The sequence below is a fragment of the Octopus sinensis genome, unplaced genomic scaffold (assembly GCF_006345805.1).
Source record: "Octopus sinensis unplaced genomic scaffold, ASM634580v1 Contig08756, whole genome shotgun sequence".
Taxonomy (NCBI): Eukaryota; Metazoa; Mollusca; class Cephalopoda; order Octopoda; family Octopodidae; genus Octopus; species Octopus sinensis.
This window is the reverse complement of record NW_021831286.1, coordinates 387,756-459,844: the sequence shown is the minus strand read 5'-3', so window position 1 is coordinate 459,844 and position 72,089 is coordinate 387,756. Positions and strand designations below refer to the sequence as shown.

The following is a 72,089-nucleotide window of genomic DNA, read 5'->3' as shown; positions in this document are numbered from 1 at the left end:
AATAATGAGGCCTTGTTTGTCGAAGATGAACTTGATGGTAAAATTACGATGTATTTTTTTTTAATGAATGATACAATTTTTAAATCTCTCGGAACGCTATCTGTTTATCCCGATCGCCGTGGAGACCTCTGGCGTAATCGGCGACAGGTCACTCATTTTCCTCAAAAAGCTGGGTCGTCTGATTTCTCGCAAGAGAAACGACACGCGTGAGTGTGGATGGCTCCTTCAGAGGATTTCCCTTGCCATTATACGTGGAAACTGTTTCTCCATCTACGAGGCGGGGAAGTCCTCTTGTTAACTCTCTTTTCTCTCTGTTTTCTTTTAAGAAATAAAAACATTTCATATTCAAAATTAATGGTTGTTTGTCTTTCCTAACATTTAGATCAAACTACGAAATGATATCAAAATAGATAATATGAATAGAGTCAAAAAATGTTAAGTTTTTAAAATTTTTAGCAATTATTTTTAGTCAGTAGTGTGAAGATGTAGGTCATCGGCAACAAAAAAGGTCGCTCTCGTCGCCACTCAGGGCGCGCAAAATATAATTGAAACTGCGCTTTAAATTTTATCTCGAAAAAAAGTGATGGGACTATCAATGAAATATGGATTTTTACTGCAATGATATCTTTTGGTAGTTTCTTTTTTTCTAGAAATGATTGATTAGCCGTAAGTTCATAAAATTGGTTAATAGATTCGGTTTTATTTAAATTCACTTATATTTTTGCTCATTATTAAAATTATAATGTCTACAAAGAAAAAGCATTCTTTGGATCTAAAACAAGTAGTTGTAAGGAGTTAAAATTCATGGAGAGAATTCTAGATTGCTGACATTACCAAAAGCACGGAATATTATTAACCGATGGAGAGAACACGAAACTGTTATTAATATGCGTAGATTGGTCGTCAGAAAGGTTTCTGTTCACATCGTTAAAATATAACAACAAAATAAATAGACTACTCAGTAAAAGAACAAGCAAAAAACCAGAAAAACACATAACATTGTTAAGATGACTTGTCCTTATGATTTATCGGTCAAATCCTTAGGATTAATGATAGTGACACTGTCGGGCAACAGTTTTTTGGGTCCCTTAACTCCAGTGGGGTCATGTGGCTTCATGATGGTGACTTGTATGCCGATGACACCTACAAATATGAATAGTCACTACCTGATTTCATCTGAATCCCTGTCACAGCCCTGTCCAAATAGTAGTTGGGAGCATCCCCGGAGTGAATCAAATAACCGTCCACAAATTTAGAACACCTGGCCCTCTGACCGCGAAGTTTTCCGGACACTTTGACCTCAACTCCCTTTGCACCCGCCCCCATGCACAACTTGATAGTCGAATGGGCTGCTCTCCTCACCGCCAACCCACTTATCAGCTTGTAACGGATGGACTCCACCTGTGCCACAGCACTAAGCCCTTTATCTTGAAGACGTTCGACAGATATCTTGACTAACCAACAAACAAAATACTTCGATTTGATCGGTGGGGAATCCAAAGCGAGAAGATATCAGTCCTTTCAGTTCTCTAATCTTCAATCCCCGATCAGCAGCGATTTGCTGAGGGCGAGTGGCCATCAGGATTATTTCAATCTTCTTTGGGTGATGCCGAATGGAAACATCCGATAATCCCTCTTCACGGAATATTCTCATCATTGTTGACTTTAGTTCAGTTCTTAGTAAACCTTCGGCCACAAACTAGTAATATTAACAATATTTGATACTCGTTTCTTAATCGAGAGATTGTCTTGTCCGTACATGCCACTAAGACTACACGTGAAAAATTATTTAAATGTTGAAAATATAATTAATTTAAACTTTAATTAATTATAATGACAATAAAAGAGTTATGAACAGACTGAAAAGTGAATGTGCTAGCAAGATTGTGACTGGCCACGTAGCGTCGAGTGTATGTGCCGTTGAGAACAGCATTGATGCAAAGTCTGGTTAAAATCATTCAATTAGCAGACATTTTCTTGTCCAATGGTGAAAGTATGGAATGATGGAGAAGACATTGGAGAACACTCGTTTGTTGGATAAATTTAATTGCACCAATTTGAGTCGAAAAAGACGACGAGATGGCAATGAAAAGAACGACAAAACTGTATTGTCCGCCTGGTTTGTTCAGATCAAAAATATGCCAATGAATGGTCACAATAACTCAAAGCAAATAGCTTTGCTAAAACTCTAAAAATGGATGACTATTTCTACCTCAGGTTTGCTTTGTCGCTGGAAAGAAGGGACATATAATTTATGAGGAGAAAAAAGATTGCGATATAAATGGTGCTGAATACTGGTACCAACGCACATTTAAAGATCTAATAAAAATTATAAACCGGAAAACATTTGAAAAATTATTAATTTTTCTTATCGGATAATTTCATATGATTTTCCGTGGACAAATATTATGCAATTAACCGATGTTTACTGTATTTTGTTGCATCAACCTCACCCTCTTGGGGCCCATTTTCAGTCCACGGATGGGCAGATCCAAAACCATTTAATGATATTTATTAATGAGAAAAATTTATTTAATAATTAAATATTTATTATTTACTATATTAATTTTTAGGTAAAATAATTTAAATTACAATAAAATATTTATTTATAATGTTTCAGCGCCATCTTTTGGAATCGGATATATTATTTCTCTGTCAAATTGCTAATTATATTTTGACATGCCTATCTCTCCGCTCTCTAATAATTTCTCAAAGTACTAATTAGATAATATTCAACATACACAGGCGGAACTTTATTCATAACAAGAAATCTGGTTTCCACTCTTTTCTGCGCAATAATTTTGTGCAGTCGTACGGAACTTGTCGTCAATTTTCTGATGGGAAAACCCCTGCTCTATGCATTTTCGAATACTCAAAACATTTTGATTATTCTCTTCATCTGGTCAGAATTCTTTCTTTTGGTATTTTGAAGGATTGTTGTGTTCTGCGTCACATTCGAGCGTCTCGTTTCTTTCATGGCCCACAAGACTTTGTACACAATTTTGGCCTGTATGAGCACCGTATCTCGTCTATTCGTAATCAGACAAGCAATGCTTAGTTATGGCAATTCTCATAGTCCCTTGATGCCTATTCTTTTGGGATTTCTAGCAGGTGAATTCCCAACACAATGCTTCAGGAATTTCTGATCGAATTGTTGAGCCTGTCATTGCAATCATACGCGGAGTCTCTGTCGTCCAGTCTTCAAAGACGTCATTGTATATAAATTTGATTCAAATTAGTGATGTCCAATTCTCTTTTATTGCTGCTCTTCTCTATGGAATCAACGACCAATACTTTTATAGTGTTTTTAGATCTTCAAATTACTACACTGAGGGGTTTCAATCTGCAATTTATGTGATCGGAATTGGGGCACAACTCTACCAGATATATCGAGACTAATTATTACTAACGTTAACTAACTCACTAATCTGGTTTCTTTGTTTAGGAATAATCATATTTTAACTTTCTGATCTAGCATTAAGTCAGGGTAATTTGACTTTTGAAAATGTTTGTATTGAAGGTCGTCGTCTAGAACGGCAAAACAAAAGTATTAAACAAATTGAATGAATGAAAATCAAATTATACAACCAAACGACGGTCACATCTATACATTAGAGCATTCAGATAAATCAATTAAGCTCAGATAACATAATATTGATGCTAACTATTTCTCTAATAGTTTAATAAGGTTAAACAGTGCAATTTTGACAATTCATGAAGAGTGTTTGTCCCTTGCGACTAAGAATGGAAAAATACATACACATTCTACGCTGAATCTGCTTTCGGTGATCGGCTCACTTATGGAGATGGTTACTGGCGACCCGTCTAAGCACTGGTATTTAACTTCACGATTCTCGCTGGCCCTGGCTATCCGTGAGAAAATAACATGGATGACATTATGTGGATTACGCTGACTCTAAATCGGCAAAAAGATGACTGATTGTATTTAAAAATACTTATATTTCAAGCGGTGTATTTCTGAACAGCTAAATAGCCCTAAATACTAATCCACTAATTCTCATACAATAAATCCTCTGCTGCTTGCTACCATAAGAAAGTTTGTTAAAAGAATTAATACTTTCTAGTTCATTTATTTTATTTTGTGGGGAGTTAAGTTCAGTAGGAACTCATATTTTAATAAGTGGATTCCGACTAATGTGTACGAGATCTTGAGAAAGTAGTTAAAATTTTTTGAATAAGCAATTAGTTGGAATTTTCATGAAATCTCTCGTATCATATCATTTTATCGTCGGTTTCATTGAAAATTTCAGAAACATTCTTGAAAGGTGCTGTTAGTCTAATGCAGTTGTTCTCAAACTGGGGTACGATAATTATCTCAACTATAAATTTTATTTCGTGATTAAAAAAGGTGTGAAATATCACCAGTGATTTATTTGCCACAAGATTCTTTCTTCTGGAGCCGAACGAAAGTCAATTGTGGTCTGTCGACTCACAGAGTCAACTGAGGATGTTACCCAGTCGCCAAACAATTACGGGAAAAAAACCTGGATAATACGACAATCAAAGACTATTTTGGGAATTCTGTGACACCATCTTATGACTGGATCAAAATTTTAACCTGAAAACTCTTTGGGATATTCCAAGGACATCTCTAATAATGAATATCCAGAAGAAATGCACCCAACAAAAATGTTTTGAATGAGATACTTGCGGAGGGAAAAATCCGGAGGAAATAGTTAAGAAACGGATTGGGAAATCCAATAGAGTATTTTTGAGATGGGATTAAAGTCTTTAATTGTCAATACCCAGGATACATTAAAGCTTTAGTATAGATGTTATTAAAGTTATTGATTTTTATCAACTTTTTTGTGTTGCTGTTGTTCCATCACAGGTTGAACGTAGAATTGGCTTTGCATACAGCAGAGTCAATACCGAGGGGATCGCTCTTTTCAACTCTTGTTAATATCGGGGCCCTTTCTAAGCAGGCTGTTGAATGCATTCTTAATATCCAGTTTTATTGCTAAAACATTTGAGTTTCTTTTTTGCGCAATGAATTCTCTGATTGCATGCACTGCAGCTTCACATCCATTTGGAATTCCCACACAAAGCTGAAGTGGCGAGAGTTTGCAGCTGAGTCTCTATGATGCCCTCCGTGGTCTGACTTTAGCAGCCAGTCTTTCGAGAACGTTTCCAATAGTAATCGGACGTATCCAGCCGTATTTTTGGCGAAATCATTCTCTGCCAACTAGACAGCCTCGCAGTACCATTCATCTCATTTTTGTTAGAGCCTCAATGATTGCTTATTGCACAAAAAGCTCTATTCCGTTGAGCAAATGATAAACTGGTAAGAGTTCGGTCCTCTTCGACGAAAAAAAGATTTAGAAATTGCTCTCATAAATCCAAAGCTCAATTGGGCAAATGAGCATGACGAACTTTTTGATTGCACAAGATATTCGATAGACCAATTCTTATTTATCGGGGAGCTATTTTAAATTACTTTTTCTCAGCAAACCAAGCGCTTGAAGACTGGACAAATCAAGTTCAGTCAAAAGCTGGCATAAGCACTAAGGTTTCGCTCATGTACTCTCAACTATCCTCCGAGTCAGTCTTTTCCATCCAGCCTTGTTCTTCGCGCAATTGCGATTGTCCTCAAGATCGTCACCATTTTTAAGTCGGTCGCCAATTCTTGCGTAATCATCCCCCAGGCAGAAACGTGCGTCTTGGCCGACCACGAAATCCAATTCCTTGATTAGAAAAGTATTCTTGTATGATTCGATTCCACTTCTTTAGTGCACACGACGCCAACATTTTCTGCGGGCAATGTCCTCAGCATCGTCCAAAAGCGACCCGAGCCCTTACACCTCCACTTCTCTTTCAAAAAGCATTTGACACAGTAAGCCATGAATTCCTATTTAAAGTTCTGCTGTGGATTATTAATTTTATCCGTACTTTGGCTATAAAATTGCGAGTTAAACTTAATTTCCACAAATATGAAATCAAAACACCAAAAATATCAAGAGGAATCTTGCAAAAAGATTTCTTGTCTCCACAGCTATTTGTTTTGGTGATGGGTCCTTTGAGTAGAATATTAACTGGAAATGCACTGCAGTGCATATTAGTCAATCTATAGTTCATCGAAGAAGAGCTATGCCATTAAACATTTGCTTTTATGGATGATCTAAATATATTTGTGAAAAAAAATTATTTAAAATATTTCTTTAGTATCAATATTTATATTTAAAATAATTATTAATAATTTAGAAAAATAATTATCAATTATTAACCCTGCTAAATAATTTATATATTTTAACTAAAAGAGGTGAATAACTTAAAATTTCCAAAATTGGCAATTGTAAGGCTATACTTCTAGGGATCATTTCTAAAGTTTGCCTTGAAAGAACGTTCATCAGATTGTTCTTACACAAAGCTGTGATGATGTTCTATACTCTGCATTGCTTGAGCGTGACTTGACGTTCTTTTTGAATGTTTGGACGATCGTTCCTGTTGGTTGGAGGGCATGTAGAGTTTCTGAGTTTTGCTTTTTTAAATTATTTCACTTGTTTCCTCTATTTATTAATAAAATTTAAGCATCTTTTTTTTTTTTTTTTTCGGCTTTAATTTTTTTTTTTTATATGTATTGACGGGATAACTGTGTTTCCTTTCAACAGTGGGAAGCCTCTCACCTGGGATGCCACGTGTGTGGACTCTTCTCGCCTCAGACCTGCTGATATCGGCCTCCGCTCTGGATCTATTGTCACAACCGCGGAATGCAAAAGATTCGGAAGTACTCCTCACTTACGGAGAAGTTCCATTCCTTCCTTTCGCGGTTGAGACTCCGGTCCTTGGTAGTAAGGCAATCAGCTTCGTTCAGGAGATCGATCTCGCATTCTGCCATCACAGGCGACGCCCGCGAATCGAGATGGTTTTTCACGGATATCCCTTGCGATAGTACTAATTCTTTCTCTATCGCGTCGGCTTCCGCACTTGAAGCTTTTAATTAATAACTTGTAGCTATTGTTGGTTTTCCTTTATAAATTAACATTAAAAAAAAAAAAAATAAAAAAAAAAAAAAAAAATTAACAAATAGTTATTAACTAACTAAATTCCCGGCATCGTAAATGGAAACACAGTTTCCACGTCTATGCCAAGGAAATCCTTTCGAAAAGCCACTTGGACTCGCGTGGGTCTCCCCGTTATGGAGATCATGCGGCCAAGCTTTTTTAAAGGAAAGAGACTTTTCGCCGATGACGGAGTCTCGACGGGATGGGAGTGAACAGATACCGTCAGAGAGCCCTTGTACTTTCCATCTTCATCTTCTCGTTTTTGCGAAGACTGAGCCAGGCTCGACAGCTGAGAAGGAAGGTTGAGCTCCGAGAAAGTGTCTGAACACGGACAATCTTAGTCTAAGTGTCTGAATGTGTCTGAACACGGACATCTAGTCTAATTTAAGCATCTATATTCTTTTTGGGACAATCTTAGTCTCTCTGCTTTATCCGCAACTGAGCCGGCATTGCAGGCACTTTCCAACATGTTTGTCTTGGACAAGGAGTCGGAACATGTTGAATCCCATACGAGAGGTTTTCCTTCCAAAAACGGAAGGATAGTAATCCCGTCTGGGCGTTTTCCATCTCCTCGGTCCAATCCAGGTGGTTCCAGCACTGATGGGAATCCGATTGAATCGAGAGCTTATCTTATAACGTCGTTGAGAGCTCAATGACTCCTTGTCCAAGATCATCTTCACTTATTTCGTTTTTATATTTATGGTTATCCTTTTGGTTTTTTTTAGTTAAACACGATAAAAGTTCAAGAGAAGAGCCTCTGCTGTCGTATCCGATTATAATATTAGATTTCATTGCTTTAAATGTGAATTTTAGAAATAATAGATTAATTATCAAGGGGTTATAGCCCAGCCGAACGGATATTAGTTTTTGTTTTATTTTTAGTTTTAAGTATACACAGCAGTGGTGATAATAATTGTGCATCATTCGAATTAACAAATTCATTACAAAATTCTTCATCTTCTTGAGCCATCATTCCTCCATCTACTATTTTTATTCCATTATCTTTTGGAGAGTTGTGTGATCTTGTAGTAATCCAATATCATTAACGGCCAAAGAATTATAATGTCCTTTTAAGTTAAAACCATGATTATTAAATACAAAATCATACGTCAGCCGCAGAGCCGGGTTTCGCAGCTAACCTGGCCGAAACGCTAAAAATCAAGAAATTCAGTGCATTATCTCACCGCCATATCTTTGCCCCGATCGCAGTGGAGACATCGGGGATCCTCGATCCCAGAACTAAAAAATTAAATACGTTATTAAGTTAAAAAAAGATATAATAACCATCTGTTAACAATATGATTAATACAGTAATTCTGATTATACTGGTTCCATTTATACTATAAAATGACACTTACCCATAATCTTCGTTGCTACTTAACTGTTTTTTTGAGCACTCTAAAAATTTCCGCAGCGAAGTCTTGCGAGAGTCACACGTTCCTTTTTTGTCAGTATCAATTTCGAGGGAGGTTCTTGGAGTATATAGTTTAGTAATAGTCCCTCGTAGAGATAAAATTGTGTATTCAAGCCGATGTTTTTATTCCGTTTCACAAAGTGATTTTCATTAGCTGAAGTAGTCGTTGATATTTCTTTTATAAGGATAGTCTGTAGATTAAAATTTTTCAAAAAATTTTTCAAAGTATGTGTTAAAAAACTGTTTTATGTCCCAATAATGTAAATAATTTTTGAAATTCAGCTTTTTTTATATTTGTCCAAACATGCTTAAAGATCCACTGCCATTTGAACATTGATTTGTCAGATGCAATAAAATATTCTTGCTGCTAGAACTGTTGAAAATCATTGAACTAATGCAAGATATTTCCACCAAGTTGCTAGAACTGTTGAGTATTACAAATGACATAGAAGAAATAATTATTCTTTTCTTTCTTCGTGTACCTTGAAGAAGAATTTTCCAAAATTTTGTATTTTTGTAATAAACACAATTGGATAAAACAACTTCAAGATCTGTTAGTAGATTTCCGAGATTTTTATCTAATTTTGTCTAAATTTCATTAAGTATGAAACAATTCTAATTGTATTAAAATCTTTATTCGTGATTTGAATTCTCACAAATCAATGGGTGTAAATATACAAGACTGAAATTAAAGAAAATAAAAATCTAGATGCTCCAAATTTATTGAAAATTGAAGATTTGAAAAATGAATCAAAGTTTTGTCCTCTGTCCCATTCCATTATAAAATTCGCGACTTTTCACTATATCTTCGTTTTCTTCAGATATTGCTTCAGTTATTATTTCTTCCAGGACTTCTTCCCCGCAATTTTTATCTTCAACTAATTCTTCTCTATTTTCCTTAATTTTCTTCAACAATGCTTTAATAAGTATGGCATTCCTGTAAAAATGTAATTTAAACGACAATCATGCAAACAATTTAGTGTTCATATCCCTCATGAATAAACTAGTCGGTAATCCAGTTACAGAAGAAGAATTTGTCAACTTGGCCAATACCAAACAGTCTCAGCTTCTGAAGATAATGACGATGACTCAGATAAGCAAACAGAGCCAGAAAATATAGAGAAATTACAAATGTTCAAAAAATGCTAAATCTGTCACTTTGTTTGCATCAAGACCCTGCATTACTCGATCCCGTCAACAGACTGATCTATCCAAACAATAAAACAATTGCTAAATCGAGGCTAAAAACGAGGCAATTCTTATTGACAAATTTTTATTAATTTTACTGGAAACTGGTTGTCAATAGTTCTCGACGACTACTTGGTTGCCTCCCTAATGTCATTGCAGGTGCGAAGGGGGACTCCATTCCGTGGCTGTTTGTCCAAGACGAGAGTCTAAGTGAGTGAGTGCTTAAGGCAACATGCTTAATCGATCGAGACTGATTTGTTTATAATTATTCGCAGAATCAAACGAGAACTGATGGAGTTTTACGATAACCTTCAGGAAGAATGAAGTCACTCATAACACGACAACTGGATATGTCCAAATCACCTCCACCAACACACAGTACGCCTCCAAGTCATACATCTGGACAAAGTGAGGGTCCTCCTTATTCCAGTCCACAATCTCCCGCAGTCTTGTCTATTTTCTAGAGGCCCGAAAGGATGTTCCGAGAGAGATTGGTCGTGGAGGTGAGACTGGATGCACTCCCTGCCCCAATCGACCTCACGTGTGCTATAGACAGAGGGCATTTGGCCATTACTCCACTGGAAGGACACAGTGCCCCGCCCTTGGAGGACTGCGATGACTATCAAGTGAGGGGGGACTTGTTTGTATTTGTGGACCATCGAAACGGGTTTACTCAGTGCAGGAAACTTAATACTCCTAATCAGCAAGGACGGCAATAAGGTCATATTTTATAAGGTCAAAAAAGTCATATTTTTAAGGTCATATTTGTGATTGCCTCTAAATTCCTAATTAAGCACACGTGAATAAAATCTAACAAAAAATGAGAAAAGGAAACAGAATTAGTTGGAGGTGAGGACTTTGATCATTTCTTCCCTCTTTTTGGCAGAAAAAACATACCCCTCGAAACTCTGCCTGTCCAACTCGTCAAAGTAATCATGTTTGAGTGCCGAACGACAGGAAATCCTAATAGAAGGATCATAAACAAGCATTTTCTGAGACTGAGTGAACAATCTACCTCAATGACGTTAATGGCCGACTCGGAGGAGATACTCTTCCTCAAAACCGAATCCAACTGATTGGTAGACCAGGAAGGAAATTTTTGACAATAATCAGGGAGCTTGCATAGGCCTGTCCAACTGTCCTCCGACGGGGTGCCCATAATTCTAAATGCCCAAATACGTCCAAACTCGAAGATTCTAAAAAGTTGATGAATATCTGAATCTCCTCTGAAGAGGGCAACGAGAGTGAACATTTCAGCCATAATGCACCCCACGGCCCAGACATCACAGGAAATGGAATAGTGTGGTTCCCCCAGGAGGATCTCGGGCGGGCGATACCAGAGAGTGACGACTTCGTGAGTGTATATCCCCACAGGCACATCCACTGCCCTCCCCAGACCGAAATCGGCCAATTTGAGTCCCCCTCGCCCGTCTAACAGCAAATTCTGAGGTTTGAGGTCTCGGTGGACTATTCTCCTCGAATGGCAGTATTCCAGTCCCAACAGCATCTGGAAGGAGAAGGACTGGGATGAGGATGTGGCCTACCCTGATCTGGGCGGGGGACAGTTCCATCTCCCGATGTCTGCACTTCTTGATAAGGTGAGACAGGTCCCCACCATCGAGGAACTCCATTATCAGATATATCCCCCGAGGACACGTCAGAATCTCAGTGAAACTGGATTGGAGTGGATGGGGCACCTGGTTATGTTGGGGTGGGTTATTTCACGCAGAATTGATATTTCACGGATTGTGGTGGAGTGGACTCCCGGTTCGTGGAAGTTGAGGATTCTGTACTCCTTTATGGCCACCACCGCATTCTCGATCAGGTCGTAGGCCTTGTAGACCACTCCGTATGTCCCTACTCCCTATATCCCTCCCTCTACCTTCTCCCAGTTTATTTTGCACGTAAAAACGGTTTTTGATCTATTTTTACTTTAACTCTCCTTCTTACTACTAAAAGTCGTTCTGACTGTCGGGGTTCACGGTTTTTATCAACAAAGAGATTCATCACAAGATTAAAACCGCCAATTACTCAATCAATTATGCTATTTGTTTTAAATATAATTATTAAAACAAACTAATTTTTAATAAAAAAGATTATAATCACAGCAAAACAAATGAGGAGAATCCCCCTGCCCAAACAGACTTGGCCGGACCATCCAAATGGACCAAACCAAACCCAGACTGGCCACTCTGAGACACTCCCAACTGGCCAAACTGATTGTCCCCACAGGAATACACTCGCCCATTCTCTTTGCATATATATAGAGGCAAACCAGCGAGGAGGAGTGTGTGTTGAGACCCACAGGACACCCCAACCACATCCAAGTCAGTCTCCACGTCGACCAGGAGAGGAATGGCCACCCCCCAGTTCCACCCCCAGCAGTACAAATCCCCGATATCTGCACAATGAGGAGAGGGCACCTGAAATGACCGCATTGTGCCACTTTCCGCAGGATATTGTCCTCACGGGCACTCCCCGGAAGAAACTGAGTTTGCGTGGTCCCTCCCCGGGGAGGACATCAAAGCAGTCACCGTGCCCCAACTGCCCTTTACTTGCACTCATATTTCCCGCCTACCTCCCACTTCCGTAGCTATAAACATCCCCGTTTCCCGCCCTCAACAACACGTGCTGAGCTCCCCCACACATTTGGTCATACTCCACGTGGGGATGCCACCGTGCTGTCAACGTGGTGGGGTCCAACGTCCCAAAAAGCCCGCCAACTTTAAATATTCGAGGTGGGGACACTTGTCAGCACGTGGATGTCCGTTTCCGTGGATGTGACGTCACGGACATGAGGGAGACAGTGGTTGGGAGTGGGTGGGGTGTCGTCCGTGGTTATTCTGTAGAGATCACAGTTCATGTCGATGTAGAATATGTAGTTGTTCAGAATTGTGAACTTGTTGATGTGGAGGTTGGATAAATAATCCTTGATAAACCCCTCATATTCCGTGGTCTTCTCTTTATTTAAGACAAGGGAATATACCCGTGATGATTGCTGTGGATGACCACGTTGAAACCACTCTTTCTAAATCAGAATAATGCCCCCATTCTGTGAATGAGGCTCTCGAATCACTCGTATCAGAATTTGAACAAATAGCCCCACATGAGTACAGTGTCCCTTCCATTATTTATTTATTTTATTTTAATTACTAATATTTTAAAATAGATTTACAAACTTTAATTAATAATATTATATCTATCCCACAGCATATAATTTTCAATCATCTTACTTTAGACTTTTGAATAAAATTAAATTAACCAAGAATTAAATTGTATAATTATAAATTACTTTTAAAATTTAGATTTATAAAAATAATAATAATAGATTGTGCGAGGAAATAATTCGTCGTGGCATTGTCCAATAAATGCTAAATTAATAAACTGTCAGACTTCCTCGTTAGTGTTTGGATCATTTATTATCGGAGTTATATCAACATTAATCATGAAACGTTACAAACTATCCTACCGTGAATATACCTCGGTTAATTCCCTTAGCTCATTTTAGGACTCGAATAAACAGTACAAAATGATCATTGTAGTTCGCACTGATCTTAAAATGGAAAAGGGCAAAATAGCGGCCCAGGCTGGACATGCTGCTGTGGACTGTGCGTTGAAGGCAGTTCGACATCACCCCCACCTCCTCGACATGTGGAAAAGGGATGGACAACCCAAAATCGTCCTCAAAGTGAATAGTGAAGAAGAACTGTAATTGTCTTATATGTGAGGAATAGACTGAATCTCAGCAGAACTGTCACTTCCGGTGGTCTCATTCGTTCTCTGATTTGTGACGCTGGAAGGACGCAGGTGAAGAGTGGCACGTTCACTGCCCTTGGGATTGGCCCTGGTTATTCTACGTTCTTATTGATAGGTCCATCAGAACTTATTGACCAGTTCACCGGACATTTGAAACTTTTTTAATTTTTGACAAATCATTTATTTCCTTTTTTATAGTTTTGGGGAAATAGCTCGACTGAATTTATCAATATGGGAATTTGTTGAAATTTATTACAAAAATAAGGATCCAACAATACACGTTGTGGAATCAAATGGTGAGTACCTGTGAATTGAAAATATGTCTGGTTAAATATTGAATGACAATTAAATTATTTAATCATCCAGATAATTCTTCATTTAAATAAATGGTAAATGTATAACAACGTGCAAAAATTGTAAAAAAAAGTTTTCCTAAATAACTCAGTTCAGACAGCCCGACTACTAAATGCAAGAAGATATTTCAAATTCTGTAATAAATTTGATCTTTTTTGACTTAATTGATTTTTTATAAATATAAAGGACATAATCGAAAATGCCAAGGAAACAGCGACTTTAATAGTCTGAGATTTAATTTGAAAACCTAAAAAACATTCCCTTGATCTGTTTTCAATAAAACCATCTCTTCATAATATTATTAAGTTTAAAAACATCAACCCAATTATATGCAGAACTTATTAAATTAACAAATAAGTTAAACATCGACATAGTTATGAATATGCAGATTTTTATGTTTTTCATCAACGGAGGAGGAAATGAGAGGCTTCATCTGCCTCCCTGGACCCATTTCATACACAGCCTGTTTGGCCGATTCATTGGAATCAAAAAGGAACTGCATTGTCTGCTTCCACTTGACAGGAGCCACCACCTGCTCGACCAACAACTTTTTTATTGCCTCAGCATTCGCGTATGGCCTGGCCGTGACATTCGAGATTACAGAAATAGACGGGTCTCTCAATACCACTTTCCTGCCACTCACAACCAACCACATACTTTAAGGCATTCGCAAGAGGCTCGCAGGCAGTCTTCATCATATCCGTGTGGAAGGCCCCACTCACCGACAATTTCTTTACTTTTCTTATCCCAAACTTACTGGCATTAGCCTCGATATAATCAATGGCCTATATTTACTATTCAAGGGCGGATATCACCTCAATTGAGCCTCCAATGACACGAAATGAAGAGGACAAGTAATTCGAACACTGACAGACTGGACTGCTAATTCCAAGACTCTGACAGTGCTCCAAAGCCGCCTTTATACAGTCCTCTATTTTGCTCTTGTCGGAAATCATGGCAGATACCATGCCACCACGGAACTGGACAGAAGCCTCGTGCATGGCCATCCCCCTCACTTTGACAACCGACACAGCTAAAATATAAAAAAGAGAACAACCATCCTCAAAGGAGAGACAGCCAGAGAAGACGAGGGAGGAATACTCCCCCAAACTGAGACCAGCAGTTGCCCGACATATTTTGTGTGCTCGGTCATTCTCGAGCTGTAGTTTGACCACGGCTGCCAGGGAAGTGACGAGGATTGCTGGTTGGGAGACATCCGTTCGAGTCAGGTAATCGAAAGGACCGTCAATGCACGTTTTAAGCAAGTCATATCCCAGGATTTCGCTTGCTGTGGAGAATAGATTGACAGCTTGTGGATATTCTCGCAGTTTTGAGGCCATTCCAATGAACTGAGAGCCTTGTCCGGGAAATAGGAAGACTGCGGACTCCCTCTCACTCGTCTGTTGGGGGGCAATTGCGATTCCTCCAGAGCAGAGTCTCTTTAATTGACTGTGAGGACGCAAGTACGATTGGATAAACATTTCAAAAGCTGACAAAGCGCAATCTATATATAATCAAAGTGGCGTGATGTGGGGTGTTGTAATCCCACTACGTGCTTATTAATTTACAATTTTAATCATTATTTATGTTGATTATCTTCCTTGATATTTACTATTTTTAGGTTGTGGAAATTTTAATTTTATCTTTTTGGGAAAAAGAAATAGTCTTATTAAAAATCACCTCGTGATAATCTAATTTACAACAGTTTTAAAAATTGTTTAATATCTAAAAAAATTATTTTAATTATTTAAAAATATTCAAATTTTAGCAGGTAATGACGTCATTTAATTCCCACGAGACTTAACTTTAGTTGACTGTGGATTTGGCCATAGTTGACTGATTATCCAGCTTATTAAACGAATCGTGTAATTTAATCTGGTAAAAAATATTTATTGTTTTTTTATTTCAAATTTTCCACATATTACACAATACCACGCACATAACACGTGCAAAATTAATTAATAATTATTATCACCGGTTCTGTGTGATACCTGGCTGATAACGATGCTTGAAATTGATTTAAGCCGCTTGCAGTAACACCAAAATTTCCTGTGCTTTGGATTGAAAAACAAACGTGACATTTTTCTAGGTAAATGGGCTTATTTTCACTAAAAATAGCCGACATAAAATTAAGGGCCAGGCAATGTAAGTCGCCCATAATTATTTACTTCTATTGTCTAGAAACCTCTGAAACTGGTTTTTTATTATTATTAATGATAACTAGGGCAACCAAAAAATAGCAATCACAAAGAAAAAAATAGCAAATAATAGCATTTTTCGAAATTTTAATTTGAGGGATAACTGAAACATTCTAAATTTTTAAGAATTTGTCAGTCATTCCAGTGATGAGTACTTAAATAATTTAAAGTACAAAATGTATATATCTGGTAAGCCTGCTTAAAGAATGACAAATATTGAATTAATTGTACTATTGATGGGAAACAATGTACTCCATCACGTCATTTTTTATCCAAGTTAAATAAATCCAAATCCGATGTTTGCCAACTGATTGGAAATTTCGCAATACATAATGTCAACTGTTTATTCAGTCTATTATCCAAAGTTCTCGGACAAACAGGTGGAGGACAACATATATTTCAAGGATTGGAATATAGTAAAATTCCGGATGTTTTAAATAAAAATGTCATTCTTTGAGTCGGGCAATCCTCATTCCTAAAATTCCACTCATTCTGATTCACGCAATTTGGCAATACATCATCCTTAAGGAATGCTATAATTTCCTTCTTTTTATATAACATCAGTTAAACAAACTTTATGTTAACATAATCGTAAAATTTTAAATAAAACAAAATTAAATGATTAGTTAGTTATCAAAATTTTACTTAATGATTTTTTTAAATTAATAGTTGATGTGTGGCCACAAAAAGGATCGATGGAGTCCAATTGTAAGGAAGTATTGTCCAGTAAAGTGTGCCAGTATTGACGGGACATGTCCCATTCCTCACGACAAAGCAGTCCTACGTGCACTGAAAGCCCGTCATGTGCCCAACAAAAGATCCCTCGGAGACCCCTCTCACACAGTATTTGTTGGAAGACTGGATCCTAAGACCAATGAGGACTCAATAAGGGAAACAATGAAGCAATTTGGCCGAATTATCAACCTTAGACTGGTAAGGGACTTGGTTACTGGTTTCTCCAAATGTTATGCCTTTGTGGAATATTCTCGAAGGCACTATGCCCAAAGAGCCATTTCTAAATCCGTTCTGCTTGATGGCAAAAATGTTTTTGTTGATGTGGAACATGGTCGGTCACTCCCCAACTGGGTTCCCAGGAGGCTGGGCGGGGGGTTTGGGGGACGAAAGGAGTCGGGTCAGCTACGTTTTGGTTGCCTCACGAGGCCTTTTCGAAGGCCTACAAAACATATTATTCATAAATTTTAATTGATTAAATTTTAATGTTTTAATTTTACTATTTTTTTTAATTAATGGAAAATAACAAGGTCAGGAAGAGAGCGGCCAAGCTCGGTCTGAGAGCACGACGGGGAGGAGTTAGAGCCCGCCGAACGGATTGCTTGCGCGTTGCCGCGCACGATTGGGAGATCCTCTGCCAAGAGGACTCGCGAGCATCCATATTCTTTCGAGCAATAAGGATACCGAGGTCTTTAATGAAGCATGAGGTGAGCACACTGGAAGTGCCTAATGTCTCAAAAACCAGAGGCACGAAGGAATGCCGAGTAGCATGATTCTTGTACTTTTCAACTTTGCAGGCTTCCGCCAAAACTCTTAAGAGTATGATTGTCGCTTATAAAACAGGACTAAACCTTGGGAAAGAACGTTTGAATTGGACAGGAGAATAAACGAGATTTATCACCAAATAAGTGTCCTCAACATTGACAGTGCCTGTCAGCACCTCGAAAGAAAAGAGGTTCCCTATCTGAATCATTGTGCGAATAGAGGATGTATCGACCAGAAGAGATTGTTTAATCAATGCTCTACTGTAAATTCTTGATAATAAAATTAATTATTTTAAAAAAATGATGAATTTTGTTTCCAAGGTTGCATAAATGGACTGTGGGGATACACATACACTTCTTAACCTGAATGTCCAAGAAAAAGAAAAAATCCTAAATCTGATAAAGGAAATGGCCGAGTAGTAAAAAGTGTGTATTTTTAGATTGGAAATGAAAAATGTCCAACTCCAGTCCTTAGTTGATCAAAATACCACCAAAAAATACAAGTTTGGGGAGTTCCATCCAGAAAAAGAGTTTTTGGAAAAGGAAAATGTAAAGTTATCTTCAAAAATTAAAAAATATGAGTCCCTTTTAGCCGATTACTCCAGGACACTAAAAAGTCTAAATCAAAGAATACACAAATCCGAAAAAATTGTTAAAAAATTGCTAAACAAACAAAGTGATTTCCAATCCCAGCCTAAAAAAATTCAAAATTATAATCAACACGAATCAAGGGTCTCCATCGATAGAATTTCACACAATTTTTGTACAAAAAACGAAATTTCAAGAATAAAACAAACAGAAAACTACAAAGAAGATTTTGCCAACATTCTCGGGGAACCTCTGGCTACTAGTTCTGTCAAATCGTATTGTTTATTCATTCAGAGAAAGGTTATCCTCCGGTTGCAGTGTCAAACAGGAGGATGAATGTCAGAAATTGTTTTTTGCCAGGGGAAATGTCGATGATTTTATTTCGAGACTTCGGAACAATGATCAACTGAACGATTTGAACGAAAGGCGTTTTAGTCTGTTTGTTCAGTGCTCATATCTTGAACATGTTTTCGTCAATGCCACAATTTCTTAGGAAATTAGCAGAAGAAATGCTATTTTAAATCAAAATCAAAATCAGAAAGTTTTGATGAAGCCGGAAATGAATAAAACAAAAATAAAAGAAATTGAGATTCAGGCAGAAAATACGATTTGCAGTATTAGAGAAGACAATCACAGCACTACATCAGAGTAAGCTAGACAATTATGTTTAAGTTCATGTTGCTATTCCAATGATTTGTACTCGACGATTCAAGATACCACGTTTGACCAGAATCGCCAATCGGATGCTGAAATGGAAATATTTGAATTATTATTTTTTATTAAATAATCTATTTTTGATTAGTAAAATATACATGCCAGGAGTAATTTATTAATAAAAATTTGTGGATAATTATTTTTAAAATTTTATATGAATCTTTGAGATCAAAGATGTTTTTTGTAATCTTAATAAACTGTCTATTTCGGCTAATTCAAATACAATGAATACTATCAAATTCGTCATATTTTATTCCGCCATTTTTGCGGCGATTTGAAAAATGTCAATTTCAAATTAATCAATAATTTTTAGATGTTAGCAAAACTTTTTTTTTTTTTTTTTTTTTTCAGTAAAAAAACATAATTAGAAAGAAAAAAGTAAGCAATTGGGTGCTAAGGGAATTGTCGAGGCCCTGAGGGTCAGCTCAACGATGCCGCGCTGCGTATTGAGTGGCAGTTTCCGCGGAGCACAGCAACCGAGATTCGCTGGAAAGCCAGCTCGTTCCCTCCGGTCGTTTGTTTTTGTGTGAATTTTTTCTACCATGGCGGTGAGGATTGAGATCGCAGCCTTTCCGACGATTCCAGAGGTTTCGAAGCGAGGGGGGCAACTCAAAGCGTCCGAATACACCGGTATTTCGTCATCTTTCGTCGTCATCTTGTTAGCAAACTAAAAATAGACAAAATATATCGAAAATAGACAAAATTAACGTGAGTGATAAATTAATTTATTTTAACACATAATTATGATTTTTTATTAAAATAATTCTCTATATTTTGAATTTTAATCAAACCTTCTAATTAAGGTAATTAGACATTACATCTTTGTTTTCGACAATTTCAAGAAGTGACTTTTCAATTTCTCTTAATTTTACATCAATTTCATTTCTATTGAGACGAACTATTGTTTGTTCATTTGGAGGTAATTCAGGATTTTCATTATTTAAATTACATTCTTGGCTAATTGTATTTTCTTCTAAATAATTTATAGAAATGATTAGAATTGTTAATTACATATTTTTCGGGTAATATGAAATTTACAAACAACACAAGTAATTATTAATTTCTAATTCAGTACCAATAGCAATATAGTTACTTTTGCTCTGCGGATTACTCCCAATTCACTGACAAGCAAATCTTAATTATGAAGCTTTTCTACTTCAACTTGGTTTAGGTTTTTTGGGGATGATTTCAATAAGCGTGATTGTGTTCCTCATTATGTCATGTACGATAATGTCTGGCTTATTATTCTCGACTTTCGTATCCGTATTTATTGACATGTCAATACGAATCTGCACAAAGTTATCCGTAGCTATTGATGCAATAGAATGAGTTTGTAAGTTTTTCGGATTTTTAATTCCATACTTCCTGGATAAATGCAGATGTACACAATTCACTACTTTGTTGTGTTTTCTTTAGTAGTCACTATTTAGAATTCGACCATATTTTGTCGCTAAGTGATAAACTTTCTTCGCGGCCAAATTAGAGTAATTCCACAATGTTCCAGCATTGTTGAGTAAAATCATTAAATACAAGTATTCGGATAGGCCTACATCTATAGTCATTAACTTTTCTACACTTTTAAAAGTATAGTTATATCGCGATGTTGAATTGAAGAGAGGATCTAAGATATCCAAATAAGCGTAAATTGCATAATTCAAAAAGTTGGGCACATTAACTAAGTGTGAACAACAACAACTCCAAGTCTAGAAGCCCGTGGATGACTAGGTGTAGCCTGTGCCAGTCACACAATTTTTCAAAATTGGGAAAAAGCATAAGAAAGTTAATTATTCCAATTTATTTCAAATTGGGACGGCAATAGTCCGGCAAAAAACGGGTAACTAATTGTAAAAAATTACAAAATTTAGTTCTTTATTGTTTATAAAAATACATTAAAAATAATAAATAATTATTTGAAAACTAAAAATAATTATTTGAAAACTAAAAAACGACACTGGCAGGATTCGAACCTGCGCGGGCATAGCCCAATGGATTTCAAGTCCATCACCTTAACCACTCGGTCACAGTGCCTTTTTTTCCTAATTTTATGATTACTTCCCTAACATAAAGAAAAAGAATTTTTTTCCATTTCTTAAAAAATATGGAAACGATTATATTGCTGAATGCATGCTGTGCAATTCGCGTTTCTCAATTTCTTATGGAGGTCGCTCTGATATGAAGGATCACGTATCATCAATAAGCATAAAATATGCATTTCAGCACCAGCTCAAAATACTTGTATTGAACCATTTCTTATGAGTAAAAATTATTTATTTCCTGCAAAACAATTTCTGAAAAGTGTTTGGATATCACACTGCGCTCCATAACACGAGTTATAATGTTTCTGACTGTTCTTCGAAATTAATATATATTTTATTCGAACCAATGTTCACTTAGAACGAAAACTGAAGCTTTAATATGTAATGCAATTTAATCAATTGAAAAAAATCAAGAATAATCAAAAATTTATAGATAAAGTTCATTCAGTTCAAAAATATAATCGAATTTCATAGTTAATTTCAGCTAAAGATATTTTCTTGTTTTTCTGTGACAATTTTGTTTGTCCCAGAAAGTCCCGGATTTTGATTATTGAAATCATTAAATGTCCATGATTTCTAGAATAATATAGTGGTAAGCCTAATTATGTAGTAAAATGTTAAATTTCTATTATGAAATGCAGACACCCTAAAAATTATTATTCCCATCTGACCAAAGAAGATTATTTCGGCTTTTTCTATAAAAAACCAATGCAATCTATTGCGAGCTACTTTTATATTTTGACACAAAATGGTTAAGAAAAGGGAATATGTCACAGGCGCTGGGCACTACCGAGCGCTACGGGTTACCCAAGTGGACTTAGAAAAAAATCAAGAAAAAATACTTGAAATTTTATGTTTCAAATTAATATACTTAATTTGATCAAACACGTAAAAAAAGTTATAATTTTTTATGATATTTTTTAATTTGTTAAAATTATAATGCACAAAAACTTGCTTTAAAAATTACTATATTAAAATAAAATATATTTATTAAGATTTAATAATTGTTATCTTACATAAAAACAATTCTAAATGTATCTACTATAGATTTAATTCAAGAATAAGGCGTAAGACGTTTAAGCACTAAGGCTCCAAAATTTTCATAACGTTACACAGAAATTGAAAAAAACTTTTTTATGGATTATAACTAAAATTTTAATTATTTTTGATCTTTATTATTTTTGATTCGTTTCTTGTGGGTTTTTTTCATTGTTCCGTCGGACATTCGTAATTCGACAATATTGTTTGACAATATACTAGAAATTTGTACAATCTCTCCGTATGGAGACTCGAATTTTTGAAGAGCTAAGGATGGATTTGTCCCAAAATCTTTCTGAACCCTGACCTATGTTTTAGAAATAGTGATAAATTGAAATTACCAGATCACCAATTTTAAATGAGTATTTCGATTGATGTACGCCCATTCTTTTATTCATTTTCTTAAAATATGCTGAATCCAATTTTAAAGGCTTAAATGTAAATTTAAATGACGTGTCTTCAAAATCAAATGTTAATGAAAACCTGTTTGCTCATTTTGCCCAGAAGCAATGTCGGCACAGTTTTCATCATTTAGTGTTTCTTCACAATCTAAAAATGTTTTATTTATCTCATTTAAACTACCAATATCTGTATTAATCTCAATGCTGTTGAATCCATTGATCCCACGATATTTGTAAAATGGAGTATTGCCTCAAAATATTTTTCAAATGTTACCTGTCGAGGAATGGGTAGAGAGATTATAAAAATACACTGCTTCCTTTATGTTCTTTGTCCAACACTTATCTTCGGACATCATCTTAGATAATGATCTTGTGATTGTCTGATTGAAGCGTTCAATAATTCCCTGGCTCCTTGGATTGTTAGGTCTACTATGAATTTGCTGGACATTGAAGCGATCACATAATGCTCTAACATAGGAATTTTTAAATTCCGTTCCATTGTCAGATTGCAAGAATCGGCATGGTCCAAAATCAAAAAAAATTTCTTTAAGATTTTCTGCAACTTCACTTCCACTCTTAGTTTTCAAATTTTTTGTGAACGCATATTTCGAATATACATCAATGACAGTGAGAAGCCATTTGATAGATTGGTTTTTTTCATTAAACCTTGAATTTATTTAATACCAAAGTCTCACCTTTTGAGATCAATCAGATCTATCTGAAATCTCTCATTTGGTTGTGAGGCTATAATGTGGTTTTCAGGATCAACTATTTTTAGTGGTGTCGCAAATCGACATATATCACATTCCGATACTACTTTCCTGATGATTTCGCGTTTAACAAAAAATATCTCTGATTACGTGTTATGTCCGCAATGAGTCATTTGATGAATTTGCGTAGCCACTAATTGCATCTCCTCATGATTGTCTGCAGAAATGACTATTTTATGGTTTCCACGTGAGTCTTTAAGATATAGCCGCCCGGTAATGAAAGTAAAATTCTTGGACTTTTAAGTTAATTTGTATTTTTTTGTTTAGATATTCCAATGATCCCCTGCTCTTCCAATATTTTAACTATATGATCATATTCATGTACAGTTTTGACAAAACAGCGAGGCATCAAGAAAACTTTATAGAATACGCATGGTAAATTATCTATTTAAAAATTATCAAATGCTGCGCCTTTAAAAATATTGAAATTATATATTTATTAATTTTAAATATAATAACTAAAAAATTTAGGTTTAATTTTTATAAAAAATTCTTTAAATGTTAAATTTGAGCATTCAGTAACCCGTAGCGCTCGGTAACCGGTAGCGCCTGTGACAGAATAATTCTCACTCGTTTCAGATAATTATCATATGTTAAAAATTTTCTAAAAAATAAAAAATGCATGAAAATATCAATAAACTCATACGAGCCAGAATTTGAAATAATCGCAGGAGAATTAAAATCACAATAATCCCATTAACTTTTTAATTATAAAATAAGAATTTTGATCTCCAAAAAAACGCATTATGAAAAGTAGCTCGCCGGTGAAAAAAGTTCGCCACCTTTGACGTAAACCCTAATTGTTATGGTGGAGAACTTGTTTTTATCAATATTTATTAATGATTATTATATAATAATTCATTAAATCGACTTAAAATTTATTATTATTTGGTTGACCTATTTGCAAAATTAAAATACATTTTATTATTTGGCCAATGAATTTAATTAGAAAACTATCATTATTGTCTATTGCTCTAAGTATTGTCTGCAATATAATCGGTGCTTTCACTCCTTTCTGGATTGAGAACAAATATGGCCAAAAAACAGGGTTTCTTCGCCTCGGACTGTGGCAGATGTGTTTCCACCAATACTTCCCGACCAACAGTCCCGAAATGTTGGACGGGTGTCACTCCACAACTGTAGGAACTAATAATTTGTCATCACTTTTGCCAAGTAATTTTAATCAATGCATTTCTGTCGTTCCATATGTCAATAATAACAATAGCCTGGCTCTATGTCGTGCAATGGATGGAAATTCTGTCCCTCCTTCTCCAGTTGCTCTCCCTCGTTGTGGCCCTTCCCTCAAAAAACAAGTCCTCGAGTCGTCTCATTGCCAGTGGGGCTGTCTTGACTTTGACCTGTGAGTGGTCTGTCTTATTTTGCAGTGCTCGCCCTTTTGAGTGTCATCATTATTTTTAGTCATTATAACTCAGTCACTGCACTCCCTGGCTCACAGTGGAATTACATTTCCTGGTCATTCATTCTTGTCGTTGTTGGGGAATTCCTCGTTCTTCTTAGTACTATTTTACTTATATATGCATACCGAGTTGATAAACATAAACTTTGTAACCCTGTTGGACGTTCTCGGCCTAATTCACTTGATAATGCCGAGTCTGTTCATTGGCAGAGACGGAGTGCGGTTGTACATGTCCCTCCGAGATCTGATTCAAAAAAATACATGGGGAGTTTCCGCTATTATAATTTTGTTTGATTTTTTAATCTTTCTCTTTTTGAAGACATGTTTTTAGTATTTTTAATTAAATATAAGTTTGAAAAAATCAAAATATTTAAGCTGGTTAATCAAAAAAGTTAATAAATAATATGCATGTCAAGTGTTGATTTTTGAGGTGACTCGACTAAAAATGAGACGTTTTCGAGAGACCATTCAAGATGATCCTAGAATACTTGTGTACTCTGTTAAATTTATTCCAGACTTGGAAATCCCGTATCCCATCAAGGTCATAAAAAGTATATAAAAAGAGTCTGTTCCTCAAGAATTTACGATAAATGGATTACAAATGTAAAAAAAGGCGGCAATGATAAAGAAATAAACAATCTTATTTTTAATTATTTTACCTCCAGTACATGATATGCCACATGTAATTTAGTTGGCTTATATGACACAAATAAACTATTCATACAGGAAGCTGGCATTCCCAAAAAAGTACCTCAACAGTCCCACTTGGCGAGAAACGTCGAGTTGATCGCAAAGAAAATTCTCAGTGCAGACTTTTCGGGGGCTCGTTTAGATATGGTAAAATATTTTCCGAGCGTGGTGCATGCAAAAAGGGAATTATTATATTCTCTAATGGTAATTTGGTGTTAAGTTTGGTTAGATACGTGAATTGGTCGATATTGTCAGCGGCGATCGAGTTGAGGAAGCAATAGACTTTGTACATTCATATTTATCAGAAATGTGTGAGAAGAATCCGAAATTGATGGAACTAATTCAGAAGATCATGGTCTACTTGATCGTGAAAGATGATGAAAGATTTAATTCTTTTCTCATTCCTTTCACAACATCATTGCCTAAGGTCTAATGCGTGTGGGTATCATTAGTTGGCGTTCTTATTGGTTAAGGAGATTGATGATTATTTTAAAATTTATCATGAAAGTGATTTAATGTCACTTTATGATACTTTGAATATTGTGCAGGAAAAATTCAAGTCTGATGATATCCCCTATCCTGAACTAATTGATATTTATAAACCTACATTCAAGAGATTCTAATAGTTTATTTTTTTGAAATTTTTGATTATATTTTTTGTTTTAATTGTTGTGCAATGATTGTTATTTAATATGTTGTAATAATAATTTCAATTTCGTCAAAAAGTAGTTAAGTCGACAGTTACATTTATAAATGTAATAATATTGAATGTTTACTCAATCTTTCACTCCAACATTTTCAAGTAAACTCTTATAGATATAATATATTAAAAAACTATAATTTCCCAATTGATGGTTACAGTTCCGAAACTTTTCACGATTTATGGAACTTTGCTTTATGTTGTATAAGATGCGAACTTGTAATATTTCTCTTTCCCCGCCACTCTTTGCCACACATTCTCCTCTCTCTGCAGCTTCATCGATGAGTTTAGGCTTAAACTTACGAGCAATCAAGTTATCTTGGGCACTCTAATTTCCTTCGATGGCATAGTGAAAGCCATATTGTTTAAATGGGACGAAATTAAACTGCTTACTAAACGGATTCGTGGGCTTGGCTCACATCTAGCGTTTTTCCTATTGAAATACTTGCTTTTCGTTCTCAGACTGATTTACATTCTCCGGTCTTCCCCGTGTTTCGTTGCCACTGATTCATTATCCAATATCGACAATCTCGTCCACAAATCTTTCTTCATTTTATTTCGAAGCTCATTGGAGACGGTTTTATCCTTGCCAGCCTACCCACACGTTTCGAAAGGGATCGAGATACGCTCTTGTGTGGACCTGGCCCTACCCTGCTACCTTCCAGGAATTTTGTTTGCTTAGTTCTACTTCCCTCTCTTGAATTTATCAAGCGCTCAAAATACTCCTCTGCCTGCCGTGCTTGGTGCTCATTTGGCCTTAGTTTTCCCACGATTCCTTAAGTCCAAAGGGGTTGGGACGAAATATTTTGCTTAAATGACGCAAACTTTGTTCAAAATGGGATCAACTCCAGCTGGTCTCACTAAGCTGCGCTTGTCATCCGCATAATGGAGACTAGCTCAAACCACTCTCTATCATCAGCATGGGATTACTACTAGAAGATGAATCCTTACGGATCGGTATCTGTTTACGCTTGGGCATGGACATTTACCAGTCTCAACTTTGCCAGTGCGGGTCTACAATTTCGTCGAACAGTTTGCACGACTTTTCGTGTAAGAAGAGTGCCGGTAGAATTCTCCAACTCAATGACGTTGTCAGGAGGCCTCTAGAGTCGGCTGGTTTTCCTTCCACAAGGATTTAGTCGGCTTTTTTGAAGCGACGGCAAGCACCCCGACGGAATGACGGCCTTTCCTTTCATGGAGGGCAAGTCCCTAGTTTGGGAAGCCACCTGCGTCGACTCTTTTGTCAAGTCTATCCAAGACTTGCAGCAACACGTGTTCCCCAAATTCTAAGGCCGAAGAGTTAAAAAGAATATTCCGGACTCTTTTGAGTTTCCTCCTTGCCTTCAAAACCGTTAGAAATTTTTAACAATTCGTTTAATTTCCCATGAACATTTAAATAAATATATGATGCAACTATTCAAAAACCAAAATTTTAAGTAAAGTTATCATTTAAAGTTTTTTGCAGATCGTTTCTCCATATTATCAGCATTTTTATTAAACTATCAAGCATAACATATTCACATCAAAATTGTCGTTATTTGAAAAATATTTTTGAGGTCCAAAACACTTTCTATCGCATCTCGATGTATAATAAATTTGTTTCTCTCACAATCTTCAGTAAATGTGCTTTGTAAATAGTCATTTTTATCCTTACTGTTTTAAAGAAAGTCATGAAGTCATTTTCGGAGTACGTACAGTCTATAAACTCTTCTTTTATGGGATTTGATAGCATTAATCTATCTATAATTTCTTCGAAATTCTTTTATGGTCTCCCTTAGTAGGTTACTAAATGCTTTTTTCCCATACGGCGTGCTGAAAACATTAATATTGTATCTACTGACACTTTTCCCCAGGCAGGATAAAAAATAAGACTCCATCTTTCAGCGTTAATTTGTATAGCATTCAATATTTCCTTCACCGTAAAATGCGCTTTTTCGTAAACATTTCAGGATCATATTCATTTTTGAAGAGATAATTTGTTTAAAGTCTTCGATTTTTTAAACCCACCAGCAGTATATTTTTTAATAATAAATTTTAATTTTTTATTATTGAAACGTGAAAAGTAAACGAATTTGGGGAGCGATGGAATTTTCTCAGTAAAAATGTCATTTTTTTCAACAAAAATGTGAGTTATAAAGATGGCGAATAAAAGGAATTGGCGACGAATCGAGATTAATTTATACTTAAAATTTCCGTTTCAAAAAACATTTGTAAACAATGATTATAGTTAATCCCAGATAATAGAGGAATTAATTAATTTGAGTATTGCCGATTCCCGACAAGGGTGTGGCCTCTGCTTTCAAGGCTAAATCGGCAGACCTTCAAATCCTCACTACGCGCCTGTGTGGAAAGTGGCATGTATAAATCACAACCTTCTCAGACACCTACACGCCCCACTCGGCGGCGACATTTGAGTTCCGCCTCTTTTAGGGTCAAGAATTCAAAGATCAAAAAATATGCTCTCCTCCGAAATATTTTTCTTTTAACCCCTTACCATTGAAACCACTGCTGTCATTGATGAGTGTGCATGTGCTTCATTTTCGGAGATTTGCGCACGAATCCCCTCCAAAACCTTTGACAGCGGCGAAAGGAGCAGGCTATTCCATAGAATGGCCATCCTTTGAGGCAAAACAATCTATCACTGGTGAAGATTGACATTTGGTTTTTTTGAATTTCTAGTATAAAAAAATTGGTTGAAGATGGTGTCAATTATTGTTTATGAAAAAAAGTAGACTAACTTCGATAAAAATCATTTCACTGGCGATATTATCTTTAAGTTAGATTGCTCTAAAATATTAATACAACATTAAGCGTTCTGAGTTTGTATTATTTTTTAAGAACATATAAAAAATATCGAACTTGTGAAGAGCTTTCATAATGATTTTTCAATAGGGTATTAAAAAACTAAAAATCATTGTTCGACAATTCGGTTGAAAAACCTCCTCAGATCTCTGATGCAGATTTTATATATACCATAACTAGTATGCAAGATAAATCTGCAGGATATGTGTCGACTTTGATTATAATTTCCCGGAATGTCTACAGAGGTATACAAAACTGGAGAAAAGTAAGATAGGATTGGCATGTAGAGCGTCTGTAACGTGAACTACATAAATGCTGTAGAGCCTAGATTTGTTCAAATACCTCGAGGTGGATGGTCACAGTATGATAAGAAAAGTCGATTCTTTCTTTGAATGGCTGGGCTTGATAGCATTGTAAGAAAGTCTGCCGTGTCCGACTTTGGCACACAACTCAAAGACGGGTAAAAATATCTGGAAGTTTTTGGAAACAAAAATAATTGTATTCTGGAGGATGAAGTTCTGAAATTAATAACTTGTAGATGAAAACTTGGAAAAGGACTTGTATCCATTTCATATAAACAAATCACCTCACATGCTTATATCTTTTGGATCTTTCCATTCTTTAAATTGCTAAAAAGTTTTTTTGCCAAAAACTATGTAATATTCTATTTAACATTTGAACACAATATTAAGATTCATTTTTTTGTTATGCTTTTTATTGACTGGTAGATAATCTTGTCTATAGTCATATATATGTGGAAAACAACTTTGGGTCATTCTTCTTGCAAAAGTGAATAAGTGACATTTCCATTATTGGTTTAATTAAAATATTATTAAAAGAACGTTCACAAAACCAAAGAATGTAAATTAACAAAGGTCCCGTTTGTGCGACACGTTTTGAAATTCTTTCTATATTTGTTGTAGTAAAAACCAGACAAACTTATTATTTTTAAGTGGTGAGATAAATTATAATTTTGTTTAATAATTGATTAATAAACAGTAATTACGTGGTCTATTTTTGTTATATTAATGACAAATATTTTTGCCAAAGAATTTGAGCACTGGTACACCAACTACGAACTTTCCAATAAAATGTACCAAAATTATATTTTTTACTTCTCTAGAAAAGAGAATGTTCCACGACATGATATGTGTTGGCCAAATTAGCTATTTACACTTAGACATAATTAAAATTCCTACACTATGGAAAAGATTATGTGCTGAAGTGATCGACTCGTTGTTTTCTTATATGGCTTTATATTTTTCGATTTATATCTCATTTGATTTCCCCGAGTTGTTTTCCTTATATAAATATAGTTTTATAATTCAGGATTATCTGTTAATATGGATGTTTTCTTCTTTTTCCCGTTGTCTAGTTGAGGTGCTAATCTTGTTGTCTCCGTGTTTCAAACATGGCCCCTTTGATTGCGGGGCACTTGGTAAGAAGATATTCAATCTCTCTGTGGTCCCATGCGATTCCCTATTTATGTTCAAAATAAATGAAATGGACGTTTATGTTCTCGATGATTTTGAGAAGGCTAAGCTCAGAATTGGAGTTCTTTTGCTAAGAGGTTTTTTTAAGCATTTGATGTCTGTTTTTACGTTCGTGAGTGTGGTTTTTAATTCTTCATTCAGAGGCTTGCATGACTCGATTGCTAACACTGTTGTCGTCGAGATTATTTAGTTTTTACTTGGATTAATTTTTTTAATGTTTTTTGGATTTGATTTCTGTCAAGACTTTTGTGGAATTGACTATTTTTTATACTCACTGGCTTTATACTAGAAAGACTATTATTTTTGAAATTTTTGATAGATTTGTGGGTTTATCAAATATAGTTTTGACAATCGAAGTAGTGAATCTAAGTAGTATTAAAAGTAAGAAAAACCGAACTCTTTAAATAGAATCTGAATAATCAGACTACAATTATTATTATTATTAGAACCAAGATCACCGTCCAAAACATAAAACTAATTAATCAGGTGATCCCGGCTTCTCTGAGGAGGGTCCTCAACTTTGCCCGGTGCTCCTCCCTTGTCCCGGCACAATTTCTGTGAGGGCGCGGTGGTGGCGTTTTTGGCCCTGTAACCCCGAGGTTTCTTCTCAAGATTTCATTAAATGGGGCGATGAGTAGATATTCGTTCGGTCCCTGCAGTGCTTTTCGGAAGCGATCTTGAGTTTTCTCGATTTTAGCGCGGTTCGTTCCACTGATAAACCCTCCCCACGCCTCACAAGCATAGCTAAGGGAGGGTTCGATGAATTGCCGGTATAAGGCTTGTCGTGCGGGGAAGCTGATACACTGTCTGCATTTACGAAGAAACACTTTCAAGATGTTCAGTTTCTTCATGCACCTCGTAGTAATATTATCGACTTGTTGAGAGAAACACATATGACTGTCGTAAGTCACCCCGAGGATTTTCTGAGATTTTTGAAACGGGATTTCCATGTTATTTAGGTACAGGTCCACCACCGTTTTCCCAAGCTTCCTTGCTGAGGTCATAAGCGTGGTAACCGATTTTTCCGAACTCGTTGATAGTCGGTTTAGCGAGAGCCAACTTTCGAGATTGTTAAGGTGGTTCTGCAGTTTTGTACTCGCCGTGTTCACCTCACGGCTCCAGGTAGCAATTACGATATCGTCAGCGTATGATAAAATGATCAGAATACAATATTTCCTGGATTTAAATTTTATAAACAAATTAAAAAAAAAACAAAAAAAAAATTATAAATTAATGATAAATGAAAAAATGTTTCGAAATAATATTTTTGTTCCTGATGGTTATTTGCCCCAATCAATAAACTTTTTAAAGTAGTTTATTTGTCTGTAAATAAAACTTAGAAGAGACAGCCCGTAGAAGAGACAGCCCAACATCCCCGGACCTGTTTCTCTGCACTCCATCCTTGGCTGGATATATCTCGTGGAATGTTCGTTATGGCTTCTCGAGCGACCATAACCCCATTGTACTGACACTTAGAAGGCCTTTCTGTCCAACGCGCCGCCCCACGAAGTTCAAAAATTACTCGAAGGCTAACTGGCATGGTTTCGGGCTGTATGTGGACGACTGCCTGCTCGATCTCTCTATGGAAAATTGCACGGTGGAAAGGACGGCCAAGATCCTGTCTACTATCATTTTGCAAGCTGATAAATTATTTATACCCGTCGCTTCATACAAGAAGTTCAATCCAAGATTATCATCACAAATCCTATCACTTATCAAAGAACGGGATGCCCTGAAGAAAAACAAGTCCAATGACTCATATCATACTATACGTTCGTTGAATATCAAAATTTCTGAACTGATCCGGACTAATAACGGACTCAAGTGGAGTCGTCTCGTTGGACGATTATGTCACAGAAATTCCTGCGCCACCTTCTGGAAAACGCTAAGAAGGATCAATTGCCTTATCGGCGAGGAGGACGGAGGAACTGAGGCCGTTGCCCACAATTCCTCGGAACCCGCTCGCAAACTTGCAAACAAGATTATGAAGTACTATGTATCGATCAGCCATAAAAACTTCTCTCGCACTCCACATACTGAACGGCTCGGACCACGACCAGAACCGTATTCCACCTTCTTCACACCGGATGATGTTGACAAGGCTATTAAATCCCTACGTCCCACCCGTGCTTGTGGCCCCGACGGGATCTGTGCTGTTCACCTCAAACACCTGGGACCCCGGGCACAGACCGTACTATCAAGACTATATAACGACTCCATCAACTTACGTACGATTCCTAATATATGGAAAAACTCCCTAATTACGCCTATTCTAAAGCCTGGGAAACCAAAGGATGCCCCCTCTTCATACCGCCCAATCTCAATAACTTGTATCTTATCGAAAGTACTGGAAAAGCTCGTATTAACGCGAATCTCTCCTGTTCTACAACTGCCAGAATTCCAGCACGGTTTTAGACCAGACCGTTCCACAACGACCCACTTGTGTTCTGTCTCCCAGTTTATTACTGACGGTTTCAACATGGGAACACACCTACGGACGGCCATTGATATACAAAAGGCTTTTGATTCTGTCCCGAGGAAACTTCTAACGCGGAAGATATTTGATTCGAACTTACATCCGAACATAAAACTGTGGTTGGAAAATTTCTTAACTGGCCGACGCGGAAGGGTCCGTATTGACAATACTACTTCAAGATCAAGACTACTGCCTAATGGTGTCCCACAAGGCTCCCCTTTATCTCCCCTCCTTTTTAACCTATTTCTACATGACCTACCCACTACTAATGACCCGGACATTATGTTCTTATCTCATGCGGACGACCTGATTATCGCTGCAAGAGATAAATCTCCTTCTGTGGCTGTCGCAATGGTCCAGTCACACCTCAACCGTGTATGTGATTGGCTATCTGCTAACATGTTGTGTGTGTCTGCATCTAAATCCCAATTCACCCTTTTTACTACTGATAGAAGATTCAAGAATGAACTGGAACTATTCATTGGAGACAAACCTATTCCCTCTTCGCGTACTCAGAAGATCCTTGGCGTAGTTTTCGACTCCTAAATGACGTTCTCAAGTCACGTGGAGGAGGCCCTAGCAAAAGGTCTTCGGAAGTGGAACTCTGTTAAAGAAGAGTCCCTTCCCCCTGGAAGATTGTGTCAGCAAGGTATACCAACAAGTGATTGCCCCGACGGTTGAGTATGCCTGCACAGCCTGGAGGTTTGCAATTGCTTGTTCGAAAGCGGAACGTTTGAACTCACTCAGAAGGAAGATTATGCTCCACACTGACACCTCAGTTGGCAGCCTTGCTTCCGAGGAGGCGACGCAGAAGAATGGACAGGGTTTCCTACGTTTCTGCAAGGAACTGGGTAACCCACTCAAGGAAAAGGTGGCCCATGCAGAGGAATTTCGGTCGGTTATAAAGAAATGCACTCCAATTGAGTTCCTCTGCAGAAGGAAGAGAAGGCGTTTCCGGATTACGGTCGGGTCATCAGAAGATCATGCAAGGAGAGTACGGCTGTTGTTGGAGGCAGGGATCACCTAATTAGTTAGTTCTGACCTATCTTTCTCGGTGATCTTGGAGTTAATAAATAAATAAAACTTAAATGGTGCCAAAACACCAATTTCATGGGATTGCACAAATTACATAATAAACAAAGCAGCAAGCCAGTACCTAGTACATACGATACATACAGAATTAGCATCGGATTAAAAAAATCATACAAAAAACTAAACTAAAAAGACTATAACAGGAAAAAAGCCCTTCAGGTACAGAGGAACCAAATTTGTTGAAAAATCAGGAGACTGAAGACACTCCACCAAGAACTGCTTCGCAAAATCAATGAAGTATTCAAACTAAAATATAATTCACAAATGTATATGGCCGTTTGTTTACTACGACACGCAAACCGAAAGGAACGAATAATCATTAGGAGGTACTTGCAACATATTTTTAAAATTTTTTAATGTGACTACAGCAATCCCCCATTCAATGGAAAGCCTAGACCCCTGAAAGAACCAATTACAATTTTGGAAGTCAAAACAGCATGTAAAAACTACAAAATAACAAAAGCAATAGACAAAATACGATAAACCCAGAATTATTAAAATATGGCCGACTCTTTTTCGAAAAAATCGCTACACTGCTAAATGAAATGTTTTTAACTAACTCAACTTTACCCCTGAAAACGGGATTACTAATACCTATACCAAAACCCAATAAACCCGAAGGACCGATTAAAAACTTACGACAAATTATATTATCAAATTCTCCACGGAAAGTCTTAGCTAACATTGTATATTGAAACTAATAAAAGGACCAGCCTATGAATACCTAAGCGGGTTAAGAGAAGAAATATTAACAGTTGATAGAGTATGGAGTCACAGATGGAGATGTGCAACACATCAAAGATATTGTAATGTGAGCCACATTCTGGAAATGGATATATCAAAAGCCCGTGACTTGGTTAACATGAACAAATGGATGAAGTGCTAGAATAATTTATTACGAATCGAGTCTAACAGTGGGCGAAATCTTTCTATCTCCTTTTGAGAGTTGGAAAAACCTACTCAGGAAAATGTAAAACAGACAGAGGCATCACGCGGAGCGAACTGTACAATAAGTGTGACTCTACGCCAATAAGTCGCGAGATCATTAGCTATTGTTGGAGACTTTTTGGATACCTCGTGAGGTTAGACCCGATATCCCCCCAAAACATCCCAATGGAATATTACTACCCCTCCTCTAATGTAAGACGCTTTCGTGGAAGATTGAGAACTACCTTGCCGATCGTTTTACAAAATAATCTGAAAACCGTGAAGAAAACATTGGCATTTGGTGACTCTCTGAGGAACCTACCTAGGAACAGGAGAACTTGGAGCAATTTAATTAGTTCTCTGATATATTTTGCTGCACATATAAACATTATGGCTCTCGTGAAAGTGCTAATAATAATAAAAACAAATTAATTAACAAACTTTGAACCAAAAGGCATAAAAACTTTAAATTTCAACAACAACAAACCAGCAAAACAAAACTCAACAGCGTTCAAATTGCTTGTACAGATCAGAGAGCTGAGTCAACATGGTAAAGGCAGCCCTTATCTCCGATCCGCCAGGCACGAATTTCCTTCTCAAATAAGGAAGTAGACAGAACTCAACGCAATGTGCAATATCAAAATTCTCAGACGTGTAATCTTGAGCATTAGACAGTGCATAAAAATCAGCAAAAACAGAAGCAATCGAGGAAAAGCACTGCTTCTCATTCTGCCAATCAACCTACTAATATTCCACATCCAAGACCTCTCTCGCCATGTTCCTCACAAACACGGGCAGCAGTTTCATTGGAGGAGTGTACGAGGGGATGAGAACAGGCAAAGTTAGCAGTTTCCCTTCGTCAATTTGCACAGAAAAATAATCAAGCAACATTGCGGACTTTTCACTCAGCAATTGACTGACGTCCTCTGCGTCGTCGATGGTCAAATGGGAAATGAGGGGAGGATTCTAAAGAGTGTACAATCCACAATAAACTGGAATATTAAAGGACTCAAAATCCCCAAAATTATCCAAAATAAGTTGATAGAACAGATTTCTACTGAGAACCCTCATTTCCAGCATAACCAACGACTCTTTATGCTGAATAAGAGAATATTTCTCATTAACAGTGCCCACAAACGTGCATGAACTAATCACCTCAGTTAGATCTACAGTGTTACAGTACACCCCACCCTTCTCTCTTTGATTTTTGAATTCATTCTGCAGTTCAATAACACTCGACAATTCAGTAGGACAGTCTTCTTCATCAACTTGAATCTTGTTTGTTTCCAATCGTGGTTTCGGGGGTTCCTGGGGACTGGGTTGATTCATTTTTCGTTTTACGGACGGAAATTGCGTTTTTATGACAGGAAACGTCGGCAAACTCGAAGTTGACTTGTTTAAGGACACGAAACCATCCAGTTTGGTAGACCGACAGTCAGAACGGTCAAATATTTGGGAATTGGACGAACGGTTGATGAGAGCTACATTCATCAATAAACACAAAATACGAGAGCTGAATACTTTGGATGGTTTTTGAGTGAAGAAGAGCCTTGAAGCCGCTTGTTCGCCGTGAATGAGTTCTGTTTCCATGGCTTGTTTGATTTCGTTCAGAATTTCGTCTTCAAACAGGAACTGAACGTTTTCTTTGCATGGATGTACATTCACGTCCACACAGTGTCTGGACACGTGAATTCTGAAAAGTCAGAATTAAACGTCAAACGAGCAGTAGACAAAGGGAAATGACTTTTTTGTTAGTAAGGGGGCGTAAAAGTCGTCAATCAGTCTCCTCAATTTGGGGATCTCCACCAAACGAGAATTGACAAAAAATATTTTTATATTTTTACGCCCAGAATAACTTGTGTTGGCAAAATAGCCAGAAAATGTAAATTTGGTCTCCGAAATGGATGACTCCTCAGACGGTCCTCCACTCACGGGAGTCAAATCTTTCAACGTGGAGGTTCCAAATACAAGTCCCAGGTTGTCGAGGACGGTACTTTCACCGGGAGTTTGCAGGACTGTCTCATCGTTCTAGGATTAATGCACAACACACCTTTTTCAGACAAATAGCCAGTTCGGAGTGCAGAATGGCATATCTGTGTGAGTTAACAGTCCTTACTTTGACACAAATGAGTAAATCTTGTTGAACTCTTCCGCGGAATTCCGTAAAATCTTCAGTCTCATGGGGACATTAAAAAACAGGTCCTCAACCTATTCTATTTAGCCTATTTTCAACAATAATCGATGTCCCGAGATTTCCCGCGCAAATGTTGACTTTTCCACATAATTTTCCCTCCAAATACTCCCCTCTGCCAAAACTAATTTCCTCCCCTACCGATAAGCACTTTCCGCGGTTGCTGTGCGGGAAATGACAGTCACGTGGGCCACCTGACTAACACTAGAAAGGGCTTCTCCGCGGAATCCCAACGTTCCCAGATTCAGGAGGTCTTCGAGTTGGCTTATTTTGCTGGTGGTGAATCTTTCACATACAATTGGCATGTCATTGAATTGTATGCCACTTCCGTTGTCGGTTATTTTTATTAGCTTAAGACCGCCCTCTTTGATGACTATGGTTATAGATGTGGCTCCAGAGTCGACACTTTGATCTGCTTAATGAGCAGTAAACCTGTTTTCTAGCAGTTCTTTAACTGCATTACAAGGACGTTGTATAACCTCTCCTGCGGCTATTTTATCAATTATTGAATTTGATAATCTTTTGATATTATTTGGTCTTCGTGGTGCTATAATCGGATCACTCGAAAGTGCACACACATCACTAGTTTCCATTTAAATTAAAATTAATTAAATAATTAATGTAATGTAAGTAAACAAACTAATTAACCTGATGATTTGTTTTCTAAACAATATCACGATAATTCAAAGAGTAGGTTAGGTCACATTTCTGTTTTTTAATGGGCATAAATCTTGCCCAATTCAGTTAAAAATTGCTTTGAAAAATTGCTTTGATAAATTGCCTGTAAAGAGAACAAGGCTGACTGTCGGACTATCCTGACGGAGTTCAAATGTTTAGTTCCCGTTCATAAATTTGTTTGAATTTTACAGAAAGGACTTTATTGATCATAAAATGATTTTTTATCATGTGAATTACCTTAAATGGACAGAACTGTACTTTTAAATAAGTGAGAGGTTATGCTAATTTATTACATGCCACGCCTTAGTTTGGAATCCAAACATTAATGCTCGTTGACTCGCCCAGTGGTTTTAATTGTCCTTTCAATCATTAACAATATAAATTACATTGACGAGAATTCTCAAAAGCATTACGGAAAAATGAGCAATGACAGAAAACGAGTATTTTGGTCTAAACAAATTGAATTTTTCATGGCACTACTTTCATTTGCAGTTGGACTTGGAAACGTGTGGAGATTTCCTTATTTGTGCTACTCAAACGGAGGCGGTTAGTTGGACACATTACTGCTAATAGGAGCATTCCTGATTCCTTATTTTATAAGCATGATAATACTCGGAATTCCTATTTTTTATCTAGAAATGTTGTTGGGACAATTTTCAGGTCTTGATTTCGTCAAAGTTTGGAATGTGGCACCATTATTTAGAGGTTTATTGACTCATACATATTCCTTAGGTGTTGGAATGAGTTATATATTCATTTCTACAGTAATCGGGACTTACTACAATGTGATTGTGTCGATCTGCATTCAGTACATTTATTTTTCGTGCTACAGAGTTCTTCCGTGGACAGTAACTAACAGCACCTTAAACAGTAATGTCCTCTAGCCACTGACTTTGTAGTCACCACTCCGGCAGAAGCAGCGGAACAGTTTTTAAAGTAATTATTTTAAACGAATTAAAGCAACAAAGTTTTGAACAAAACTGGACAGTTAGGAGATTTTGGGAATATTCAACCTAATATGCTTTGGACCAATTTTGTGGCCTGGCTTTGTGTTTTTTTGAGTCTCTCGTTATCAATAAAATCCATGGGAAAGGTAGTGACACAGTTTGAGGGTAGGTGTCGTACATCACTGCCATTTTCCCATATTTAATGATCACTATTCTGGTTATTCGAGGATCCACTCTACCAGGGTCACTACAGGGGGTCACTTTTTATTTGAAACCTGAAATAAGCAAACTAAAGGATCCATCTGTTGACATTTATTCGTAATTAATAGGTCTGGAAAGCAGCCTCGTCTCAGATTTTCTTTTCGATAGCCGTTTGTTATGGAGGAATCATCACTCTGGCCAGTCACAACAAATTCACTAATTCAGCACTTCGCGATTCAATTTTAGTTCCTGTTTTAAACTGCCTCTCCTCGTTTTATGTTGGATTTGCAGTCTTTTCAGTCATGGGATATTTAGCCCACACTTCCGGCAAATCTGTAGACCAAGTCGTCAAAAGCGGTTTCCTTGTCGAATTTACGTTAGGCTTTGGTCTTGCATTCATTGCTTATCCTGTTGGGTTGTCTACGCTTTCCACGCCACAATTTTGGTCAGTTCTGTTCTTCCTGATGATGACGCTCTTGGGATTTGGATCTATGGTTAAACTCATTTTCTAACAAATAGTTGACTATATGCGAAGGAGTTCTCGACGGTCTTGAAAAAATGCTTCCCGAATTAGAGAGAAAATGGAGTGTCGCATTCAGAGGGGGAATTTGCTTTTTATTCTTCATATTGGGAATTCCGCTAACTTATCAGGTTAAGATTTGATTTTAGGTCAATGCGGCAGGGTGGACAGTTTTTGAGTGATACAGTCGACTTTGCGGTTGCTAGTACATTTTTGTGGATTGGATTTTTGGAAATTTTTGGCGTCATGTACATTTATGGTAGTGGATTATGCTTTTATTTTTTAGGTGTTTCCAATTTTTTGAAAGACTTGAAATTTATGATGGGCAAACAAACGAATTATTTTTGGATTATATGCTGGGTATTTGTTAGTCCAGTCTGTCTTTTGGTATTAAAATTACAAATTTAAATTCAGATAATTCTCATTTCGGATTTTCCAAACCACAAATACAGTGCAAGCTCGACTACAAACGCAGGAAAAGTTTTAGAAGTGCTCATTGGCGCATTTCCAATAATTGTAACTGCTGCATATGCAGTTGGATATATGTTCTGTAAAGGCTATGTATGAAGATATAAAAATTATATTTTATAGAAAAATGCTTTCAAAAGTCCAGACTGGAAGCCCCCTGTAGGCCACCGAGAGGGATATCGAACAGGGTCAAACCAAATTGAAAGTTCTAAATTATAATCATTCTAACACAAAATTAAAAAGTTAAATTCTTAAAAACTCTTTTTCAATTAAAACAGGACTAAATCGTCAATTTCGAGTTAATCAAATCTCATTTTGTAGATCCACTATCGAAAACAATAATCCAAAAAAATAATCTCATTTTTCAAAACTAATTGTAGAAATAATTTTTCAAGACAAGCTATCTTCAAAATATTTTTAGTGACGTCTAAAACTAACAATAAACATTTCCAATAACATGTGTCACATCATTCAAATTACTATGAAAAAAAAATTTGTCTAAAAAATTCTCCACATTTTTATTGTTATCATCAAATTGTGATAACATTCCACTATTATAGTACAAAAAATATTTCCACAATTTTCTAAAAAATATCACTACTGAATTATTGTTTCTAAACCCTGAATTATCAATGTATTAATTAAATAAAAACAGCAAGTTCTATTAAACTCAGAATACGACTAAAACTAATAAGTTGTGAAAATGAATTGAGTTCCTAGTCGGTGAAGCGAGGGTCATCAGGCAAAGAATTTAAATTGAGTTTGTCCTTCAGAGATTCAACAATTCTGGTCAATTTGTCTATTTCCTGGCTGTTCTTTTCGACAATCCCAGACAACTAAAAAAATAAAAGAAAGTTAAAACATTTTGGAATTTTTGGTTCATATGATTGAGCAAATAACTTTTCATGTTTTCTAGAGGACTGTTGTTGACTTGTGCAGTGTAGTAGACCTCTCCAGTGTCCTCCATGTGACATATATGGATTTTATTTCCGTGCTCATCGTCCACCTCTGACAGATTACCGCCCATGAGTTGGCATTGATCGAAGTTACTAATATTCCTGGAAGTGGCACCCAAATCAGAATTCATCCACAGAGATAAATATAACCGCAAAAATGTATTAAATTTTAAAAATTAAAAAAATTATAAATAAAATCATTTTATCAAAAATTAATTATTTAATTCCAATCACTAGTCTTGTACTATTCTCTCATTTCTATAGGTCCTTTACGTGCTAATCAACAACAAAAAACGTGGACCAGGTTGATAAGAGATTTATAATTTTCCAAACAATAAAAAACAATCTTTGACAAATAAAAAATAAAGTTTAAGAGAGAAAATTAGTACAAGTATTAAAAATTAATATTTCTACTGCATTAATTATCGACTATAGGTGTTCCGTGGTTAACAATATCAAATATTAAAATTTACTCCATGCTTAAATTCTGGCACAATACTTTCCTACTTATTTCTCAGAGGAATGGATAGGCTTTCATTAAGGCTTTAATCTTAGTGACCTGGAGTATGTTTAAAGCTGTCGTGTTGATCTGAAATTAAGTTTTAATGGTTTTATGAAGGTATGTCACATTCTTAGTCTTCCTAACATTTATTTCGTATCTTTAACAAACACAAAGGAAATGAAGATCATTGCTAAGAAATCACCGAAACAAACCATTGTGGGCATAATGATCTGAATGCATTTTGCAGAAGGAGATTTTTTGTAATCAAGCAAAACAAGTAATAAGTAAGAGCAATATATGCAAGTTTGCTGTGCCACCGAAACAGTATTACAATTAAAGCCATATACAGTCGAACCTCGGTTTGAGCCACTTGGTGGCTCATAAACCGAGGTTGTATCATAAACCGAGGTTCGCTAATAATCCTAATTAACAGTACTTTAAGTAAAAAATAGTTCACAAAAACAGATAGAAACAGTTCATAAGTTATAATTTTTTGAAATAATGCGTAATCTTTTCTCCAAAACGATTTTTATCCCGTAAATTAATCATTATTTTTTTCCTTAGGGCGTAAAAATCATTTAATAATTCTGGAGAAAGTTTGCATATATTTTCCTCCATATTATTAATAAGAGTCAGTGGATCTATGATGTCTGTTGATTCAGGCCCATTATAAAAATTTATTTCGCTTACAAGCAATTCTTCGACAAAGACTTCGTTCACCATTTCTGTCACGTCCGTATGAATCTTCGAATTGATATTTATTGTTTCCTCCCATCTACACTCAAAAATTTTTTTCCAACAATTTTGAATTTGATTTGAAGTTACATTGGCCCAGGCTTCAGAAATTAGTTGCATCACATTCCGTAAATTGAGACTTTTGATTGCTTCCAAAAAATTGCTTCTATTTTCACAAATGCATACGAATTCGATAAATAAATTACTGTAATTTGTCTTCAGTGCTTTAATTATGCCCATATCCAATGGCTGAACTAACGATGTAGTGTTTTTAGGTAAATATAAAAATTCAATGTTTGAATAATCGGATAGTCTATGAAAACTAGCATTATCCAACAACATTAATATTTTTCGGTTTTCAGAAAGCATTCTGGTATTTAATTAAAAAACCCAGCTTTTAAAAATTTCAGTTGTCATCCACGAATTTTTAGAAGAAGAGTACATGACGTTAAAAACATCAGGATTGAATTGTTTTAAGCACCGAGGGTTTCGATATTTGCCGATAATTAAAGGCTCCAGTTTCTCTCCAAGATAACTGCAGCATAAAAGCAGGCTAACCCTTTCCTTGTGCTGCTTAAAACCAAACGAATTTTCACCACATTGTACAAATGACTTAGTTGGTGTATTTTTGAAATAAAGTGCAGTTTCGTCGCAATTAAATACATTTTCTTTACCATAATAAACAACTTTTGTATCTAATTCTTGGAAAAAATGAGGGAGCATAGATGTATCTGCGGAACCCTTTCCACCACACAATGTTTTGTATTGTAAATTATGTCGTTTCTTGAATCTTTGAAGCCAACCATTAGACGATTTGAAATTATTCAATGATAATTTTGAAGCGACCATCGACCCAATTTTCTTAATGGTCGGTCCAGATAAGGGAACTTTTTCAAGTCGCAATTTGTGAAAAATTTTCGAAAACTTTAAGATCGAGATTTTTAAGCTTTTCAGAATCACTAGTTTGCTCGGATAAATCAGAATAAATAGTTCCATTATCAAGAAAAGGGAAATCTTTTTTTATACGTGAAAATGTAGCCCTGCTAACTTTGAAAATTTCCGCAATTCTGCGCTCTGAAAGCAGGTTCCGATTAATATATTGGGCTATTTCGAGTTTTTTTTCGTGATCAATTTTCATTTTAGGCATCTAGAAAACATAGAACAGTGGAAAATACTTCAACAAAGATAACAACGTGACAAGGAAAAAATTCTTTAAAATAAACGATAAAATATATAAAATAAAAATAATTATATTACAAAATATTTAGTTTATAGCAATTTTTAGATGGCTCATAACGAGGTCTATTTTTAATTGATTTTTACAAACCCCTTAGGAAAAAAGCAGTTTCAAAAAACGTGGCTCAAAAATAGAGTTTGTATCATAAAGCGAGTATGGATCATACCCGAGGTCTGGCTCATAACGAGGTCCGACTGTATTCGCTGATTTATTTAATGAAAGGTTTCAAGTTGATTTGATTGATTTTGAAAGTTTTAAAGTTTATTAGTTATTATTGTGATTTAAGAATCAAAATGATCATTTTTCTTGTTTAATGCATGTAGAAGACATATATTCAAAATATGCATCTACCAAGAACATTCTGAACAAACGCGCAAGAGAAGTGGGCAACAAATTAGAAGAAATTTTTACGAATTTAACATTAAAGAGAATGTATCCAATTTATAATTAGTTGAAAAATTCGTATTCCGAAGGATTATGGAATTAATCATTCGCTAATTCTGAAAGGAAAATTTTCAACAATGCCCTTCAATTCCTACTGTTGAAAATTTTCAACATTTTTGTCAATATTAAAGATAGTGAGGAAATAGTGAGGAAGGTGGATTCTAAACGCTTCGAAAAGATATTTACAAATAATTAGTTAATGTTTACTTTTTAAAAATATTTAATTATCTTATTTTTGACAAGCATTGACATGGTTTCACTCACGGCTCGGTTTTATTCTCCCCTCGCGACATAATATTTGTAGAGAAATGATAATTTCTTAAATTTATTATTTTTTTAAATCTATTTTATCATTTAATCAGACATCCGTTTAATATTTCTATTAAAATTCCATTTAAAATATTAGCTATAAAAAACAGGGACAACATTCAAATTTTCACATATTTTAAATTAAATAAAAAAAGAAATATTTTTAATTTAAATAACATTTTAAACAAAAAGATTATCTTCTTACTCTTTTATGCAAAGAAAATATCTCACTGGTATCACATCGTTTCTTCGGGTTTATCTATAAATGTTAAAGTCGAAAAATACTGACGAAAAATAATCAGAATAGTCAGTCACGTTACCAAGAGTAAATGGAGGGATCTCTGGCCATAAAAAATAATAATACCTGAATCTTTTGTTTCTTGTACCAGACATCGTTTAAACACGTGCTAGAATAATAAATAGTTAGATGAAAACTTGGTAGATTATTTCTGGATTGGGATTCGGGAGAGTTATAGTATTGATGTTTAATCCGTCAAAAAAATCCTAACTGTAAATACACCACAACAACCATATGAATTTTGAATAATCTCTTATATGATTATTTATATTGATCCACTTTTTTGATTAATAAAATAAAAATAATTATATTACAAAAATTTATTATCTTTAATAAGAGTGTCATTTATATTTAGAAATTATAGAAACACTCAAGTATTAAATTATATTTTAATTCACAGTATTTAATATTTAAATTTTTAACTATTGAATAAAAAATATTTTTATTATTTTTAAATAAAATAAATTTTTGTATTATTAACAAGTTCTTGTGGATAACATGAAGAAGTACAAAATAATGGTTGGAATATTCGGAATTGAATCATTCACGACATATTTAATAAATATATTGCGTTCCAAACATTTTTCGATCACTGCCCTGTGGGACAAAGACTTGGCAACTGCCTCAAACCTGGCCCAGAAATTGTCAATTCCATTCTACTCCGACGACTACGACGAAGTAATAATAAGAAAAGACATTGATCTAATCATAGTCTTCACTGCCCCTCACTTTCTAATCCCCATCTCAACCAGAGCAGTCAGTATAGGCAAACACGTGATTTGTAATTTTTGTGCGAGTCCTGACCGACTGGAAATGAGTGGTATAATGGAGGCAGGGGAGTACTACCCTCAACTACTCTCCATGCCCTTCAATCCCTACCGATTTGACGACTCCATCACTCTCCTCAGAGATCACTTGGACGATGTGGGGGACCCTCTTTATATTCGAGTCACCCTCAGTTGTCACACCTTTGTGAGTAATTCTCGATATGACTGGAAATGTGAGACATCCATGGGTGGAGGAGTCCTTAATATACATGCTAGTCATATCATCGATATTGTTGGCTATATTATTGCCGGGAAACCTGTCAAAGTATTCGGAAGTCTGTTGAGACAAAAAGTTGTCCATTCTGACACGATGGCGACGTTTGAGATGGTTATGGACACTGATCTTCACGTTTTTGTCACAATTTCTGCTTTTTTGGAGTCGAAAGTGTCAAATCTGGAGTTTATAGTTTCGGGGTCACGTGGGTATTTATCTCTTCGTGGAAATAATCTTTTCCGGTGGATTTATGGGGAAAGTGAAGAAACGTGTCTGAGCAGACGGTGTGTTCGAACTGACTCGGAAGAATTCAATTTGTGTTTATCGAATATGACCAACTCTTTATATGACATGTTTATATATAATGAAGAACAACGCAAAATTACTTACCAGGCAAATGAGAACATTCCTAATTTTATTGATATGGGCAATACTAGTGCTGTTATCAACGCTATTCGAATGTCGGATAATACAAGACGTTTTCTCAATGTGGAATATTGATAAAAGATATATCAGTTTTAAGAATGATTTTTAATTATTTATTTTATGTGTTAATTTGTCGTTTAGAGTTAATAGGATTACATATTAGATGTCAAAAAGTGCAAAACATAAGTTAGTTGATGTTTGCGTTATCAATAAACAGCTTTTGTGCAATGTTCTTAACTATTCTTGTGGTTAGTCTTTTCCATCTGTTGCCTTTTTCGGCTTCTGGCTTCGTCCATATTGTCAGCGTCCTCAATCGACCCCAGCAAGTGTCTTGGAAAGACATCCTCGTGGACGTCTTTATAAGTTGGATATTCATTATGACAGAAAAATTCTTCCATGGCATTGCAAGGTGTTTCTTCATTCATCCGTAAAATATGAGCAAAGAGACGCCAACGAGCTTAAATAACATCCAGACTTATTCGTACACATCCAGCAAAGAGTTTTCTTAGTTGGTCTCTGTAAAGAGTTGTTCCATGTCTTTCTTTGCGTTTCCCAAGTATATGAATTGTACACGAGGACTGGTCGGACTAATAAGTTATATAAGGCACATCTTCGAGTGAATTTGTAATTGAGTGCTATTGTGGCTAAGATTTTCCGTTCTGTAATATCTTCTAAGTCCCCAGATCCGAGTTTTGGTGTTCCTCCACTTCTCTACGCGGGTAGGCATACGTTTAATAGGGGTTAATTCTGTTTATCTTTATTGACTTCGACAGACCATTTGCTCAAAATAGTTTTTGTTTTCTCTGCAATAGCGTCTATAAATTCCCGATTTTTAGCGATAAAATCGACATTATCCGCTTAAATACGTTCTTTTTAGGAATCGTCCAGACTTCCGATTTGTTCTCTTAGATCTCTTAATGTTGCCTCCAGATATACGATGAATAATACGGGTGATGACGTATCCTACTTGTGGAAACATTGCTGAGATAATCTCGGACAGGTATTGATCAATTGATTTTGATATACGATTCAATGTTGATCTGAGATTTTCAATTGTTTTTGCAGAGGAACTCTTATCGCGAGCTCAATTGGACAATGAATATATCATTGAATATAAGAGTTATACTTTCTGAAAGATTGGTCGGTGCGTATTTCAACAACTCTCCCAAATATTATTATAACCCGCTGCCCTGCTGTTATTCAGTCGAAGCATTGCTGAGAGCTCTCGGACTCTGTAATGAAAATAGATGACGCCAATTATTCTAAAATTTACCATGATCCAAAGGAGCTTTCCGTGGAAGACCTAGAGTCACTCTACCTACTGCGTTAAACGAAGACTTCACAGGAGTAAACAAAAGACTGAAAAGTGGGGACGATCTCGATTCATTACAAACTATAACAAAGAACAGGGGGGCATGGAAACGGATGTGTGTGAGAATACTGGCTGTGGCAAAGGCAAACTTAATTAAATTTATGATTTTCCGATAATGCTATATAATAATGATGTCTACCAGTACATTAAATAAACAATTATTTAAAATATTCCTTTAGTATCAATATTTATAAATAAAATGGTTATTAGTAAGTTGGAAAATAATTATCATTTATTAACCCTTCAAAATAATTTATATATTTTAACTAAAAGACGTGAATAACTTGAAATTTCCAAAATTGGCAATTGTAAGGCTATACTTCTAGGGATCATTTCTAAAGTTTGCCTTGAAAGAACGTTCATCAAAATTGTTCTTACACAAAGCTGTGATGATGTTCTATACTCTGCATTGCTTGAGCGTGACTTGACGTTCCTTTTGAACGTTTGGACGATCGTTCCTGTTGGTTGGAGGGCATGTAGAGTTTCTGAGCAGTTTTGCTTTCTTTACATTGAAATCTTAAATCATATTTACTTAATCAACTTAGTCAAACTATGGTTTTGTTTGCGCTAAATATTTAAATTAAATATCCTTTTTGAAAAAATATCGTAAATGGAAACAGCAATTATCTTGTTTGTTAAAAGTCACATAAATTTGAAAAGTTGAACTAATACTATTCCAAAGTCGCTGATGAATTAGCGTCAGGCTCCGAGTAGGGGGAACCTACATTTATAGAAATGTCAGTCATTTTCTCAAATTCAATATTGTTGCACTTTTTTATTCATTACCTGAGTTAATTCCAGTCTGTATTATTGCTGATTTATCATTTCACTAAACATCATCCAGTCAGCATGTATAATTTTTTGTTCGGAACTTTCTTTTGCCAAAAATTATCAGAGTTTTCTTATTTGGTCTCTGTAAAGAGAGTTGTTTTATGCATTTCTTTATCAATGAGTACTGGTCGGACAAATGAGTTATATGAGCCACATCTTTGCATGAATTTGTAATTTTTAAAATGCTATTATGGCCAATATTTTCAGTCCTGGTGTTCCTCCACGAGGGTAGGAATTCGTTCAATAGTGATTAATGAAAATAAACAGCTTCATATTCGCATGAATTTGTAATTTTTAAAATGCTATTATGGCTAATATTTTCCGTCGTGTAATATCTTTTGAGTCGGCAGATCCGAGTTTTCTAGTGTTCCTCCACGAGGGTAGGAATTCGTTCAATAGGGGTTAATTCTGTTTATCTTCATTGACATTGAGAGACCATTTGCTCAAAATTGGTTCTGTTTTCTCCGTAGTAACGTCTATAAATTCCCAATTTTAGGGGAATTCAGCCAAGAAACATCCGCCTGAAAATCGAAAATTGTTGTCCGGAAAATAAAAGAGAGCTAAGAAATCAAAGAAGCAGAATCCTTCAAGGAAATAAAATTATAAAGCTCAAATTCATTACTGACATTTATTAAAAATTAATAATTTAAATACATTTACTATTCATGTGTCTTTTGTTATGCGGTACTGAATGAAGGCTCTTCTCAATCTAGCGAGTAAAATTGGACAATTTTCAGTGTCGGTTCAGTCGAGGATATTCTCCACTGTGGATTGTCGAACAAATTCTCTTTACGACCAAGTAAATTTTCTCACTTCTATCCAAGCCTTAAGCTATGTGAACGTTTTGGGGACAGTCTATGTATTAGACAAGTAAAGACTCCAGACACAGTGGTCCGATATTATCTCCCAAAAATAAAAAATTACATAAATCTCCTCGATTTCCCAGAATTCCTATCCGAATCACTCCATTCCTGTCACTCCATGCACTCTCTGTTTAATCTGACTATTCCTGAATTGAAACAACGAATAGACACAGTAAAGACATTTGGTCTGCCTGCCATATCGACGAGACTCATCATGATGGTGGACCCACACGTCCACAGCATATATAGTGCTGATTTGGTCTATGAAGACTGTCGGACACTCATCAAACTGTTCCAACTGGCCAGAGAAATCCAAAAAGTCACTTTTTGACTAATTTTAGATTTATAAGTTCGAGAGTTATTCACTTGCTTTGGAATTTTGTTATCGGACTCCGACATTGACTGGGTGTACAGCACATGCGGTTGCTTCGAAGGTCAAATTGATTGAGTCACTCGGAGGGGACGTGGATTCGGTGATTGAGGACTCTCTTTGTTGGTCCCGATCCAGTCCGGTTGGATTTTCAGACTTATTTCCAGCAAATGCTTGATTGTATTGCTACGAGGAAACGAAGGGCGTTGTTTATGGCAAAACATATTGGAAAAGAGTTCAAATTCTCGGCTCAGGACATGTCCGATGATTTGGAGACTTTTAGTCGGACAGGAGTGACAAAATACATGGATTTGACATTGGATGTCCTCCTAGGAATGGTTTTCGAATGTGATTCTAAAAATGTTGTATTTTTACTGTCATGTGTGTAGTTTAGTCTCTATCATGACATGGACCATTCGAGTTTTGTTAAAATGACAGTTTTGAAGAGTGCGTCAGTTGTGAGGGCTTTGGGATATTCCTATAAGGAAGCATTGGCCTGTCCGAAAAGTCTGTCTTCCAAGGCCGACAGTCTGATTGAGAGCTGGGAGATCCTACAGGCATATTTCTGTCTAATTTCAGAGTAAAGGATTTGACAGTCTTCCACTGAATCGAATTGTCTATTTTCGAGGGAGAGGAATAGTCCAGTTGACTGGCAACTTTAGTTTCAAGTTGTTTGGGAAGCTTAGAATATTTATAAATTCGCTCAAAATGACGAATGAGTCGGTTGGTCGTGTTTTTGGAGTTGTAGTTGCTTTTGTTTAAAAGGCATTGTCGTGATAAACAAGTCCACTCGGTCGACTTGTATCGCAATGTTGATTTTCTTGAGTTAAATGGGTTTTCTCGTTTGGAAATTTCGAAGATTCCTTTGGTGATCAGTTTTCCTAATACCACTTTGGTTGCCATGTGGAATAAATACTGCCGCGGAGTCGAGGATTCGGGCAATATTCCACACAATTCGTTTGAGAGAAATGTGGAAATTCTGTGTCTGTTCCTCATTTATCTGGAAAAGCACGCTTAGTCACTTTTTTGCTTATTTTTGTTTATGAATTTTGTTCTACGATTTTCATTTATTTGAGTGCTTCTATTAACAAACGTAGGTTTCCTGATCGCCAGGACTCGTAGTGCACGGCCATTGGAATTATTTATTAATTAAGTCACAAATCGACGATTATATTCTGGGAAATAACAAAATATTTATTTGTCAGTCATGGGGACGAATTTTCCCGCCTGAGTTTGTTTTCTAAAATTTGATACCGAAAGTCGTGATCAATTGAATCGAACGCATTCTTTACATCAATCTAGTCAGAAAACAAATTGTTGTGCTGCTTGAACAATTAGCTATTTTAAATCCATTTTCCTGACAAAATTAGATTAGGCGGTCCACAGCATCATTTCTTTCCCCCCAACCAAAAATTCGTATGTGGAAAATCACCTACTTTTGAGTTGAAATCCCCCATTATGTGGTGCAAGCATTCTCAAACTTTTTTGTTCATCGCCCCCTCAGATATTTTATCGCCTCCTTGTCCACATACAATTTAAAATTTTTGTGGGAATGTCAATAGTACATTTCTCATTTCCTTCCATAAATTTGGAAATTTCATTTGTAGATCTTTTTATTGCCAAAATTTAGAGACACCATCCTGTTGAAATCTCTGAATATATTCTACATTATATTTCAATTATCTCTTCTTGGACTACGGAATATATTGACATTCCAGTTGTACAGGTTTCCAATAATTCGACAAACAACTAAATTGTATTAAAAATTCGAAAATAACCTTACAAATCTTATTAAAACACCTTTACTATTTACAATGACGCTTTCATCAATTTGTAAAGAAAACTTACTTCTCTTCAGTCTTTCAATAAGAATTTTACTTGATCACCCATTTCATCAATTCTCCGACGAATCGAATCATTTTTTTAATAATTTTAGAAGCATCTTATTACACCCGATATTATTACTTCTAGTGATGGAATTGTTACATTTTCTGCGATAGTATGAGAACTGGAAGTTTTCGCCGTAATTTCAGCAATTTTATAAGAAGCGATCTGCGCACCCACAACTACATAAATGTTAAATAACTATCATGTACTGGTTTTGTGAATAAAGATTTGATCGTTTTCTTGTTTTCAAAATTGTATTTTAACGTTTGAAAATATTCAATCGGCCGTGACATTTTATGACATTTTATTAGTTAACTTCTCTATTTTACTAGTTTTTTTATTCTCAGACAATAAGGCTGTTTTGTAAATTCAGCACTTTGAATAAACGAATATTTAAAATATTCGTTTTGATAATGACGACTTTTCTTATTTGAGCGAAAAACATCTTAGATGTAAAAACAGCGTGCTATTTTGAATATAAATCGAATATTTTACTAAATATATTATCGCCCACTTTGACCTAATTTTCGCCCCCGGTTGAGAACACCTGATGTAGTGCATCAGTTTTAGTGTTTCTTGAAATTCATAATGTGGTCTTACGATGTGAGGTGTACTATGAAAATGTAAATTAAATATGCCAGATCTCCACGTGGGTGGAACCAATCGACCGGGTTTTTTCAGGAAAACTGTCCCCTGTAATTGTTGACTATATAACTTGTAGGACCTCCTCTACACTCTTGTGTGGAAGACAAAGAGGAAGGTACTTGGCTTCGGATGCATGCTCATTAAGAGACGGAGAGCCGCGATGCCTTTCGCTCTCTTCTTCTTGACATGCAGGTAGTAACCCGGATTAGCGTCGATTGTAAGTCTTAGGTAGAGTATACACCTGGGTGGATCAATTTCAACTAGGGGCTCGGCCCTCTGATCTGGTGACTTTCTTATGTTGATTAATAAGTAAGCGGATTTGTCTATTGCTAGTAAAGCTGCTTACTGACGCACCACTCCTTTATCACCGTCATCTGCGTATAGGAGTAAAGTTGTCTACGGGTCGGGGGCACAGGGAAACTGCTCTTTACCAAATTAAAAAGAAGGTGACTAAGACAGGACTTTTGTGACACCCCCCTGAGGACTGTGATGTTCCTGGAGCGGTAGTTCGATTTGGAAACGAAAGAGTGGCGGTTTCAACATTGAGATTTATAATAGACTTTGTCAATTTTATCATCCTTGACAATAGTTATTGGGAAATACACTTGATGATATTTAATGCGATTGTGGATTAGTATTATCGATCATTAATTCAATAACAAATGCTTTGTTATTTTAAACCAGGGGTGTCAAACTCATTTCGCTTCGAGGGCCGCATTTATTATAATTTCTCATTAAGGGAAGATTAATTCTGATATTTATTATGACGAATAACCAAAATAAGAGAAACTAAATTATTCAATCATCGCCCTTTAATTTTGGTGAGAGCTGCTTCCAGAGGATTGACATCTTTTTTAAAATATAATGTTTGAGATGTCATGCTGAGCTATTCGTGTAGTTCATACAAAAATTCATAACATTATGTGCATCAACAGTACTCCTGAGCTCTTAGCACGTAGGAAAATGAGATAAAACTTCATTTAATAGCTGAAATTTTATTTTCGAAATAAAACACTTGATATGATCTAACAACTGAGTTACGAGCTTGTCTTTGCCCTGCAATTCTAAATTAAGTTCGTTCATAGGTGTGGTTGTGATGTGATAACCAGCGGACTGAAGTATAAAAAGGAATGTCGCTAAACTGATTATTAATATCTGTCAGCAGTTTACTAAAATGCCGGTGGTTGACCAAAATAATGGTATTTTCCATTTTTAATATCTTTGAAGACAAATATTGCTGATGATGAATAATACAATGAAAATGAGCAAATGATGACCCGGGATTTACCTTTTCTATTTCAGCTCGCAATTTAGCGGCAACGCCAGCATGTCGTCCAACCATATTCGGAGCAGTGCATAAACATACAAGCTTCTTCAAATCAAACCCATATTCAAAGAGAATTTGTAGTAGTTTTATAAAGATATCTTTACTTGTAGTAGTATCGTGCATTGGTACCATTTCATTGATGTGTTCGACAACAGTATTTCTTGCTAATAAAATATCTTTAAACATGTGGGCGTTGTCTGGACAAATAATATTCGCTGTTTTTACAAGGCATTGATGAAATCACCATCACAATATGATTTTCCATTTACTGCAAGCATTCTGCTGATTTCATAGCTTGCAGTGACTAATGGAGTACATGACTTTTTGTGAAATGAGTCTGTAACCCAGATTAATTTTTTCGCAATTCATTTAACTTTGAAACACGCATTTGACCTTCTTGGTTAATAGACAACTTAATACCTTCGAAATAATTGTATGATAGATGATTAGATTGATAATGCCTCTTTAGGTTGTATTCTTTCGATATAGCAATAAACTTGTTAAATATCAAACAATGTGTGCAAAAACAGACAAGTTCCCATTTATTTTGAAACACTCTCCGTTCATCTTTCCAGCACCGTTTCTTTTTTATTCCAGAAGAAGCACGTGACATTAACAAACACGATTTAAAAATACAAAAAAAATTTTACAGGGCAATTTAAGTGCTAAAATGCTATTTTTACTTTTTATATTTTTTTAATATAAAATTGAATTGGAATAATTATTTTTTAATTTTGTTAAAAAAAACATACATTATAAATGCTATAAATGCTATTTGTAATTTTAAATGCTAATTTTTTTTTAATGCTAATTTAAATTGCATTTAAATTTTTTTAATGCCACCCATAAAATGATAATAAATTAATTTAAATAAAATAATTTAACAGGCTATATAGTATTTTGAGTGATGCCAAAACCAAGTGTTCGTTGCTTAAGAAAGCCAAGCGTATAGTCTCAGAATTCAAAGATGAGTTCTGTATTGCTGACGATGGCCTTCTATTTTGTTCTCTTGTTTATCCAAAGTCAACTGTGCAAAAAAATTTTCAGTCGATTCTCATCGTTCTTCTTTAAAACATCAGAACAATATGCGTATAAATGTAATTGTAGGTCATTCATGTGATTCAGTTCAAACAACATTAACTGAATTAATCAAAGTAGATTCGGTTAAAGAAACGATCACGGAAGCTTTTGTACAAGCAAACATCCGCTATACAAATTAAAAAATGATTCGATCAAAAAAATGTTTAAAACATTTAACATTTACACTCCGTCCGAATTTTCATGCAGAACTACGGTTAAATTTCTTGCCAAAAAAAAGATAAATGAGTTGACAAAATTATTAACGTATTAAAGTTTATTTTTTAATTGATGAAACAGATATCCGAAGGAAAAGTTTTGTAGTGATTCTAATTGGAAGCATTCGCTTCCAACAAAATCCTATTTGGTTGAATGCAAACCACTGGAAAATCGTGCCAATGCTGCTATCATCTGCCAAATAATAGATGACGTCATTAGAGAAATGAAGATTATTGTGACAATTTTATCTGTTAATCTCAGATGCCGCTCCTTATATGATTTCTGGTGATATAAAAGTATCTAAATAAATAGGCGGTAAAACTTTAATGGTCATGTATAACAACATGCATCATGTGACTTGTGTTTCTCATTTGTTACACAATACGGTTTTACGTATAAAGTCTGCATAGCCGGAAATAGATGGCTTAATTGCAAGCATTAAAGCTGCCACAGTAAAAAACCGAAGACGTCGTAATTTGTTCAAGGATGTTGGATACCCACCTGATGTCATAATTACTAGGTATTCTTTTTCTTAATTTATGCAGATGGGGAAGTTGGTTTAAAGCAGCGAAATATTATTTGTGAAATTGTTAACGCATTTCAGTCAGATAGAGTTTTAGTATCAAATGCTAACATCATGTAAATAATCCCGATATTAAGTTGAAATTAACGGAGATAAAATTTAAATGTTATTTTTATTATTTTGGCGGCCTGGGGATCATATCGAACACAGAAAGAGGATGCGTAGTGTTTGGGAATGTCGGAATCACCTAATTAATCTTGTTTTCTGGCCTGACGGTGCTCTTGGTTTTTAAATAAATAAATTTTTATTATTTTAAGTTGTAGATTTTACAATTTTAAATGCTAGATTTGATCATTTTAAGTGCTAATTTTTTTTAATTATAAATGCTAGATTTAGCGCTAAAAATTTTTTTTAAGTGCTAGAAACAAATTGCCCTACTAATAACCAAAATAAGAGAAACTAAATTATTCAATCATCGCCCTTTAATTTTGGTGAGAGCTGCTTCGAGAGGATGAAATCTTTTAAAATATAATTTTTGAGATGTCAGGGTGAGCTATTCGTGTAGTTCAGACAAAAATTCATTACATTATGTTCATCAACAGTACTCCTGAGGTCTTAGCACGTAGGAAAATGAAATAAATCTTCATTTAATAGCTGAAATTTTATTTTCGAAATAGAACACTTGATGTGATCTGATAACTGAGTTATGAGCTTGTCTTTACCCTGCAATTCTAAATTAAGGTCGTTCATATATGTGGTAATATCCACTGCAAATGCCAAATCTTTGATCAAGATTGACTTTTCATTTCGTCTGTGTTTTGCCCTTTCATCTCAACAAATAAAATTATTTCCGATCTCAACAAATAAAATCATTTAACAACTTTGTGAAGTGATAACCAGCGGACTGGAGCATAAAAAGGAATGTCGCTGAACTGATTATTAATATCTGTCAGCAGTTTACTAAACTGCCGGTGGTTGACCAAACTAATGGTATTTTCCATCTTTAATATCTTTGAGTTCGAGAAATTCTTCATAAATATTAAAATCTGAATCACAGGCTCTAACAAAGATTGCTAATTGTGCAATTCCAACGACTGTTTCATCGATTGAAAAATATTCGAATTTTAACAAATCAGAATTTAATTGGTGTTTAAATTCAATGCCATTTCATTAATATGTTCGGCAACAGTATTTCTTGCTAATGAAATATCTTTAAACAAGTGGGCGTTGGAGTACATGACTTTTTGTGAAATGAGTCTGTAACCCAAATTAATTTTTTCGCAATTCATTTAGCTTTGAAACACGCATTGGACCTTCTTGGTAATAGACAACTTAATACCTACGAAAAATTGTATGATAGCCATTAAATCAGAACGCACTTATGTTTGCCAAAATACGCTGAGGGCCGTATGTTTGACACCCCTGTTTTAAACAATGAAGGCCACTCCATCTCTCTTCCCAATAGCGACACAGGGTAGGTTGCCGTGTTTTTAATTAGTTTATTTTTAATAAAATAATATTAAATTTATCAATATTTATTAATAAAATTAATAAAACGTGTCTCAAAGTTTGGTGTGGCGTCATGGCTAAAAAAACAAAACGGAAGCAAATAAATAATATTCAGAATATTGGCAAATATTATTTAAAAAATAACTTAAAATAGATCAAAAGATACCCCAAAAACTCAATGAAATGCGTAAAAACATGGAACCCAGAGCTTTCACCAAACATAAAAACGTGGAAAAGAAAGGCACAGTGACTATTTCTAATAACTAGAAATAAATAAGCCTTCTCCCGTTTTATTGGAGTCGGACGAGGAACTTGAACTTTATAAAGATTGTGTAGAAATGGAAAATAAAATTCAGGTTTGGGTAATTTTAATTTTATTAGACACACATTGACATTATGAGCAAGAAACGAACAAAAGGGAAAACGTACATTTTATTCTTATTTGGGTTAGCAAGAATAAAACAGAATATATAAAAAACAAAAATAAATTTAAAAAAGATATTAAAAATATCGATAAAAAATATTCGGAAATAAAAAGAGAAATTTTTTCTGGTGTAATTAAATTGATGACATTAGATAGACAAGGTTGAGTTTGGCGAAGTTGTCCACCAGCCTCCAACACTCTGTACTCTAAGGAAGGCCAAGTCAACTCGGAAGAATACAAACCGTCTTCTTTTACATAAAATGATTAAATAATTATTTTTTTTATAAATAAACATTAATTTTTTAAATCCTTTTTAATAAATTTAAAATAAAATGTTTCAATCATTACTAGGTTGATGTGGACACTTAATAAAACTAAAGTAAACAGCAAGAAATAAACAGAAAATCACTTTTTAGAACACCTGGAACAAAACCACTTGCCTCTGGGTTTAGTAGTCAGTCCAACACAGGCAAAATGAAACCACTCAACGGGACACTAAACTAAAGAAACGTGACTACCTCAGGGTTATCACAGCCAATCATCTCCCCATACGACACCTGATGACAGTCACAGTAAGTCGGCTCGTTGGGATCCACTGGCATGTCCAAATAGTCAGGCGTGGATTTGAGGTCCTTCCTTAACTACTTTTACACAATCCACTTTAAGGGTCCCCCACCACTCTCATTCACGTGCTCTTTCTCAGAGGGGCGAATTGTCTCAGAAGTGTTCAAAAGGCCTTCAAACTTGACTAAATCCTGATCGAGTTGGATTATATGTTTATCCACCAACAATATATATATAAATTACTTTTTCGTATGTTTTTTTGGAGAGTGATACTTTTTTGTCGGATATTTTGATTGCTTTGTTGTATTTGCTGTTTATTTGGTCGATTGCTTTATTCTTCTTCTCTTCGGACAGGTCACTCATTTTTGAGAGCAGTTCTTCCGTTTCTTTACGGATTTCACTTAGAATGGCTGATTTGTTAGTTTAGTGATTACTCTCCACTTGTAGGTCAAATTCTTTAATTTTGTTGAGGTTTTCTTTCAGCATGGAGGGGACACTTTCTACTCCTTTGGGTAATGTATATTTTGGGTATTTACCGTCAATTGTGTGGTCAAAGTAGAAACATTTTAAATTATCAGGTGGCTCCATTGCATTAAAATTTATTACAAAAATAAATACATTTATTTATACAATAAAAAGTACAAAATTATTACATTTTTTGAAATTTATCACATTTAAATTCACCTAAAAACTATCTTTCTGAATTTTATTTTGAACTTGTACACTCTTCAATAACTGTCATCACTGACGACATTAACTCTAACATGGAAATAAAAACAAAATTGAATGAAACCTTCACGGAAAAAAGGAACGAGGAATACGGAGTGTTGCGGGAAAATTGAAAAGTCAATTTTTGTAATGAAAACGGATTATTCATATGTAAAATCGCATTTATGCAGCCTAATACACATTCAACCACATGGAAATGGTGTAGAAAGAATTTTTGCTGCGAATTTATAAACATATACAACCAGATTGATTATATAATCGGTCGATTTAAAGACAGACAATTTTTTACCGATGCAATGGGATGTCAATTATTGACAGTAATCACGAAATGGCTGGAATTTTATCGAATAAACATCTAAACAGAAACAAAACAAATACCAAAGAGACATGTGATATTTACAGGAGGAGAAAACTCGACGGTCATGTCAACAAGCGTCAAATAAGTCAACAAATTCTAAAGCTCTGAAAAAATACGAGGAGCAACGGACAGACAACTATACACAAAATTGTCAGCTGAACAACTGAGATATCACTCCTTATGAAGAAAGAAGAATATATTTGGCTACTACATCTAAAAGAATCTTGGCCGCGAAAGAACAAACATCAAAAAGATAATCAAAAATTGCGTTTCTTTTTGTAAATGAACGAGACAGAGATACAGTTCTGAGGATAATGGAGGGTACTAAAAGACGAAAATAGAAGACAAATTGCAGATTTTGCGGCAAAATTAATTGCCAGCCAAAAAACTGTTTAAATCAGAAAGCAACGGAATTGCAGTATTTACTGACCATCCCAGGAAATTGGAGTTGGAAATAACTTCTGAAGAAGGTCAAAGAGCTTGCGCTAAGCTCAAAAACGATAAAACTCTAGTAGTATAAGGACTAGAACTAATTAAGCATAAAAGTGAGAAAAAATGCGACAAACATTCTTGTAATTGATATTCAAGAGCTTTTGACTCGATCAATCGTCAGAATTGATTGATGTCCTTACAGAATTCTTTGACAAATTTTCTACCGGATGATAGGGTACTCTATCATTGGGACACTTTTAAATGTTCCATCAACAATCCAAATTTTCGACTTTTTTAGAAAACAAAGCTGAAAATCAGAAGCAAAAATGACGTGTCGGGTTTAACGTCATTGATTCCAGAATCTTTGCGAAAAAACGTTTCACCACGTTTGTTTTTTTTACAGCCATCAGGAATATCAGATCTCGTAACAGCTGTTACTTGCATGCTTCTGTTCTGACTCGAGTCACAGTCTTAGCCATTGATTGTGTCTTTGGGAGATTCCCTTTGACTTCTGCTGAATAGGCCGCTACTGTATTCACAACAACATTTAGTGGCCTATCCATTGACTCGGCTGCTTTTTTCCGCAGTTCAGCTTAGCCTCGAGGAGTTTGATTGAGTTATCATCTTCTGGATGATGATTATGCTCTACTCCAGTGATTCTTAACGGGGGCGCTGGCGCCCCCCTGGGGGCGCTGGAACATATTAGGGGGGCGCTGGAATTTTAATTTTTTTTAATTATTATAAATATTTTATTAGTTTTTGTAAATCATTATCACGTGCTTTTCTATTAATTCTAAATTCAAATTGTCTTGTGTGTACGTAAAAAAATTATTCACTGATAATATTTATAAATATTTGTTAATTGTATTTAATATTTTAGAACTTTTTAATAAATATTTTAATTATATTTTATAGATGTCTGATAAAAAAGTAAAACGACGTATATATTCGGATGAATACCTAAAGTTTGGAGTGATACCCTACGACCATAACAATTCACTTCCAATGTGTCTTATGTGTAAAAAGGTCTTTACAAATGAAGGAATGAAGCCTTCAAGAATGCTAAATCATCTTAAGATTTGTCATCCTGACAAACTTGATGCGGATATCAATTATTTTTCTAATCTGAAATATAATTATGAAAATCGTCTTATGATTAATCAACTATTTACAAAAAATTCGAAGATGCTTGAAAAAGGCTATTAGCATCATACAAATATCGCAATTGATAGCGAAATCAGGAAAACCTCATACTATTGGAGAGTCATTAATATTACCAGCTATCAAAGAAGTGTTAAATTCAATGGTTGATTGTGATTCTGAACAAATAATTTCATCAATTCCTTTGAGTAATAGTTCTGTTTCTTCCAGAATTGATGAAATGGCATTTGATATCGAAGAAACCCTATGTGCATTTTTAAGAACAACAAAATTTTCAATTCAGATTGATGAATCGACATTCAACGATAGTGTTGCACTTTTATTAGTTTACGTACGTTATATTAATCAAAATGATGTAATTCAAGAAGATTTTTATTTTCTGAACACCTTGAACTCGATACAAGAGGATTAACAATTTTCAAAACTGTTGAACAATATTTTTTGAAACATGAAATACCCCTTAGCAATATTTTTGCTTGTTCAACAGATGGGGCACCTGCGATGGTTGGAGTTCATCATCGTGGGTTTTGGCATATATGAAGGAAAAAGTACCGAATATTTTTACAATCCATTGCGTCATTCACAGACAGCATTTAGCTGCGAAAAATTTAAGTGAGAGGCTGAATGAATCACTAAATGTTGTCATATGTGCAATAAATCGTATTAAAATGCACCCATTGAATTCGAGAATATTTCGACATATTTGTGAACAAAACGATGAGCATTATGAACGACTTCTTTTGCATACCCATGTTAGATGGCTTTCAAAAGGAAACTGTTTGTGTCGATTTTTTGAATTGTATGATTCAATCTTAGAATTTTGTCAGTTACATGAGCAGAGAATTTTAGGTAATTATTCCTTAATCATTTTAGTAAGTTGATTTTATTGAAAGCTGATATAGCTTATCTAGCTGATATTTTTTATAAAATCAACCAAGTAAATATTAGCTTGCAAGGAAACAATATCAATTTAATAAATGTAAAAGGATTATTATGCCTTTTATTGAAAAATTACAACTTTATGAAAACAATATTAAGAAAAAGATTTTTATTAATTTTCCAAATCTACAAAAATTTGGGGTTATTTTTTGTAATAATATTTATTAGGTCGAAAAATTAACGGATTCTGACTGTGAATGCTTTTGCTTGCATCTAAAAATGTTAAAAGATGACATGAAAATCCGCTTTGAAGATTTAGAAAATTTAAAATTTTTTGATTGGTATATAAATCCATTTGAAACTGAAAACGTTAATTTATCTCAAGAAATAACAGAAAATTTATTAAATCTGAAATATGACTTTGAAGCTAAAGTCATTTTCAACAAATATGGATATCAACAATTCTGGGTTACTCATAGAAAAAAATATCCTTTATTGTGGAATGAAATTGAAACACTTATAATAGCATTTCCTTCAACATATCTAGTTGAAAGAGGATTTAGTGCAGTCTCTAATATTTTGACCAAAAAAAGAAATAAATTACAAATTGTGAATAGAGGAGATTTGAGACTAAGTCTGTCGACTATTGAAGCTGACATAAAACGATTGACAATTCCCATCAAGCACAGGCAGTCACTAAATTTTTTTATATAAAAAAGTTTGGTTTGTGAATACCCTTTTTAATTCTAAAAAAATAATAAGTAATATTCGAAAATATTAAAATGAAACAATTGGCGAAAAAATTGCCAAATAAATCTATAATTGAAAAAAAATAAATTAAATAATAGGGGGGCGCTGAAATTTTGAAGCTTCGAAATTGTGTCAAAAGGGGGCGCTGACTTAAAAAAGGTTAAGAACCACTGCTCTACTCTATCAACGACTTCGCTGTTCTCGTCCAAAATTAACGCCCCCCGACACGTTCGTTTCCGACATCTCCATATCGTCTTTTTTTCGTCAATGTCCCTATCCTTATTGTAAAGATAGTTGTCCAAAATACCACCTCACTCTTCCTTTGGCCTAATATCTTTTTAATTGTAGCCATTTATTAGGATTTAATTTAATTAAAAATTTTAACAAAAAGAAGAATTTAAATTAATTTTTCATAAATAGAATTTTTTCAATTTTTATTTTTACAAAAAACGTCGATTTGAACTATAATAAAATATCAATTGACAATTTTTCGTCAATGTCCCTATCCTTATTGTAAAGATAGTTGTCCAAAATTTTGACTATTGAAATACAAATTTTAATACCCCAAGTATACATTTCTTTCTAGGCGAGTTGTCCGTCCTTGTTATTGGCGAGTTCAAGGACAACTCGCCTGTAGGCGAGTTGTCCGTCAGCCCAAATTGCAGATTTTGCGGCAAAATTAATTGCCAGCCAAAAAACTGTTTAAATCAGAAAGCAACGGAATTGCAGTATTTACTGACCATCCCAGGAAATTGGAGTTGGAAATAACTTCTGAAGAAGGTCAAAGAGCTTGCGCTAAGCTCAAAAACGATAAAACTCTAGTAGTATAAGGACTAGAACTAATTAAGCATAAAAGTGAGAAAAAATGCGACAAACATTCTTGTAATTGATATTCAAGAGCTTTTGACTCGATCAATCGTCAGAAATTGATTGATGTCCTTACAGAATTCTTTGACAAATTTTCTACCCGGATGATAGGGTACTCTATCAGAAACCTATCTATCGGTCAGGGAAAAGTCATTTGAAACAACTTTGGGAACATTTTAAGGAGATTCGCTTTTTCCTATACTGTTTGTCGTATATCTGGAAGATGCATTGAGAGACATTTTTTTCAACTGAAATATTCTGGAAAGCCTATTGGAGGTGATGCCAAATAAACTTGCTGAGTGGTTCCTCAATGTAAATGTGGAAAAAACAGAATTGACTAAACTTGTCAGACATATGTCTAATCTGGACGAATATTGAAGAAAAGTTAAGAAATTTGTATTTCTGGTTGGAAACAGACAAAAAGTGGTTATGCAAAAAAACATGCAAACAGCGTACTACGCCACCTAAAGTAAGATTGGCTAAAGTAAAAAAGACTCAGTACATAAAACGGATTTGCTTATACAATTCACTAATGAAATCTATCCTCCTTTATAATTCTAGAACATGCGGACTTTTTGATTCGGCAATTTCAGGCTTAGCAGTAAAACAATTCAGACCAGAACATCAAGCAAATCAATATCTCTCTAAATTACAGCATGCAGGTGGAAGCTATTCTGATAGATCGGATGGATTTGAAGACACGGCAAACACCGCTATGGAGGACTATTTTGAAGCTGAGGGACCTCGTTTCCGTGGACGCCCAAGAAATACTCTCCCAGTTACAGAGATCTTCGGAACAAAAATTGTAAATTGTTGAAATAAGTTAATTTGCCTGATATTACTCAAATTATTATTGTGGTTTTTAATTATCCTGATCTTAGTTTTAGTCGTTAATATCACATCCGAGGTTTTAAGAAAATAAATTGCAGAAATACTCAATCTTTTAACACCCGCTTGATAACCCAGCTAATCTCAAAGATTAATTGCCTGACTGTCATTGGCAGATTTTGAAGCAGATTATAAAATAAGTAGTGCAACCAGGCGGTACTAATTAGTTATTTTGATTTTTTGTAGAAATCGGTAGGTTTTAATTTATCCAAATAGACAGCGGTCGTTTTTAGATATGTTTACGGAGTGTTTTTCTAAAGAGTTTTGAATCTCACGACGCCCGAAGAGATACCAAGTTGAATTTCCAATAAACACCGGTAGTCAAAGAACTTGACACAGCCACGTCATCACACAAATTCGAAATAGTCGAATTACGTTAATTTGCCTGATATTAATCAGGTTATTACTGTGGTTTTTAATTATCGAATATTAGTTTTTAGTCGTTGATATCACATTCAAACAGGAAATTTTGAGAGCAGAAAGTCTTTAACATCCGTTAATAAACCAGCTAATTTTAAAGATTAATTGCCAGACTGTCACTAACCTATTTTGAAGCAGATTATAAAAGTGTAGAACGCTCGATACTACCATGTGTTGTTTAAATAAGTTTTCAATAAATTAGTTGCTAAATTTGCTTAAAATCAAAAGTTCATTCTTTAATATCACGTCAAAGCCGAATACACAATAAAGTACTCCTAAAATATCAAAAAATGGTAACTAAATGAAAAAATAAAACAATTCCTAATAAAATCCAAAAATTCTCAAGTTAATATACAATCAAATTAACTATTAGAATTATTCCTCAACTAAAAATGAACAATCGACAACAAACATTGACAAGCTCATCCCTCGTTTTTTCCTCGATTCTACGGATTTCCTCAATCGACATTCCATGCCACAAATCCATCTGACACACCAACTGGCTATGAAACCGACAAAACAAGTTTTTTTCATACTAAACCATCAAATACCAATCCCACGTCTTGAATCAACTTCTCAACCACTGTCCTCAGCCCAAAAAACTCAAAATTAACTTTCACCAGTTTATAACAACACATGATTGGTTCCACGTTATTCTAACACTCAGACTCACCAACAAACCATCCAATCCTTCCCCGAATTTAGACTCCTTCCAGTCTTTACCGACTCCCACTGAGAAGGGACAAATTCAGAGTTCTAAAATGAACTGATTTTGTCAACTTTGGGCTTTTCTTGGCAAATATCAATCATTTCTACAGTCCTTGCCTTGAGTAGTTGAGGACTCAGGTTATGTGCCTGCAATGTTATTATAAATCACGTTTTCCGTGTCTCCGCGGTCAGGAAGGTGGATTGTTTCGATGGAAATGAGAAACTTGTCTTTCATATATTCAGGATTCTGCCAAATGAGTCCCCATTTGTACAGAAATGAGGGTTTTGCAGTAAGGATAGGCATTCCAGGCATTCTCCTCCAACCTAAGTGACCCCTTTGGAGCCAAAGCCTTCACAACGGAGGGGACTCGACTTGATTGGGAGGGTAGAAGTACCTTTGGAGGTGATATATCTTCTTGGTGTACTGCCCAGAGTCGTATATGTCAAATATTGGTTTGTTAGGATCACTGAAGGGCTCGTTTATGATGATTTCGACACCTTCTCCGGAATATGTCTCAGATTTGCTGATTTCGGCGACTACGTAGAGCTGTGCTACTTGGTACTATTGGTTATTCGGGGAGGCTACAACCTCCTCTACTGTCATTGGCAGTGGAATTCGACTAGAAATGTTATTTTAATATTAAAACTATTCTCTGATCAACATGGAACAGAATTGTTAGATTAACTATTGCTTATTTAAATTATTATTTTTTTAATTAATATTATTTTTAATTATAAAAATTATAATAAATTAATTTTAGAAATAAATTTTAAAAATAACATAGAGATTAAAAATGATTAAATTATTTCTAAAGATTTCGTAAATTTGTGTTTTTTAATAATTTATATCTAAATTTTAATTAATATTCCAATTCTATTATTATAAAATAAATTGGAGCCATACAATTATATCATTGTTGATGTGTGACTTTAATTTTGAGGATGAGCTAAACTCGAAACAAATAATCTCAGAACTCTATCAAATTTGGAATTCAATTGGACTTCCCCAAGCCGAACAAAATAAAAGATTGTCTCGATTATTTGCCCATCTAAAAGCACGACTAGTTCTGATTGTCGAAAACGAAAACGATCAAAAGACCAACTTCCTGAATAACATGTCAGAGATGAGATCTATGGCAGAGACCCTCGCCAGAGATCTGAATATAGACTTTGATTACACAGAGGACCCAGAATCAAAGATATACGAACAATCCCAGCACATCCACGAATACTACGAGCGACTGAAAACAGAAAGAGACCACCGACTGTCCAACTTTCACAAAATAAACGAAAAACATCTAAAATACACCGAAATCCTCCAAAGAGAACAATTCCGTGAATATTCAGGCGGAATTCCGTCAGTTGAGTACATCAACGACCTCCAGGCCTTTGTGGACGAGTTGTCCCTTCAAGTAGAGACCAATGAGACGATATACCAGTCTTATCTCCAAAAAATATGTGAATTTGTCAACAAACTTGAAGATGTGTCACTTCCTGAGTTTTTTGTTGAAAATCCGCCGGTTTTGTCGTCCCAATTCCTCAGAAAGTGTCTGGAAAGTCTGCAGAGTTTTGAAGAGGAGGTTTTGTCGAGAAAAGAGAGGATTCAAGACCTTATTTCTGCATGTTGGGACCTCAATTGGAAGTTAGAATTGGCTGGATGTGGCGTGGAAAATATTTCTATCGATGTGGAAGGAAAAGTGTCTCAGAATATTATTTTTCGGCTGTCTGGATTATTAGAAAGGTTGAAGTGTCGGTTGGAAAGTCAGAAAGAACGTGTTTTTGAGACAATTCTCTCAGAATCGGATGATTTGGTGAAGCTTTTTGAGATTGAGGAGTACTACACAGTCGGGGACATTCAAAAAAGTGATGAAATAGATCTTCTTCTTGATAAATTGGCACGTGTCAAACAGATAAAGGAAAATGCTACGAGTTTGGCTGGACTTGTTAATAAATGGAAGACGAATTGGGAAGAATTTATCCTAATTGATGAAAGATCTACCGACCCTGATCGTTTAAAGAACAGAGGGGGCATTTTGCTGAAGGAACAAGCTCAGACTAATAAGATTCAGAAGGAATTGTCTCGATTGGAAGCCAAGATTTTGTCGTATTCGATCGAGGACATTTCTGATTCTTATTTAATTGCGTTTGTGGAGGGTCAGAAGACGAATTTCCGTGATTTTGTGGAAAATGAGCGGATTCTTCTGGAGGAGACAAGGAAGAGTCGTAAGGAGCAGAGAATTCTCAAGAAGGCGTCCCACAACTTGCCTTCTCGGGTTCCTGCTGCGAGTCACCTCTCTCTTCATTCGGTTGTGTGTTAATATTCATAATTGTAGACTACTCGGTCAATCACTTGCTCAAATAAGTCAAAAGTTAGGCTGTGAGTTTGAATGTTTTTAGATGGACAGATCTAAAAAAATGGGTAGTCACAATATTCTTTGATTTATCATTTCTGTAAATTTCGTTTTGCTTTTTTAATTGCTTTTCAAGTAATTTCGCACTTTGGTTAATTTTGTGATTCTCTGCTTTAAGAGGCATATTAAGTTTAACACTTTTGGTCTGTTTTTTTATATGGACTGCACTTTAATAGAATCTTGATTAATACGTGCATTCTCAAAATATTCGTAAAGTCTGGCTCAATATTTTGACTAAATTATTTCGTGAATTAATTTACTTATTTTTAAAACTTGATTGTTATTTTTGTAAAGAAAAAGAGATTTTTAAATAAAATAACATTTATTTTCTTATCAATTAAACGTTATCTGCCTATAATCAAAATGCTTATATTATTCATATTTTTTATAAAAGTTTTTAGTAAAGGTTAATAAATAAATTTCAAATTTTTATTAGAAACAATATATCTGTCAAATGGAACAGTGCTCGATGCTCCAGCCTGCCTTAACTCAACAGGTAGTTTAGATAAAATAATTTTTTTAGTATTAAATTCCACTTTTATAGACAATCTGAAAAAATTCAATTCGATGAACTATTCTTGCGGAGGAAACAATTTTTTGATTTGGTACCAAGGTTTAAGTTCTGAAGTTTACTCTAGAGTTGCCGACTGCTGTTTTTTCACGATTTGATTTTGACTCATCGGATTCGGTGACTTTTGTCAGGAACAAATCTATGCAGACATCAAGTGAAATAATATACCTGGTCCATCTTATCTAATTAGAATTTAAAGATAAGAAATAACCGAAACACCGCAAGATTGCGTCCAAATATAAATTATAACTTTCAGAATATTGAATTTTTTTTCAGATATTGGATTTGGACAAAGAACCAGAAAATATTTTTTGGTATTTAAATCAAATTGAAAATAGATTTTGAAAACATTTTGTTAGAAATAAAAGCGTTTCATCGATATCAACATCTTCACTTATCCTTGAAAACAAGAAGTGATAATTTCACATCTGTCTGTTTGTGCATTGTGGACTACAACATTTGTAAGAAAGTCGAAAACAGTTTTCATTTCAATTCATTTTAGATTTTGTTTATTTTCCAAACCTAAACCTAAAAGAAAACTATGTTTCATTAAACCTGACATTTGTACTACCTCAGGGACAGAAGGAAATATATTACACTCCAATTCATATCGAAAAAATTATTATATACAGTTTATATAATAGTAACATGTAGAAAACTATATATATCTGATCATAATGTTCATTTTTGTATGTTTCTTCATTTCTATAACCAAAAGTATTCTATCAAGATGGACACGTTCCATAACTGTTTGAAACGTGAATTACGAAATTATAAAACTGTAGTCTCATTCACTATTATTATGAAAATTCTTTTTTTAATTTCATTGGCCAAAAATCTTAGAAAAACAAAAAATTCTTTTAAAATAGTCCATAAAAATAAAAACTAAATATATAAACTGACTGAACAAATTTAAGATGTAATATTATTTCAACAACGAGAAAAATGTAAATCATTCAACTAATTAGGGAAACGAAGAACCTCCACTTTCAAAATACTTAAAACCGAGAATCTTGACACCCACATCATTAATATATTCAAAAACAGTCTTCTCATCATCAAAGAGATATTTCTGTCCCAAAAAGGAATCCGAAATATCCACATTTCCACAATCAAGCCTCCTTGGCCTCATCCCGACTACATGCTGAGCCAAATTCCTTCCCAACTGCTCAGGTCTCTGAAAATATCCATCCCCTTCTTCATACCACACAATCCCCGCATATTTCGACATTCCAGTCCCCGGTGGAAGGACAACTCCCTCCGCCAGAACTGAAAACTACTTTATCAAATATACCTCCACCGTGAGTGTAAATACCAACAGAATGCTTCATTTTGGGCAAAAAATAAGTCTGTTTTACTTTTATATTCTCACCGAGACGAATAATTTGGGGAGAAATGAGCTGGTCAAAATCCTGATTATACAAACAAGAATCAGAACGAGACACAAATGACTCCATAAGATGAATCAAAAGGGACTGAAATGTAGCTGTCTTTGCCACAAAGTCACTTTGGCAGTTTAATTCGAGTATATATAGTCCAGATGAGTTTTGTGTGAGTCCCAACAATCCTTGAGTTGATTGGATTTGTTTTTGAGTCTTTGCCCAGCCTTTTATTTGTGCTTGGGATTCGATCCAATTTTCTGCCTGGTTAAAATCGTAATTAGAATTTATGAGGGCTGTTTTACAAGCTGAAATGCTGTAGCCTGTTTTTTCTCGTAATTTTTTTAAAGAATCGAGTGAGTTTGATTGAGAAAAAATTCTTTTTGTGTGTCGTGAAAAGACACACGATAACATAGCTAAAAAATAATTTATTATTTTTTATTATTTAAAAAAATTTAAATAATTTTTAAAATAAATAGTAAAAAGTGGAAAAAATAATATTTATAATATTTTTATTAATATTAATCATTTAATAAATTTTCATCAATTAATATAATAATAAATTATATTTTTTAATAACATTTATTCAAAATTAAAAAAATAAAAATCACATTGATCTTGTTATGGTTTGTTGTATCTCGATTTATCCAAATAGAGTCAAGATAAACGCAAAGATTCAGTGATCGACCTCAGCAGGTACGTCGACAAATCAGTCCGAATTAAATTCACATTAGGCCGGGAAGGTGGCATTAAATTATATTATTTTTTAGTTACTGGGATCTTAAAAGGCTACGACAATGTCCTCAACCTGGTCTTGGATGATACTACCGAATATTTGAGGGACTTAGAGGACACTGGTCGGTTGACAGGAAAGGTCAGAAAGTTGGGTCTTGTTGTCTGTCGTGGGAATGCAATTGTGCTTATTTGCCCTTCTGATGGATTCGATGAGATTGCCAACCCTTTTGTACAAAATGAATGATTTGTTTGTTAATGTTGATTTATTTTTTTCCTCTTTTTTTATATTTAATACCTAATTTTATATCAATGTTCTCCAATGTTTTAGTGGACAGTAAATAAGATATTTATAAATGTGCCTATATCAGAGGTGGTTTTAGACTTAGATAAATAAATTGCCTGTGATTAGATTTTGATAAAATTATCTACGAAAATGATTATATTTAAAATGATTTGTGGAAAAACGATTGTTATATTCACAAATTTATTTCTAAAATGTGTTACAAATGTTGGCTGTCGTTCTATTTGTTTAAGAGTGATAAATTCTTTCAATTATCAATAAAAAGTTAAATTGGTAAAAAAATAATTCAGACGAGTTGGATACACATTGCCTACTAAAAAACAATAATTTTACTCAAAAAAACAAATCGGAAACGAATATGTTGTTTATACCCACTGTAACAAAACAAGAAATAAAAAAAGCCGGATATCAAATTGTACAACATATTGGGAAAGTACTGCGTGTGGTCATTTAAAGTAGGGAGCATTCTCAGATGTGTTCATGGCAAACAGCACTTCTGGCACAGTTGCTCTAAAAATAATTCCAATCGACAAATCAGTAGGAATTTCGTGTACAACTCTCCGGGAAAGTGTTAATTCCAATCATTTTAGTCGGTTTGCTCAAAGTAACCAAACACAACAACATTGTGGGTTTCATCGACGTTTTGATTTCGAAAAAGAATGTGATAATTGTCCTCGAATATATTGTTATGGTCATAATTATTTATTACAGAATACTGATTTAGAAAAATACTTATTAGACCATAAGTCAGACATTCCAAAAAATAACATTCGGGTGAAAAAATTATAGATTATTCCGTAGATAATACTAATTCAACTGCTTCGGGCACTAAATTACTGCCACACACGGGGGATAATACATCGAGATGTAAAACCCAGTAATATTCTTATTTCGACTCAGGGACATGTCAAACTGTCAGACTTTGGTTGAAATTAAAATTTGGATATTGTAGGTTTAGCACGGAGGTTGGACATCAAAGTACCAAAATTAAGTACAGAAGTAGTCACTTTGTGGTTTTCCACTAAAATAAACTGAATTTAGTTATCGGTCTCCAGAACTTTTAGAAAATGAGTCTAATTATTCATTTTATGTTGACATTTGGTAATATTTTATACATTCTGTACTCTAGGGCTGTTGGATGCATATTTTTTGAAATGACTACTGGATATCTGCTCTTTACTCCGTCGGAATGCAACATAACAACTATTAAAAGAAGATTAATAAATCCCCAGTCAATATTTGTTCTGCTCAAATCCAAAATTGGAGAAGATGGCATTGATTTGAATTCAAAGTTAATTTCATTACAAATTTTATGCAGATTTCTAAACTATTCCTTTGAAAGTCGAATAACTGCCATAAATGCCATGAAACACTCATATTTTAATGATTTAGGGACAAAAGTCCTTGGTCTTAGGGATCTTCAATCCATATTTATGATTGAGAATGTCACTTGGCTTAGCTGAATTGTAATGACGTTATTCTATTAATTAAAATTGTTAATTATTCCATTATTTAATGATTCTGCCTGGCCATTATTCAGGATTCTGCCTGGCTTTGCATACTTTTCTTAGTTAAATTAATACTAATTATCAAAAAAATATTTTTGGCTACTAAATCTTTTTAGAAACACGTTCATTGAACGAAATTGTGTTCTTAAATTGCATGTAGAATGAATTGACCGAATAAAATTAGTTAATGGTCCATTTCTTGTCAAAGCGGAATGCTAATGTTCACAATATCGACAAATTTTGTTAGAATAAGCTAATTTAGTCAATTAACTCTCGTGCTTGTTAATTTTAGACTTGTTTGTACAAGTAGTGAATAGAATAAATCAAGTCTTATCAAGTATATCGTAATAAGTATTGCTCAGAATAAAGTTGCATAAATATTGACGGAATGAGACCTTGGACTTAAACTCTGTGAATAGGAGCAATCCAAATGATGCAAAAAAAACAATTCCACACCCCAAACAAGTCATTTCTGTCCCCCTTTTGCCAATAGATTCACGGATTTCAGGGCTGAGAAAACAAATTATCATCGCAAGAGATGATACTGCCATTACAAAAAAGTTAAATAGAAAGAAAATATGATAAAAAACCTCCAAAGAAGTCAAATGAACAAACTTTAAATTTCTGAACTGAAATTTAAATTTAAATAAAACCCCAACAAATCGTCTTTTAAGGGAAAACGGGGAATTGCAAATCTCACATGTAAGTCGACTTTGTATTATTTCGAGGTCTCCATATTGATTTCCTTTCGAAGCCTTAATCCAAATCTAGGCTTATGACTGATCCTTTACATTTAGACAGGAAACGTGTACAAATCCGATCGTGCCCAAACATTTGCATACGTTGACAAGAGGAC

The 72,089-nt window shown here is 35.0% G+C and overlaps 6 protein-coding genes, 1 long non-coding RNA gene, 1 other non-coding gene and 2 pseudogenes across 8 annotated transcripts; 7 read left to right on the top strand and 3 right to left on the bottom strand.

Annotated features, from left to right (window-relative positions):
• The first annotated feature begins 2,610 nt into the window (after window positions 1-2,610).
• LOC115227966 lies at window positions 2,611-3,104 on the top strand. Its single transcript, XR_003883179.1, has 3 exons — window positions 2,611-2,714; window positions 2,746-2,902; window positions 2,933-3,104. It is a non-coding gene; the product is annotated as an uncharacterized LOC115227966 (long non-coding RNA).
• A 3,211-nt stretch (window positions 3,105-6,315) lies between these two features.
• On the top strand, window positions 6,316-6,495 carry LOC115227988 (annotated as a pseudogene).
• Window positions 6,496-12,981: 6,486 nt separating this feature from the next.
• On the top strand, window positions 12,982-13,545 carry LOC115227981 (peptidyl-tRNA hydrolase 2, mitochondrial-like). The gene is made up of 2 exons (XM_029798668.2): window positions 12,982-13,332; window positions 13,371-13,545. The coding sequence occupies exons 1-2, from the start codon at window positions 13,154-13,156 to the stop codon at window positions 13,543-13,545; spliced, it is 354 nt and encodes a 117-aa protein (XP_029654528.1). The 5' UTR covers window positions 12,982-13,153.
• Window positions 13,546-13,632: 87 nt separating this feature from the next.
• On the bottom strand, window positions 13,633-15,196 carry LOC118761121 (malonyl-CoA-acyl carrier protein transacylase, mitochondrial-like). Its single transcript, XM_036498796.1, has 3 exons — window positions 14,550-15,196; window positions 14,392-14,519; window positions 13,633-13,684 (listed from the first exon to the last, which is right to left on the bottom strand). The coding sequence occupies exons 1-3, from the start codon at window positions 15,072-15,074 to the stop codon at window positions 13,633-13,635; spliced, it is 705 nt and encodes a 234-aa protein (XP_036354689.1). The 5' UTR covers window positions 15,075-15,196.
• Window positions 15,197-16,604: 1,408 nt separating this feature from the next.
• On the top strand, window positions 16,605-17,135 carry LOC118761120 (U11/U12 small nuclear ribonucleoprotein 35 kDa protein-like). The gene has a single exon (XM_036498795.1). The coding sequence runs from the start codon at window positions 16,605-16,607 to the stop codon at window positions 17,133-17,135; it is 531 nt and encodes a 176-aa protein (XP_036354688.1).
• Window positions 17,136-20,676: 3,541 nt separating this feature from the next.
• Trnas-uga lies at window positions 20,677-20,758 on the bottom strand. The gene has a single exon. It is a non-coding gene; the product is annotated as a tRNA-Ser (tRNA).
• A 14,780-nt stretch (window positions 20,759-35,538) lies between these two features.
• Window positions 35,539-36,753, bottom strand: LOC115227980 (DNA mismatch repair protein Mlh1-like). Its single transcript, XM_029798666.1, has 2 exons — window positions 36,689-36,753; window positions 35,539-36,265 (listed from the first exon to the last, which is right to left on the bottom strand). The coding sequence occupies exons 1-2, from the start codon at window positions 36,751-36,753 to the stop codon at window positions 35,539-35,541; spliced, it is 792 nt and encodes a 263-aa protein (XP_029654526.1).
• A 7,803-nt stretch (window positions 36,754-44,556) lies between these two features.
• LOC115227979 (glucose-fructose oxidoreductase domain-containing protein 1-like) lies at window positions 44,557-45,600 on the top strand. The gene has a single exon (XM_029798665.1). It carries the CDS (start codon window positions 44,557-44,559, stop codon window positions 45,598-45,600), a length of 1,044 nt encoding a protein of 347 aa, XP_029654525.1.
• Window positions 45,601-47,207: 1,607 nt separating this feature from the next.
• On the top strand, window positions 47,208-47,391 carry LOC115227987 (annotated as a pseudogene).
• Window positions 47,392-60,974: 13,583 nt separating this feature from the next.
• LOC115227978 (protein regulator of cytokinesis 1-like) lies at window positions 60,975-69,668 on the top strand. The gene is made up of 5 exons (XM_029798664.1): window positions 60,975-61,387; window positions 62,874-63,117; window positions 65,270-66,551; window positions 67,587-67,624; window positions 69,345-69,668. Exons 1-5 carry the CDS (start codon window positions 60,975-60,977, stop codon window positions 69,666-69,668), a joined length of 2,301 nt encoding a protein of 766 aa, XP_029654524.1.
• The last annotated feature ends 2,421 nt before the right edge of the window (window positions 69,669-72,089 follow it).

Coding starts and splice junctions, on each gene's coding strand:
- LOC115227981 (XM_029798668.2), top strand. CDS start 13,154: ATGATCATTGTAGTTCGCACTGATCTTAAAATGGAAAAGGGCAAAATA. Junction 13,333..13,370: donor GTGAATAGTGAAGAAGAACT/GTAATTGTCTTA, acceptor ACTGAATCTCAG/CAGAACTGTCACTTCCGGTG.
- LOC115227978 (XM_029798664.1), top strand. CDS start 60,975: ATGTTAAAAGATGACATGAAAATCCGCTTTGAAGATTTAGAAAATTTA. Junction 61,388..62,873: donor ATTCCCATCAAGCACAGGCA/GTCACTAAATTT, acceptor TTATAATTCTAG/AACATGCGGACTTTTTGATT. Junction 63,118..65,269: donor AGATCTTCGGAACAAAAATT/GTAAATTGTTGA, acceptor TTTAATTTTGAG/GATGAGCTAAACTCGAAACA.
- LOC118761121 (XM_036498796.1), bottom strand. CDS start 15,074: ATGGCCTCAAAACTGCGAGAATATCCACAAGCTGTCAATCTATTCTCC. Junction 14,520..14,549: donor TCATTGGAGGCTCAATTGAG/GTGATATCCGCC, acceptor TAGTAAATATAG/GCCATTGATTATATCGAGGC. Junction 13,685..14,391: donor CCTCTTGCGAATGCCTTAAA/GTATGTGGTTGG, acceptor TTCAATTCACAG/GTACTCACCATTTGATTCCA.
- LOC115227980 (XM_029798666.1), bottom strand. CDS start 36,753: ATGAGACTGAAGATTTTACGGAATTCCGCGGAAGAGTTCAACAAGATT. Junction 36,266..36,688: donor ATTTACTCATTTGTGTCAAA/GTAAGGACTGTT, acceptor CTGACTTTTCAG/AATTCACGTGTCCAGACACT.
- LOC115227979 (XM_029798665.1), top strand. CDS start 44,557: ATGAAGAAGTACAAAATAATGGTTGGAATATTCGGAATTGAATCATTC.
- LOC118761120 (XM_036498795.1), top strand. CDS start 16,605: ATGTGTGGCCACAAAAAGGATCGATGGAGTCCAATTGTAAGGAAGTAT.